Genomic DNA, 72,089 nt, shown 5'->3' with positions numbered 1-72,089 from the left:
CCCAAATCTGAGTTTTATGAATACTCGCGACCCAATCCTAAATAACGCAAAATGTGTTTTTAATGTTCGTACAGTTTGACTCAAATACAAACAACTATTTATTAGAAACAGTCCATTGACTCAGTGAGATTGATGAAGCTGAAATTTCCTTTTCATTATATCTTCAATACACAGCTCTATTTTACATAACGCAATACGCAAGTTGTCACGGGTATCGAGGCGATTGCGAGCTTAGTTTTAATAACCGTCAGTGCCAAATATCCTCGCTCGCACAAGTGCCTTGTCGCGAATTGTAGCAGAAAAGGCGTCCGCTGTCCGTCGCAAACACGACATCCTAGCTGGCCTTTTTTACTCATCAAGTGTGCACACACTGCTTCGTTCGCGGTAAATGGTGCCTCGAGATGAAGTCACATTTTTTCTAGATATTGAATAATCTAATGTCGAGAAGCGAGCTTTTTCATTGCGTCGTCTATTACAATTTACATTACCAAATAGACACCCATTTTTGGTTATTTTAATCCACTAAGACGACATTCCACGCGGTCAACACAATGACAAGCGACGTGCATGGTTACCGATACCATAAAAATAATACACGTGACTGGCATATCAGAATTGTGATGTAACAATGAGCTCAAGACAGTATTTCCGTGAATGAAATTTTATATTTCATTATTTTTAAATACCAGAGTTTAGAAGCTAAATTGAAACATTGGGAAAGCTGAAAATTCGTCCTTCTCCTCTTAGATTGCCCTTGCATTGACGACCTTGTCGCGACCCATTTTTAAACCTTCCGCGACCCATGTTTGGGTCGCGACCCATACTTTAAGAACCACTGGACTAGAGAGTCATATGATTGAGAAATCTATTGGCAGTCATGGTCAAATGAGTAAATAATGCAGGGTTCGAAATGTCAATGTGACCAGATGAAATTAATTCCATAACAGCCAATTTGACAAATTTTTAGGGACAAAATTTCATGAATTTCGAATTAAACATACACTAAGTTGCGACAGTGTGAAAGAAAATTACGTTTCAACGATAGCTTGCACCAGCACGATAAGAAACACCGAAAAGAAAAATGATCATTGTGACTTTGTGAGAGATATTGTGAGAGATGTTGTGAAAACAACTTCTGCTTTTAGTTAGTTACTTTTATGCTAATGTTTATGGTGTGAGACTATGTTGGCCGAATAAAAAACTCTGCTCACCATCTCACCTAGGGGCAGGGATTGCCAATTCGAATAAAGTATTCAAATGTATTCGAATATCTCGTCATTCGAATATCGGAATTAGCGTTCATAAGAATATCGGATATTTGTGTGACGTCACACATTTTCTACGCCGCTCTCAAGACATTTCCGTTGAATGAAAACATTCTCGATAGAAACTTGCACGTGATTGTTTTCATCACTCATCAGCGTAACGTTTTTTTTAGGCCGTAAACGCCTTTACACTTGTGTTATTTTCTCTAAAACGAAAATTTTCCACAAATTTGTTCCACGTAACGAAGACAATTATTTTTGTACGCGCACGGAATTGTGAATCTGGTGAATACGTTCATCGGCGGCGAGTTTCTAAAGACAACGCAACTTTTTGATTGAAAAGCGGCAATTTAAAATACTAAAAATAAAACCGTAAACAATATAAGTTTGATTGAGGCCCGCGAAAATTTGAAAAACACTTTTCTAGGCAGTGAAAATCGCAGAATTTCGTGTGCCTCTGGCACACATTATGTTTGGTCGGCGTTTAGAAACATATCGTCACGAATTGAGGGCGGGATTTGCCTGGTTATCCATTACCTTAAATTGCCGTCGACTATTTTCAAAGTATATTTAATCAATTTTATTTTGATGAAATAAATTTCACTCCGAGATGTTACAGAAGATTTACGAATTTTTCAAACTGTTTTATCTAAAAATAATCAGAGTGGCAGCATTTCGATTGAGCGGAGACACTGTTAACAAGTACATCTAAATATTTGCCGAATTCGCAAAATACGGATCAAAACATTATTTAATCGGGCAGTTTACCACACGTTTTTATTTTTATGACCGCGGATTGCAATGGTATATAAGAGTGGTGAGGATTTTATTTTGTCGACGCAACCGCAGGTTAAATTGAAGACAATTAAATTAATATTGAAGCAAGACATTTTAAATATGCCCGTATCGGTCACGAATTCATCACTTTGCACAACAGAAAAATATATTGTTATATTATTTGTTGTAAAAGTAGACTCTTTCAATAGGTGGCATAATCGCGGCGATGAATACGTATTTTCAATTCACTGCTAAACTTTATATTTATATTCATTGTATTAAATGAATTATACTCTACACTTAATTAACAGGACTTTATATCATTATTTGAGATTTTTCTAACGGCGATAACGAGTTGGCAAGATTGCAAAAACACGTAATAAAATTAAATACACCAGGCAGTTTATCTGGTACTTTTAGGTCACAGATCGCCATGGACCGAATAGTAATGTTTTTTTTTGACGTAAGAAGAAGCAACCGCGAGTTACGTTGGACACATTAAATTAATATATAAAGATATTTTAGAAACTCGTAGTTGTCATGGATCGAATATTTTACGTAACAGGATGATCATTATACGCTGGAAAGACGGCTCTTTTAACGAGCGCGGAATCGCGGTGGGTGTTACCAAAGTCACTTTGGGTGTTACAGGCGGCAATGGGAATTTCCGATTTCGAAAATCCTGGCTTCGCGGCTGGCAGTGGTGGTCATCTATTCTCTACTAATTTATTTCTAATTTCAAACACAACAATATGTTACACATAATAACAATATGGTTCACATAAATTAATATACAAATATACTGGTAGGTAGTAGAATATTCTATGCTTAAATATTAGAATTTTTAAAGGCATAATGGATTTTCGATTGTTGTTGCTTGTTTTAGTTGCCTGTATTGCCAATAAATTTTATTACTCTCAGAAAATATACACAATTATCTGAATACAAGTAGTATTTTTGTCAACAGACTTGACTATTATCATAATATCATGGTACCAATGATAGAAAGCGTCAGACAACTCCTTGGCTATCTTTTCATATGGTCATTTGTACGAAGTGAATAATTTTAATAAACTGAATGTGTCACAAGTTGCTATTATTTTTTATTGATAGCTATAAACTATCAATTATCTTGTGTACATATATTGTTGGTTTGTGGCTTTATTCTGATATTTTTATTGAAGCTTATTTCCTAATTTACTGGGTTTTGATAAACTAAACAAAAATGTGTTATTTTCGATTTTAGAATGTATTTGGAATTCCAAATTCGAAAACATTATTTTAGAATGTATTTGGAATAGTTTAGTATTCGGAAATGGCCATCCCTGCCTAGGGGTGCAATAAATTTGGGTAGGCAAAGACGAAAGCGGGGCAGGAGTTACGAAAAGCACCCACCCACCTGGGTAGGCAATGAAGAAAGCGGGGCAAGTGTTTTGAAAAGCAATGAAGACTAATAGATCTGGAAATCCAACTTTATTTGTGCTTTTACTTTAATTCTAATGTTTAAGGGTTTGGACCTAGACGATAGTTTGAGATCAAACATCATGTCGCCCCACCTTACCCACGGTGTAATAAATTGGATCATCGGCTAAACTGGAAAGATTCTGTAACTTCTAGAACAGGAGGTTCTCACATAGTGGAGATATGGGAACCTACGGCCAGTATGTACCTCAGCATTTCATTTTAGAGGGTTAGAACGTTGGTAAATATTTTCCTATTAGCGATAAAATAACTTATAAAAATGTGTTATGTATTTGACAGACCATCTGCACTGATAAATATTCTACCTTCTGGATATTCAAATACAATTATACTTAAGTTAAGTAATAAAGTGCGGTATCATACTTCAAAATTAGGGGGGTGTTTGAAATGTTAGAGGGGGGGGGGTAATTGATGCCAACAGCGAATCAGAACCTTCCCAGTTCCCAGTATTTCCTACCCAATTAATTACACCCAGACCTTCAAAATATGTAGCCCCTTACAAATCTTCTGTGACAACTTAGTAGGTTCGTTCAGAGCGAAAACATAAAACATCTCATAAGGTTAGCGTATTAAAAAGTTCCAATCAAACAATATTATAGGTGAGTAGTGATATATAAACAATAAGAAAAATCAAGTGAAAAAATAAATTTCAAAAAATAAAACTGAAAAATAAATAAATAAAATGATAATCTGACCCTTTGCAAGAAGGGAGATTCGATCTTGAGATATTTTGACACGATGTAGAGACAGAATAAATGATTATCAATGGCTTGACCTATGGGGAGGTAAAGAGTTCAATTTAGAATTTGGGCCTCGTGTGGAATTCCCCCCATTTTCACATTGACTTGGATTGTTTCAAGCATATGTTAGTGGTTCCTAAACGGTGGGGCTTCCCACAACGGGGGTGTAAACAATTTGTTCAGGGGGCGTGAAGCTAATTGAAAATATTTGTTAGATTTGATCTTGTCCGCTTTACTTTATCGCTATGTATAATACAAAAGAATGCCTTTCTTATTTTTATTAAAGGGGGGGTGTCGACCTTCAAATCCCAATGCTCCTGCCTCATATAGCCAGTGGCTTGTAGGTACTGAGTTCGAATTGAGGGTAAGAAAATGTTTCTAAATACCGCAATGACCTACCAGTCATTGCCTCCTTATATCCTGATACATGGCGTTCAGTAGCTTTCTTCAGAAGAGCAATTCTGTCTTCATTCTGAAAATGGGAAATTTATTAGAAATAGGGAAAACTGATTCTAAACATTATAGAAAGATTTGAAAAGTGGGAACACTTGTTCAAATAAAAGAAGGATGAACAGAATGTGTAGCAGAACAGCAAAGATGCCGAAGCTATAAACAAAAAAAAATTCTAAGAAAGCGTTATTGGGACGTTAACAAAACTTTGTCGACACTAAATTGAAACGCAAGGCTGCGCTTGCGGAAGAGATGTGAAAAGCACATTGTTGAATCGAGCGAACGAGAAAACAAACTTTTGGTAACAGATACATAACTTGAAAGTCTCTGGTAACCTAAATTACAACACAAATAGTTCGTACTATTTCAACTCAATTAAGCCAAGAAATAACAGCATCGAGTCCTGTTTACTATAACTACATTATTCTGTCTACTCACGCTCTAATGAGCATTGAGCACAACTTGATTTAGTAAAATAACAAACTTACAGTTTGTTCTGAATCTTCCATGGCGCGAACGAAAGCGCAGGATTCAGTCGTGCATGAATGAACAGTCTCGGTCCTCCCTTCTCGGAACAATCTCGTCTTTGAGGCTTCGTAAGTCAAACTGAAATGACCTTTGACCTGTAATAAAGATGATTTTTTTCTTATTTCAAAAGGGAAGAAATATGAGGAAGCGGTCTGATCTTTTTTATGGTCAAGTTATGAAATATATTATAACTAGACTAGAAATTTCTAATTGATAAGGCCGTAACAGCTAGCAGCTCCGCCTGGCCGGAAAATGTGAGTTTTCAAGAGTCTTCGAGCTGACATGGGCAAACTACTGCACACGGGCCGAATCCAGCCCATTGGGTAATTCAATCTGGCCCGCTTAATGCTGCCACAGCCAAACTAAAACTATATTTGGATGTTTTAGCTAAAAAATAGCTCAAAGAATTTGTTGAGTATGCGATTAAATTTATTTTTAGCATGAGGCCTATTGTTCTCCACTTTTGCTTTTGTAACACTGAATATTGTTCATAAAATGTAACTTTTTACGTCTCACTTACATGGACCGCCAGTCTAGATTGGCAAAATATTTGGCCCCTGGTCTAAAAACCATGGCCACCCCTGTTATAACTAGACTAGAAATTTGAGGGTCTAACATATGTTAAGTTATGCAAAATTGCTATGTATGAACCAAAAAAATGTTTTAGTTACATTGCAAAACACATGGTGGTCTTTCGCCATTTTGCCCGCTGCCTTTATTACTTTAAGGCTATACAAAAGCCTTCAAAGCAGATGGTAACAACTATGCAAGAACTCGGAATTTTAATTGTTGGATAAATAATGTTTATAATGAGAGAATTTTTAATTTGTTGTGTGATGAAATAACTAAATTTTTTATGCGGTCCAGCTAGATGTCTGAAGTTCGTGATACGGCCTGTCGTAAAGGTCTTACTGCAATGATAATAAATATCAATATGAAACTACAGACTCATGAGGTACATCATAAAAGCCCATTTTGTGGCTCACAATATAATTTATATTAATATCGGTATCGGTTATCGGCCACTAGTTGGCCGATATATTAATAACTGTATCGGCGGCAAAAAGTGATATCGATCGAGCTCTAGTTGGTTATATGGCCCGCCGACAAAAAAATTTTTTCCCACCCCTAATTTAGAAAATATATTCAATTTGAAAAAATTTCTCTCACCCTGAAATGTGCAAGTTGAAGAGACAATTGGATAAAAGCATCAGGAGACATTCGGAACGTTTTGATCAATCCTTTTCCGAATTTACGAAATGGAAAAACGTACAGGTCTACGTCATCAGACAAAAAGTTTGCAATCTTTAGACTTGATTAAATGACGTCTATGCACTGTATAAAGGAAAATTAATTGTTAGGATACTGATTCAACTCTGTATAAAATCAGCGCTACCAAGCAAAAAATGATAATATATAGCACAACAGTTCCCAACTGGAGGCCACGGAGCAGTTTCATGTGGCCACAATGCTATGTGCAAAAAAGATTACATAAAAAAATATGTTCTTCCTAGTTTCATTGCTTGATAAGGTTATTCCACAGGGTGTTTTCACTTTGTTGAGCATGAATTGTTTGATCATAATGGGATTTGGAACCTACCAATCAAAATAACACTATAAATACCACTGGGATGATAAAAAGGGGTCGTGAGTGCTGAAAGCCTCTGGAAGGGAACCACGAGCCGTAAAAGGTTGGGAAACCACTGAATAACGAAAAATGAGATTATAAAATCATGGCTCCCAAAAGCAGAACACAACATTTTTAGTCAAATAGTTAATATGGGAGCGAGATTCCACCTTGGATTAAAACAGTCCCAATTACAATATATATTTCTGATCAAAAAGCTCAAATGATAAGTGATTCCACTCTTTATTAGTCTAGTGTTCCCATACACAATATACTTTCAGTTGAGCAGTAGGTTAGGTCAGGATGAGAGATTCCACTCTGCATTAATCTATTGTTCCCATACACAATATACTTTCAGTTGAGCAGTAGGTTAGGTCAGGATGAGAGATTCCACTCTGCATTAAATTAGTGTTCCCACATATAATATTTTTAATCAAATAGCCAAGATTAAAAGACAGATTCTACCTGGCATTAAATTAGTGTTCCCGAACACAAAATATTTTTAATCTGAAGGCAACACTTACAGGTTCTGGAATGTTCAATTTTAATCGCTGAGGAGAAAGGGGGGTCGTAGTTAATTCTCCGACGCAGATACCGTCATCATTATATCCAAAGTCCGCAAAATCATCGTACAGGACTTCTTCCGTAAGGTGGCTCATGATCGGAGCGTCAGCCCAGGAATGTTCCGGGTTCATTCCGAATCACCCATTTTCGTAGAAAATAACTTGGAAAGATTTGTCGAACCATCTGAATAGAATTTATTCTTTATTAGCGTCTAGCAGTCCCGAAAAACAAGGCCCTGTATAAATACCCACAGGCAAGTTTTTTTAGACAAAAGGCTGTCATGGTCTCGCTTAAGCAGATACAATTTTAGGACTAAGTTCAGCATTGCATACTTAATTTATTGCAACCTGGATGAGTTGGCCTGTCATAACTCATGAATTTGAAATACGGCTACGACTCAAACTTTGATACCAATGAAAACTTGCCAAACTAAGCCTCTACTCCAGCATAATTCACAGCCCGGGCATTTACTCGCACATAATGTCCCATAGTGTGTGTACCGGGTTAGGGTTAAAAAAAACAAAAAAATATTGTTATGAGATACTTTGTGAAAAAATATCATCATAGCTTGTCTAAACCTTAGTCGAAGAGAGAGAGTGACCTCCCCCCGAACCCCCCAATAAACTCTTAAAATAATATCTATCCTGAGAAACCTCAGGCAAATTCAGAACGTGACCTCCCCCCCTCAAAATAATAACTTAAAATAAAGTTCAATCACCTGTTATGGCATTTTCCATGCAACAGCGAACGTCCGAAATTTGAGAAAGTTGTCACATCATCAAGGTCTAATACATTGGATTCATCGTCCAAAACAACCCCAAACGCCGCTCTCTCGATAGCGTGCAACGACTCTTTGCTTACCCCAGATTTGAAAAAACAACCGAGCCTGTGAAGAATAAAATATTCATTTAGATCAATTTTTTTTTAATGGGCCTCAGTGGCTTAGTTGTTCAAGCGTTAGACTCCGCTATGTCAGTAATGTAGATCAGTGGTTCCCAACCTTTCTACCCTGGCGGACAGGTAAAATTAATTAAATGTAAAATTTTAAAATTTAAAATTTACTTTAATTTCCAAGGTAAATCAAAACTTGGCTGGTATTTGAGTTTGCAACCTACAAAAAACTTTCTAATGTGAAAGTGGATCGCAACCATAAAAGACATTAGGCAGGCCTGCTGTAGAGAATAACCCTTAACCTGGTACACATTACGGGAGTATCCAATTGGCCTGGCCGTATTAGAACGCAAAAAGGTAAAAACACAAAGTGTTAATCTATTTCACTCAAGTTCAGCAGGCCATATTAAATCATGAGCTAATTGCCTATAATCTATTATGTCTTACCGATATCAGGAACATCACTGTTAGTTGTAGAAGAACAACAGTGTTGAATGAGATCGGCAGGATTCCTAGAAGTTGTAGATTGTAAAGTAGCGAGAACAGAAGACTGAGCTTTGTTACTCTGAAAAAAATAAGATATTATGGTAAATTGCCCGTAACTAAATTCAAAATTGTAAAAACGGGTTCTCTTCTGTGTCAAACTGGTTCCCTCATCTTAGAAAACCATTTCACGTTCCCAAAGAGCAATTCAGAATTCTAGAACAGGTTCCCTTATGTATCAAGCTCACTAACAACGGGTTCTTTCATTTTAGAAAATGTATGAATGTCACTATCAGGGCTGGAGTCAAAGCCATGGAGCAAAGCCTACCGAGTTAGATGGAGCCAGCGTTACAACAAATTTTAGTAGCCCTAGCTTATAGCATCTTATTAACTTTTATTATTTTAGTGATATTTAGAAATTGGAGTCAAAACATTGAATTTTGTTTCATGGTGAAATCTATATTTAAACTCTTTTGGAATTGTAAACTTGATTGTCTGTCTGCTCTAAAGACTTCAAAATCTTTACTCCTGCTCGCATGTGCCAGAAGTTTGCAATAAATTGAAACTCCATAGCCCAGTCACTAACTACCGTAATAATTACCGTAATTTTTATGTCTCGATTTGTAACAAATCAATACTCACGTCGCCAAATGAATACATTTCACGGTCTCATGATTCCATTGTTTCCTCACAAACGTTGCAGCATTTTTGACGAACCCCCCTCCGCAGGCTCCAAACATTCCAAGAATAGTACAGATCAAGAGAGAGTCAGGGAAAGCTCCACGACCAAGTTTCACTCCTAAATTATGAAAATAATTGTTTGAAATAACAAGAGAGTAGAATTCCAATAATTTCACATACGTGGAGATGAGCACAGCGAAATAAAGTGTTGTCGTGTGAGAATCGTAGTGAAACAAAATTATTTTTTGAAGTGAACAATACCTTCAGAAATACCTGAATTACGAAAACGTTGTTTGGAATAACATGAGAGCAACGCTTGGCATTCATACCAGCAAGCAGCACATGTATCAATGCTCAAATATATGCTGGCCTTAACTGAGAACCGAGACTACGGAAGAAAAACAAGCACAGCGTATTTCCGCGTGTCATGAAATAAAGTTCTTACAAATTAAATTTGTCCTGAAATCTGAAACAAATGACTGGCTAACTTACACCATACTCGACACAGACTTGTAACTGAAGCAGAGGCGAAGGTACGTCATATTATTAAGCTGTCTTATCAACATTCCTTTCCCCTGATATAAATATAAAAATCATTCCTAAACTGCTGGAATTGCGGAGTTTGATGCAAATTTTTCACAAACATCAAGTATCAGAAAGTGTAAACAAATATATAGCAAACCTTTTATAATTTTTCTTGTTCGGATCATTTCTTTTCCCAGAACAATCACTAACATTGCTGGTTTCCATGACAATAAATTATAAATGACATCTTTGGGAGAGTAGAAGATGTGCCACCATACTATTGTCATCATGAGAACTGACTGAAATGAAAAATTATTATTTATTCATATGTCCTGGCTATCATATTGCCACCGATACCTGTCGATACGAAAGGATCTACAATTTTACGAGTGATTGAAATCTTTCCGGTTTAGCACAGCCTACTCAAGCGTTTCTCAAACTGTGTTCCACAGAACACTACCGTTCTGCAAGGTTAGAACAGGGGTCGAAATTTAGACTAAATAGGTCGCTATAGCGATCTTGGCCATAAGGGACTTTGGATTGTGAAAGTGGGTGAAACCGCGGGCCACACCATTATTTTAACAGAGGTTTCTAGTGGACACAAAAATATTGGTTATTGATCTTATGACATGCGTTGTTCGCTTCACACAAGCTAGCTGTTAGGGCATTGTAAGGTCATAGCAGGGATGGCCAATACCGAATAGTTCACTATTTCGAATACATTCGAAATTATTTTTTTTGAATATGAAATTTCGAATACTTCGAAAATAAAATCCACTAATTGAAGCTTATCTAAATGTATGTAGGAATTTCCATACAATAAGCAATGGAATAACTGCTATCTACAAGTTACAACCTAGCTATATTACCAGGCATTTCGTATTTGCAGATTATTGCAGTATATATTTTATATACCATGAGTCATATTAACAGAATTAAATTAAAACGACAATAGTGGTATCGATGATGGATTTGAATATTTGCGCAACACAAAATCATCCTAGTAAAACGCCCATACTTTTAAATACCAACCATTATCCAAATTATTTGTCGAAAAGCGGGATAAAGTATGAGGTATTTTTCCGACTTGTGACAATTTTTTTGTGAGTACAAAAATACGAATCAAAAATTAATTATATTCGGGAACTTTACCACATATTTTAAGTCCGCAGATCGCCGTTGTATGTTTGAGTAATAATACTTTTATTATTTCATCAATATGGAAATAGGAATCAAAAACTATTTATAATCACACATTGTAAGTCCACAGATCGCCGTTGTATTTTGTAAATACGAAAATAGGAATCAAAAGTTAATATTAATCGCGAGTTTGCCACACAATTTATGTCCACAGATTGCCGTGATATTGGGCCGAATATTATTAGTTTTGATTCTTATTTTCGTACTCACGAAAAATTGTCACAAGTCGGAAAAAGAATTTATATTTTATCCCGCTCTTGGGAACTAATTTGAATAATGGTTGCCAGTGGTTTGTATTTAAAAGTATGGACTTTTTACGAGAATGATTTTGTTCTGCGCAAAATGACCGATACCACTACTTGAAATGCCTTACCGCGTTGTTTTAATTCTATTATCATAACTCAAATGTTGGTAAATCGGGCAGTTTACCACACATTTGAAGACCACAGATCGCCGTATTTATTTATTTATTATTTTGTAAACACGAATCCGAAATTAATTATAATTGGGCAGTTTACCACATATTCCATGTCCACAAATACCCGTTGTATTTGGCATTTATACTTTCATTATTTTATCAATATGAAAATAGGAATCAATATTTAATAATATCGGTCAGTTTACTACACATTGTATGTCCACAGATTGTCGATACAACCCATGAGTTACGTTGAACAGAATTGAATTAATACGGCATGACATTTTAAATGCTGGTACCAGTCATGGATTGGATTATTTTTCGCAACAAAAAATCAATCATTTTGGACAATTTATTAACCCAAATGTTGAAATAATTTTCGAATGTGATAAGTACTACACTGTACGTCCACGGGTTATTTCCCAGCTGTGTTTTCCTGTCCCTGTCGTGTTTTGCTGAATCGGCAAAACGAAAGGGTCACAAATCACTTTATCTTGGTGGCCCTGTTTCTCTTTAAAGTAACTATAACCGGCCTGCGATTAAATATCATGATTGGCAGACCCTAAGACCCATATATAAGGTTACACAAATCATGCTTGAGAAGACTCATGCGAATAATAAGCAGGCCACATAGAAATAAAATAAACATACTTTCTCAATTTTTCGACATAATGGAATTGAATTTGAAAATTAAAAGCCTCGTACACGAATGTCGGCAATGTCCACCCACGCAAACGTGCAAATGTGTCGCAACACTATGCGACGTATGGTCGCACAGAATATAAACAATCAAAGTGCCGATTCTATTTCATCGTCATTACGTGAGACAGCGTGAAGAGTCGTTTGAAGATTCCCGTAAAACGAAACACCACGTTTACGGCAAAAAGTGGCTACTATTCGGAATTATTCGAAAATCAGCCGAAAAGGTATTCGAATACTTTGATATTCGAATACATTCGAATATTCGATTCGTTTTGGACAACCCTGGCGTCATAGATAATAAATTGGACTCGGGTATAGACTTTGCAATGCAAATGGATTGGAAATTCTCTCACATACTAGATTAAACAACTATAAAATTGCAGACCGCATTATTTCGCATTTGGCCACAGACCGCAGATTGCACAGCCCTGAGCTTAACAATAAAACAAATCCATACCTGATTATTGGATAGAGGAGTCAGAGCAGGTTTTCCTACACAAACACTTATGATCATCCCTCCACCGTAGCAACAAGCTATCGACATCAACCATGTGGCAACTGGCTGTTTCCTTGCCTTGTTGACATCTGAATTTGAAATAATTTTTTTAAAGAGCTCTGTGATTGAAACATAGGGGCTTTCCGAGCTATTCACTTACTTATTAAAATACTGAATTGGCTGATTTTGTGACTGTCCAAAAAGCTATAACGTCATCAATAAAATTTTACAAGCGGAGTCATTAAAAAAAGTAATTTTAATTTATTCAGAAACAATAATCGGCAAATAACAATTGTGTTTTTATTTTTTAAAACTAATTGTGGGGCCATTCCCGGGTTCCATAACACTACAAGTTTGAGAACCCCTACACTAGAGTATATCTCAGTTAAAAAGCATGCAATAGATTCATTTTGGGTTTCTATGTTTTGCCCAAAGTATTATTATTTAGGAGGTATCAACTACCGATAGAGAATAAGCCTATAGAAAGCATCAAGCCATCCTTCTGTGTTTGCAGGTCGGAACCAGTAGTGGGATTCAACCGGTTCGCACCGGTTCTATAGAACCGTCTCACGAAATTTTATGAGATCTGCGAACCGGTTGGCATTACTGAAAAAAACATGACTATTTGCAACAGAACCGGCTAAAAAAAATATGACATTCGTGTGATGGAACCGGCTGACAAAAAATTGGAATCCCACCACTGGTCGAAACCACATTTTTTGAAACGTTAAAAACTGTCTATATATGATCAACTCACCCCAGTCATTCCGTACTCCGTAAATTACCAGAGTATAATGAGCAATCTCTATGATTGTTGCCAGATATACTATCAAGTTATTCGTTGCGTCTGCTATAGATGAAACATCCATTATGATATACTGAGAAACAATGAAAAATGGAAAATTAGAAATATAATAATAATACATTAGAAATGTAGTATAATTCAGTATGAATATACAGTATCTAGATTAGAAAAAAATTATCATATACCGTATATATATACGTGCAGGCAGCGGCGCAGCTAGCAATAGGGGGAAGATGCTTGATTTGAAAATTTTATCTTTTACTTGCAAAGAGAGGCGAGCTACACGCAACTATGAAATTTATTAAACAGCATTTCGCTATGAAAGCCACAGCCCGACAGCCTGTGTCGTGAATTGCAGTTTGTTTCAATTTCAAATATCCTTAATAATATCTTAGAAACGCGAAATAACGACTATATAAAAATCAATGACAACACACCGAAGTAAAATACTGAAATTCAAAAATTTCCTAAACCTTCCACTGTTCCACTAAAGCTCAAAATATTACACGTAGACTATTTCTGTACTGCAGTTATGGCAAACTTTTGAACTGTCTTTCTACCATCCTCCCAGAAGTAACTACTTAAGAAGCTTCTTATTCTACCAACTTTAACCGCCTTTAATAAACACAGTATACAGGTATAGCAAATAAAATTGACCAACGCGAGGTCGCGCTTTGGACCGGCGAAGTCAGCTGGGAATGCAGCTGCACTCAGAACAGCTGTGCTGTTGATAATAGGCGGGGTCAAATTGTGTGCAGCGGAGCGTTACCGATAAGTCCCACTGAACATGCCCCTTTCCCCGAGCATTGACTACCTTGTTTACTTCGTGACATTGGCCAATCAGCAAGATTCACAAAGTGACGTAACAATGTCCCCATTTCGCATCCGCTCAGACACTTTTCTCACTCGGACAGATTTTCAAGCGTGGTTGTAAACATTACCTCGTATTTGCGTTTTTGAACTCTCTGCCATTTTCGAAAGTTTGCGAGAATCCGAGTAAATACATCACTTGGAGGGTAATTTTGTCGTGATATTTGTTGTTTTGTTTCTCATTTATAGCGGAAAGAACCGCTAGTAATAATTTTAAGCACGATTAACTCATCTTAATAGATAATTTACTTCTAGTTTCTGTCGCTTCGAAGGCATATTTTTCTAATAGACAATTCGTTAGTTTTCAGTTGTGTTTCGGAAACTCAAATATAAATCAGATATTTCAATGGTCACTCTGTCTTTCTAGGAGTTTTAATTTAATTACAGTAATAAAAATTAGTGTAGAAATAGCTGTGATAGACTAGCCTGAAATTCTTTAACGGTACTTTTAAAAAACAGATCGTTGAACCGGTATGCGATGATTCATAATGATGGTTTGAAACACATACCCCATTTTACGGGCGCCAACACACAAAAGCACTTTTAAAATAGCCTCGAGAATATTGCAATGGTAAAGTATAGGAAGAATATTCCGGGTTCAAAGGTCGGGGAAAGGTGCATAGCTCTCAATCAACCAATCAATTTTATTTTAATCACTCCGATAGGATTAAAACAACAACAAACGGACAAACAAAACACAGACGACCTGAAGGACGGGCATAACTTAATAAAAAAGTTATAAACGTACAAGTACGTGCCCGTCCAACAAAAACAGTCAAAAGGACACAATAAAACAAAGTGTGTGTGTGTGTGGCTGGTGGGTGCATGTGAGCGTGTGTGAAATAACTTAATAATTTTAGGTGAGTAAACACGTACCACTTCCTCTCGGCAAAACCTTCCATCTTATATTTTGTACGTTATAAACCTTATCTAAGGTTTTGTTTGCTCCCCTGATTTCATAATCAGTTTTTAGTTATTTGTTTTTATCTGTCAAATGTATTGTTTTGCTGATTATGGAGTCGAAATAAACTTATACTTATACTTATACTTAAGAAACGATGTAAAATCGGGCAATTACAGTACCTGGGGAGAGAAAAACCGAGAAGACGACTCAATCATATGGCGAACCACGGCCTCTCGTCCAGTTACCAGTCCAGGTTGGTATGAGATTAGTTAGCCAGGTATTTGTTTCGGAAGCATAGACTTGATGGTGGAGGAAGCCGTAACCGACCAGCGGTTACGTGAACCACCCTACGGTGGCGAGGAGTCCAGCAATTCTCTCGCACATGATTATCCCTGCATGCGATGCGAACCTACGAAGAGTAATCAGAGATGAGGTGGCGAGCGTATTCCTAACGCTTAGCACGATGCGCCACACCGCCAAGCCTCTCAAATGAATTTTAAAATGTGAGACGTGTATTTGTATCATAACGGTGCTTTTCCTGCAAAAATATGTAATAAAAAACACTCGTTGACGTATTATGGTAATGCTGTGGTTCAATTTCATTGCAAAAAACAGTGACAAAAAATTGTTACTGAAAAAAACAAACTTTGTAAATAGATTGAATGTTTCATAACAGTCCATGCACAAACGTAGATTGGGGTATCGGGTTCTTCAGTTTACTTTCTTTCAAAGACTGGCTACTACAGGACTAGTATAAGTTTATTTCGACTCAATAATCAGCATAGGCTTATTACGGCTATTAGACGATGAAATAATTGAATATGGTACTGTGTCGTATACGGGTGCTCTGTAACGTCTGAGAAACAACCTGACCGATCTTTCCATGAGTTTCCAAGGATCCAAAGCTTCGGAATAACGCAGAGTTAAAAGGAAATTCAATTCATAAACGTTTTTGACTAAAGACCTGTTAGATTATGCAGGCCAAAGTGTTATGTTAATCATTTCATTTTATATCATAAAGTTATGAGCTCTTTATTGAAATATTTCACTTTTACAATAATTAAAATAACATATCAAGCAAAAGTTAGGCATTTAAATACAGGAATCACTGAGAATTTCAAACATGAATTATCATCATCAGTTACCGGTACTACTCACTCTATACCCGGGTGGTCCAAACCAAAGCCCACGGGCCACATGTGGCCCGCAGCTTCATGATCTGTGGCCCGCGTTACATTCGGAAAGTAGTCAAAGAATCGCATTTGTTGTTGTTTTCATATAAAATTAACCAGAAAATTTTTTGGACATATTGTTACATCACTAATGTCGCTGAATTGATTAGTGTTATAATCGGCTGAGGCAACTAGCGAAGTTGAATGATGTGCTTGGCAGTCTAAATTTTTTTTTAATCTTCTTGGTCAGAAATATATGCTAACAATTTTGGCATTATAATAAACTACAAATCGATTGCGAATTTTATTAGCCTAGGTTGGCTATGCCTAATAACTAAATATCAACGTTATGGCCCAACAATATAATTCATGCCGTGTGTTTTTTGCAACCACCCTAAACAGTATTAGAAAAAATGCTGCCTATTTGTCAGAAAATTCAGTATTTACCCTCCTGTTAGCTTACATTCAGTAATTAATGAATCTGCAGTTATTTATAAGTTATTTCGTAAACATGAGTTTGAAAAGAAAGCTGAAGAAGGCCTTTGCAGGTTTAGTAAGTTTTTACATGTTTTAGCTTGATAAATGCCAAATAGTGATCAATGTGTTTGCACAGTAAAATGTTTGATTTGTATTGCACTGTTTACCTATATTCTTGGCATTATTGTGGCCCGCGAACAATGCAAAAATAATTTTGTGGCTCCCGGAGCCGGCAACCTTGGACCACCCTGCTCTATACAGTACAAACAATGAGACTGATTTGAAAAGCAGATTTGTATGAAAATAACCACTTATAATGGTTGTTTTATCCACAGAGTCATATTCAAAAATCCCAATCAAAAGACAAAAATTAGAAACAATAACGACTCGACTAGTCTGTATCTCGACTAAATTGCTTTCAATAATGAGCTGTAGCATCAGGTTTGAGACATTGCACATAAACTGCAAATGTAGCTTCATAAAATTATCCATCTAAGAAAGTTGTTCCCAAAGTCACCACGCCTACGGACCCCTTATACCTCTCTGGGGCAATTGCGGACCCCCAATAATTTCAAACCTAAATTACAATACAGAACATAGCTTAGAGCTATTTGGACAAGATTCAAATCAGCTGCCACTTCTCAAATTTGCAACACAAATTGAGTTGCTGATTTATTGCAACTAAACGGTGCCTTTTAACCTTAGTGTGAAGGATGTGCTTGCAGCTTAGCACATATTTGTTTCATTCCTGGGTTGGTATGTGAAATTGCTAATCTTGCGTGATCTCTTACAGTACTGATAGTCTGGCAAGATCGCTGAAATGCGGTCATGGAACAAAGACATGATGCAAATTTTTTATTTTAATGACGTCATCACACAGAAAAGATAAATACGAATTTCATAGAGACCACATAAATTTTTGAACAATCTTTAGCCGTAGAAAATTTTTTAGCAATTGATCCTGTAGTTCAAGGCTATTTTTTCCCTACAAGAATAAGGAAAATACTAAGATATCAATAAGGCCCTCTCGTGTCCAATAAGTAAGTGAAATTCAAAGAACTAAATGACACAATAGCGCCAAGAACAATGTTAGTCTATAACGCCAAAACTAACAGCTGTTCAGACACACCCACCCTACCCAATTATCCCTCGCAGACCCCAGTTTGAGATCTGAGAGAAATATAAACATAATATGACATTGGTTAATATCGGAAACCCTTTGATTCAATATAGTTTAATAATGAAGTATTTAAATAAAATAAAAACGAGAATTATTTTTATTCAGCAAAAGAATTGAAACAAAAGCTAATACTACATAAGCGAGAATTATCAAAAGAAGAATTAAAACGAAAGCTAATAGGCTACTCCATGAGCTCTGCCTGTGAGTACTTTAAGTCTCACACCAGTCAGTATTCACTGGCATGTAATTCTACACTATAATGTCTTATTGTCTCAGTAGGTTTTGGGGCTTCAGTGGACCCCCTTTTTTCCACTCATATATCAGCCTCCTTAATTTCTGAGCTTAATTTTTGATTTTTTTTAGTTGTTTTTAATTTTTTTTCTATAATATAAAATTTAGGGAATACATGAATTTTTTTCAATTTTTATTACTGTTTTTTTATTTTTTTTTTGCTATTTTTTATTTTTTTTAAACATGAAAATTTTTTTTTTCTATTTTATGACTCTTTTTAATTTTTTTTTACGTTTTAAAACATAGGAAAACACACAAGGTTATATAGAAAACCTATATACATTAGGGAGGATTGAGGATTGGATAAGTTGAAATATTTAACCAATATTTATTTACATTCCAATACAGCAAGATTAGGTACAGTGCTGTCAATCATGATAAACAAGAAATGTACAGTACATGAAAATTTAAAAAGCAGATGTATACAAAAAAAATGGAAATTTACAATAAGCTTTGCATGTCATTGGGATATTTTTGTAGCATTTTTTTACCAGTGAAAGTCCGTTTTGTGTCCAATAATAGAAGTGAAATTCAAAGAACCAACTGACATGATAGCACCAAGAACAACGTTAGCCTATACCGCCAAAACTAAAGGCTGTTGAAAACTTGGGATTTTTTTTTTCGTTATTTTTTACTTTTTTCCTTTTGTTTATATTACAAAATTTAGGGAACACATCAATTTTTTTAATTTTTACTACTGTTTTTTATTTTTTTTTGATATTTTATATTTTTTAAACATGAAATTTTTTTTTTGGCTATTTTTTTTTTCACGTGGAGAAACACACGTAATTATAGAGAAAACCTAGGTACAGCAGTTGTCAATCATGATAAACAAAAAATGTACAGTGCAAGAAAATTTTAAAAGCTGATGTTCACAAAACAAAAAATGGAAATTCGCAATAAGCATTGCTTGTCATTTTGACATGTATCACCATTATAATATAACTAGAATTTATCATTGATATCTCTTGTTAATTTACATAGATTAGGGGCAAAGTTACACTGAGCTCCAGTAGAGTCCTCAGCTACAGATTTTTAGGAAATAATCGCAGTATCTAAAATTCATATGAATGTTCTAAAATATACACAGGAATAATAGATATCAGTAGTTGACAATAGTTGAAAAACATAAGAGCAAAAGTTGATAATGCATTTAACAACAAAAATTAATAAAAATTTAACAATAGCTATATAAAACGAGTCACGATTATGTTATTAACTTGAAAATTTTTTTTTACTTATTGATTTTTTTATTTTTTTTATTTTTTTTTTATATTTTGAAAATTGAAGCAAATGTGAAGTTTCAAATAAAACTTATATACAGTATTCAAATACAGCAAGATTATGTACAGTAGTTGTCAATCATGAAAAACTAAAAATCTCAAGTAAATAATGAAAGTTGACATGCCATCAAAATTGTAATTGCATAAAAACTTCTTAATCTGGTCGATATAAAAACAATACACATAATGTTCTGGAAAAGCTTAAAGTGAGTTTGTTGTGGCTCACTAAAAATTGTACATAAAAAGCTAAAGCATGCTGCACTCAGCCTAATTTTCAAATTTATCAGATGACAAGGACTTGTATGGAAAAATGAAAAGACATGCAAATCAGGATTTGGTGCAGAATTTCACAAAATGCTGTAAATTATTAAATATTGGGCGCTCCAGAATTATTCGTACCAATGTGGGGATCAAGTGAGGCGAAGTAAAGCAAAGGGAAAATGCTCTGGTACAGAAACTTCGGGTTGTATGGCTATTGTAATGGCTGCCCAAAACACTCATTCTACAAAGATTATCGTTGTGAGCTTATGGGGTCAAATCTAGTGAGGACTTAGTGTAAGCAAGAGAATTTGCAGAAATCGTCACTGTGACAGGATGGCACATATCACCAAGAGTCAGTTTATACGTCTCCGCAATACAAGCCTATGAACCTACAATGATGAACTGATTTGCTACTCTCAACATTTCACATGAAAATGGTTTATAAAATTTTTGCTTAAATTCTATTATTACTGAAAAATTTGACTATTTAGAGAACTATTTTGTGAGTTAATTTTTTCAATATTTAATCCCTTTACTACATGTTGAGGTCCATAATATGTTCCAGGATAAGGGGTATGAACTGCAGGATCATTCGGCATTCAGTCCAAGGTTGTTGGAGTAATTAAAAGTCGAATATGACTCTTTAGTTTAACGTTACGCGACATGCCCTGCAACATTTGTATCTTAGCATTGTCTCATGTGTTTAGTCCAGGAAACTTCTCATGTTTTTGAAGGAGTTTTCAGCAAAGATCATCAGAATCTAAAAAAATTGTTCATTTAGATGAGGTTGGAAACTAAATAATTTGATTGCAAAAATGGTGCTCAGTTGAGAAATATCACAACAATTTTCTATGTGGTATTTGTATAAGGCATTAGAAAGGCAACTATCACATATATCGTTTATCACAAATGAAATTGAGGAAAAACCTGGCTAATTTCCTGCAAACATATTACAGTTTTAGGGGTCATTGATCGTCCACAAATATATAACGTCGCCTTGGCACACTGGGCGTTTCACAAGTTTCTATTCATTCTAACTCCCCAGAACTCCCCCAAAGAGAACCTGGGAAGTACACTTCTCACAGTACAGTACACATATCCAAAATACGAATCCAGAAAATATGAATCATGCAGACAAAATGTGTCATTGTTTCATCTAAAATGACTTCAATAATTATTCCAGCTTATCAGAGACTTTTGGTTTAGTATGATTTGAGAAAATACTAATTTGGGGAGACTGAAAAAATGCTTATGGCGGTGGCATTTCACCTACCGTTATCACTTTCATGTTGTAGTGGTTCATTCAATTGTGGTTCTCTTGCTTGGTTTCCACCAACTGCACCAGGTTGTCTTTGTTCATTTTGCCCCTTAAAACAAATATTTCATATCAACTATATGACATAGATCACTTATTGACAATGACTTATTGACAGTGTTATAAAGCGCAGAATTATATCAATTAACTATAAGGTCAGAATATTTCATATGAAATAGTGATCTTGATATCCCATAGTTTCTATGAGGGTTTGCTATCACCATAAAATATAACTGTCTATCAACATTAAAATCCATGTTAAACATTCTCAAAGTCACCAAGTATAAATTGACAAGAAGTTTGATGCCTCTATGATAAGCCACATATTTTCTCCAAACAAGGCGCTAAGGGAGATGCCAAGAGAGGCTAAATTTAAATCGACATTGAGTTTTTGTCAGGTTGACTCGCCCAACCTACTTATTACATGAAATACAATAAAAATACAATTAAAGGAAATACCAATTAAATCTCACCATTTGCTGATTGTTATGATTTCCCGGTAGATTCACATTTCCAATATTTGCTCCAGCAAAGTTGACAGGTGGAGGTCCTCCTCCCTCTACGAATATAAGAATAGAAAAATGTTTATTGTAAAAAATATTTATTATAATGATTGCTTTTGGTCCTAGTATAATCAAACCGAAGATGGTGAGTAGGTTCTCAAGATAATGCACAGCTAATATAAGAAACCTATGATTTTGTGAATATTGAAAATTCGAAAAATAAACTTCAACTTTACATCCTACAAAGGGTTACCTTCTACTTAGCTTGAACTAGTGCTTCCCAACCTTTTAATATCGCGGCCCACTTTCACAGAGAGTTTTACTTTGCGGGCCACCTTTCAGAGGCTAAAATAAGTCGAGGTGCTGAACACACAACACAAAAAGGACAGACGAAATTTTACTCAATGCAAAACCTGAGCTTAGGCAATGCCTGGAAAATCATTTTTAATTCTGTCGCGGGTCAAACAAAATCTGAACAACACGATAACAAATTTTTGAGGAACCACTAGGTTAAGGAGCAGAGTCATCACTTACCTGCGGGTGGTAATGGAAAATCAAAGTCTTGCATTTCATGCAAAACGTCATTTTTCAAAACTCTGCAAATGATGAGTCTTTCAGGATATTCTTGCAAATTAGGAAGAAGACGGTATTTTAATTTATGTCTCTGGGATGTTAGAAATGCGTCGTTACAATCGAATTGTCCGTGGGGCATATTGAATTGTAAACCTTCTCGTCCCCGATCAATCTGTAACTCGAGGCGAAGTTTGTCACCAGTTTCCAAAGGGATTGGATTGAACCAAATTGGAGCAAGACGTGCCCCTAGTTCTCTGAAATGGGATCTGATTCTTGTTTCAACAGTCTCACATTGGCCATAAAATGTGAAATAAAAGTCATTTTTGTTTGAAATATAGAGACAGTTATCCACAATGACCTGTTGTTTGCCAATTAGCCATTTTAACCACTTGATGGCGACAGTGAATAGACTAAACTTTCTACATCGAAATTCTATGCTGTTATCCTCTGTGATTCGATCAGGAATAATAATGTCCCAGTCAGTTTTACTTGAGAAATGTAATATGTCAATTTTGTCTTTTTCCAGACCGACGCACCATGACTTGATTTGCACGATCGCATCTTTGAAAAATTTGGAATCTGCACTGATATCGAAAAAAGGTGTGATACCAATGTATTCTTTGGGGCATATTGAATTGTCTATTCCAACCGACAGCCATACCTTTGTTCGTTTGTTGAAAGTTCCACTAGGGAACGTGACTTTGCATTCGTTCAGTCTCATGGAGCCACCAGCAACTTCAATGTTTACTACTAAAAAAATAGATTTGTTTTATAATGCGGCAAAAATTGAATTATGACAGGTTCCAAAGTTATTTTAAAAACCTTTCCAATGTCATTGGGATTTCTATGGGAAAGCAGACATCAAATCATATGGCAAACCACGGACGGCACTTGTTCGATAACCAGTCCATGTCAGGTAAGGGAATAGCCAGTAATTCGTTTCAGATGCATCCATCCATTAGGGAAAAGGGGTCATTGGCTACAAAATGAGAAGATTGCTAATTACTGAAATAAAATGCAAGAAGTAGCTTGAGCAGGAAATGGGTACTTGGACATAAATCACGGCAGGCTTAGCTCTAATTTCACTGTCATTTGAACATTTGGCGCAAAGAAGGCAAAATATAGAAAGGGCTTGCTAGCACTGGAAATGCGACAAAATATTTGTTACCATAAGTTATTAGAGCAACAGGATTAGAATTTTCAATTGTTTTTTCTCAGTTCAACCAGGTATGGAAAAATGTATCCACATTCAGGAATAAAAAAATGATTCGGTTTCATAAATTTAGATTGCTTGTATGACCAGAGCACGATATATTTTCATTAATTACATTTAAGGGAAGAGGATGGTGTTTAGGAGACATAATAGTAGTGGTTTCTGCATGAATTTTTCAGTACTCCCAAAGTATGTTGACCAAGATGGCAGACACTGTAACGTAGTATGTGTACCAGGTTAGTATCAGGCCATAATTCCAGGTACAAATACTGCAGGAGTCACTTGGTTAGTCCCAAAACTCAGTATGTGTACCAGGTTAGAATTAGGCCATAATTCCAGGTACAAATACTGCAGGAGTCACTTGGTTAGTCTCAGAACTCAATATGTTTACCAGGTTAGAATTAGGCCATAATTCCAGGTACAAATATTGCAGGAGTCACTTGGCTAGTCCCAGAACTCAATATTTGTACCAGGTTAGGATTGGGCCATTATTCCAGGTACAAATACTGCAGGAGTCACTTGGCTAGTCCCAGAACTCAATATTTGTACCAGGTCAGGATTAGGCCATAATTCCAGGTACAAATACTGCAGAAGTCACTTGGCTAGTCCCAGAACTCAATATTTGTACCAGGTTAGGATTAGGCCATAATTCCAGGTACAAATACTGTGGGAGTCACTTGGCTAGACCCCGAACTCAATATGTGTACCAGGTCAGGATTAGGCCATAATTCCAGGTACAAATTCTGCAGGAGTCACTTGGCTAGTCCCAGAATTCAATATTTGTACCAGGTCAGGATTAGGCCATAATTCCAGGTACAAATACTGCAGAAGTCACTTGGCTAGTCCCAGAACTCAATATGTATACCAGGTTAGGATCAGCCATAATTCCAGGTACAAATACTATGGGAGTCACTTGGCTAGTCCCAGAACTCAATATGTGTAACAGGTTAGGATTAGGCCATAATTCCAGGTACAAATACTGTGGGAGTCACTTGGCTAGTCCCAGAACTCATAATAGAAATAAAAAAAGGAAAATTGTAATGAAAATATGGCCTAACCCTAACCTGGTACACATACAACGTTCTGGTGTATCTTGGTTAACATACTTCGTGGGTGCAATTATTTCACATAACAGCTTGACGTAGTGCAGTAGAACATCAGTGAACAAATCTTGAACTACCACAAATGGTAGAATAAAAACACTGTGCCTTGGTCAACGGATGTAAATCATTTTCATTTCGAAAAAATGTCATTTTGAAACCACTGAATTTATGCCAATAAGCCTTTTTCTCATTACAAATATACAGCATTGATATGTATGGCAATTCATATTTAATTGATTTTTTGCTATTCCAAATACTTGCCCAAAATTTTTTTTTGAGTCCCAAGTAAAGTTGCTATGGCTGTTATTCGAGTTCGAATGAGTGAGTTACTTGAGTCCCCCCAACATTGCTACCAAGGCTCACAGATGACCGATTAATATGTCATAGAAACAACATTGTCAGACGCAAATTGCAACCCTAAGTTGTTAGAATGAAAATGCTTGCTATTTGTTATAATAATGATGATGGGGGGGGGGGGGGCATCATACTGATACACTCACTATTTATTAGAACAACAAAGAAGTTGAATTATGAGGTTGCTACTTCACCTAATGATTAATGGCCAGAACTTACATTTGATAACATTCTTTGACTGTGTTTTTATGCCAGAGTTTCCCAATTCATCTCTGGCCCAGACTTGGAAACGATATTTTTTACCAAGTGTAGGTGACTTCATTCTATACTGAGGAACCTCTGTAGTGTGAGTCTCTCCAAGCTTCACATCATCGCAGAAGATTTCTATGTTGTATAGAACGTTTCTGTCAGATACTTCATTCCAGGTCAAAAGAATGTCGGATCCACTTCTTTGAGACGAAACATTTTTAATTTGCGGCAAAGCTAAAAATAAATATTTCGACTTAGCATACTTCAATAAAAAAAATGTTCAATATAAGCTGTGAACTTAAAATTATTTCTGGGCAATTTATACAAAATTCAAAAACAAAATCGAATATAAAATAGTAGTGAGTAGCAATTCAGATATTTTTGAATCAATAAAGCAGGCTTACAAAAAACAACTGTGAATGACTTTTTCAAGCAAAAGCGAAATACAAAGATTCATGTGCAACTAATAGGAAATCTAAGACTCAGTTAGCGATATATGCTAAAAGCAGGATAAAACGTTTTCATTGGAATTGGAGCTGAAGTGATATTTGCAAACTCAAAGTCAGGAGTAGAAGTTGGAATGTTAAATTATCTGGGTAATACGGTAATTTTAGACTGTTATGAATTTTTTACTGAAACTTAAAAACATGAGGTGGCCCAAGCGTTCCTAACAGTGTATTAAAAAGGCATGCACACGGCAATTAATTATAAATAAAATTTGATTTCCTTGTAGTTTGGAGCTGGAGTTGATATCTTCTCCAACCTGGAGTGGGTTATATTTGTCCAGTTTAGCAGTTGATTTGCCAAACCTTACTATTTGTGTGAAAATTTGGTTGAGGACAGATTCAATTATTTCAGGGGTCTGCAACAGGTGGCTCGCGAGCCATAAACCGTTCCATCAAGCTATTCGGTGTGGCCCTTTTCAGCATTCAATTCCCCGTCCCCAAGAATAAAATCCCAATCCGACTGTTTATGTTGACAGTTCTGACAAAGCTGATCTTAACAAACTATGCAAGATCTTGAAGTTTCCAATGTCCCACTAAACTGTTACATAAATGGGATTCTTTATTGTGGTAATTTTTCAATATTTTATGTTTATGGAAAAACTAAATTAATTGTCTGGCCTAGCTAGATGTCTGAAGTTGGTCATATGGCCCACCAGCAAAAAATGTTGCACACCCCCTGTATTATTTCAACATCTCAATGGTTCAGCACTTGCTCATAATTACAAGCATTTAACTCAGACCAACGCCATCAGATTCTATTAAAACAGCTGACTTACTATGCTGTGTTGGCTTTGCAGGTTGTTCAGTTACTTCTTTATCTGATTGTTCTGCTTCTTCTTCAGACAGTGGGAGTCCACTTCTGAAGATAAAAATGGAGAATGCAAATGTATTGATTTTGATCCATTGGTTAAAATAACAGCCCCTATTACTCGATTTCAAAACCCTTCTCCCCTCACCCACAGTGTTAAAGATTGTGCACCAGGTAAGCTGGTGGGCATGGGCTTTAAAGCAAAGATTTCTAACCTGTGATAGATAATAAGTTCAACACTTTAACCACTAGGCCAGAGGTTCCCATGACGCAAAAATAAACCAAATTGTGTTAAACATAGCTGATATATGATTGAATTTTTTACATATTGTATTTATTATAAAAGTTTTATTATTTCTCATTTTAAATGATGTGTGTATGAAGATATATGCTTATCAACAAGCAAAGCTGAGCAATTTGTCGACTTGACATCAGATTTTAATGACTTATATGAATTTTGTTCAAGCACTGTTTGAAATGGCCACAAGTGCAACCTCCTATCTCTGCAAAACTGGGTTTTCAGCAGTGGTGTCAATCAAAACAAAATACCGGTTACGTTCGGACATAGAGAGAGAAATGCATGTGCATAACAAGTATATTTTTTCGCTTTGAAAAGATGTGTTCAGAGCAACTGTTGCACACCTCTCATTAAATAAATAAGTGTGAATGTTTTTTAATGGCATTCCATTTTCTTGAGGCGCACATATTGACAAACTTTAAAAAGCATAAAATGCACATTAACGATCACAAAATTCAGTTTTATTCAAAGGCAGCAAGTTTCATGTACGTGTACCACGATTTTTTCCCTGATAATTTAGCGCCGTACGAACATAAAGTTTGGGAACCGCTGCACTAGGCAATCACTATCTTTGATAATTGAAATATAGGTGAGCATTATATATCATACAAAGTACTGTTATATCTAACCTGGGACTTCCTACTTCTTGTAAAGTCGCTACATTTTCTCCAGTATTTTCAAAACTGTCTGCATATGGTGATCCTGAGAAAGGATAATAAATGATTATCAAAAAATGATGATACTATTTTAGACTCTGTTTTGAGCTATTTAACATCGTTTATCAGAAAATATGATAGAATTTCCTATTTTACCCGAAAAAAAAAGGTAAATCAATAATGCGGCTTATACAGTGAACGATGGCCTCTCGTCCAGCTACCAGTCCATGTCGCGTATGGGATTAATTAGCTAGTTATTTGTTTCAGATGCAAGGACTTGATGATGAAGGAAGCTCAATAAACCAGTGGGTTGGGGTTAGGAACCACTATTTGACGACATGAAATTCAGAAAACCTCTCGCACCTAATTATCCCCAAGATCCGAAACTGTGAACCGAGCCAGATAATCAGATTGGTATGCCAAGCATTCATCCATAACAATGCTCTGCAACCAAATGTAACACCTTGGAAACAATTTATATTTTCCCATGAAAATAATTTTGAATATCCTAGATTTATATTCAATCATATCACACTGAAAATTTTGTTCGATATTTCCATCTTTATTTAACATAAAATCCCCCCAAAAATGAACACTACTTGATGACCATAACTAAAATACTTGATGACCATTACATACTTATCATACCATAGCACCGCTCAATTTAAAAAACATGTTTAAAACTTACCAAATTCAGCTTTTGAAGTTTTGGCCGGAAGTTGTTTAGAAAAAACATTAGTTGTAGCATCTGCTGAATTGCTTTGACTTTTGAGTATTGTTCTATCCAACCTAATTTCTACTCCCTGTAAGGAATAAAGTTTTAATACGAGATTAGCACTAAGGAAGCGGCACAATATTTAAACAGACAATGGTATCTAATGATTCCAGTGCTGAAATTCGATGCATTTTTCCATAAAACCATACTATATAAAAGTGCTGCTTATTTCATCAAGAATTCTTCCATTTATTGAAAAACTTTCAAAATTTGCATACTTCATCTTATCTTTGATTACCCACTAAACTGACAGTCTAGTGACTTGGTAGTTCATTAAAATAAGAATTATTGTGAAAAATTAGTAAATTCATTTCAAATTTAGACTTTTGCTTGGCGAAACAGAAACACAAATGAATCTTGATACAAAACCTTGATATTGTAAAATTTTTGTTATTGGTTTCATTTGATAAAAAAAAAAATTAAGCATCTATGCAGTAGAGCAGGATGAATGATAAATTTTGGTAACTAAAAAGATGTACTATGAAGTTGTTCTTTTTATCAAAGCACAAATAAACATATTTAAAATATAGCAAATATTGAATATCTGCAACACAATCGCATCGACTGCGATGACACTATATTTTAATTACTCCTTTAAAGAATTGAAATGACACCAATGGAAATAACGCCAATGGAAATAACTTCGGTTAAACTTTAAAGTGTTCAGTTCAGCATGAACAATTTAGACTTGCAGTTTATTTCATATTTCACACAAATTGTTGATTTCATGTCTGTCCCATATTTTATATCTAGATTATCGCAGAAAGAATTTCAAACCTCAGATCCAATTTCATTCAATTGATTCTGCAATATTTTTATATCTTCATTTGCTATTTCCCATTGTTGCAATGATAACTCCTTTGTAACATTAGGAAGCAGATTTGCAACTGCAACAATATCTTCATGGTTTGCAGTATGATATTTATTCAGAGCTCCATCCAGATACAACTGATCAATCTGTTGAAATAAACAAATACAAAGAACAATCAGACATGGATAAAATATATAACAGCCATATTTATCATAGTTTTGCCAAACCCATATTATTCATATTACACAGAAATGCATTGTAACATTAAATACAGCCTGGTGCTAGAAGTTGGGAGTTTTCTTCAAGGGAGAAACAAAAGTTATCAAAATTCAATGTTTTCGCTGTGTAGCATTTTTTATGGTGGAATCAATTGTAATTCACAAATCGCTAACATTTGTAATCATTAAACAAAATTGAAAAATCATTGTTAACTCAGTGCAAAAAGTCAAATTTGAAATTTCAAAAACAGACAAGCTCTTGTGACATTAAATACCTAGCCAGGTGCCAGAAGTCAAAGGTTGTTTTGGAAGGTAATTTATTGATTCTGTACTAAAGACCAAAGATTAAAGTCACAAGGTTTGTTGTCACAAGATTTGTTGTGAAAAGGTATGCTTAATTTATGTCCCAAAGGCCTAATTGGCCTGTCTCATTAGAATTTACTAAAATACAACGGACATGCGAACATATATAATATCAGAATTACTCCTTCCATTGTAAATTTCAAAAGATTTATAGCGTTAATAGTGCTTCAATCAGTCATCAGTAATTTATTTCTCCACAAATGCTAAATGTGTGCCGTACATATACAGCTTAGAATAAAATAGAATAGGAATAGCATCTCAGCGAGGAGAACATTTAAGTACGGTCAGTAAATCCAGAGGCGCAAGTCAATGTAAAAATAGAGACTACAAGCACCATTGAGCGTGGTAACCATGACAACTGCTCACCCGGGGCACTGGCAGCTGATTAGATTAGGTACGGGTTTGAGTTTTCAAGGATGCATAAGATAGGATTTGCAAAGTGCAGGCGTGTATAAAATGTTAACTAATTAATTTACCCATTTGATGAGAAGAGATTATGAAACATGAACCTCGTACTGTCATTGTGCTTGAGTAAAAGATGAGTACCATAACTCTGTGTGAAATTATTAAGATTAATGATTCTAATCAGTGAATTGAATATTCAACGAAATGCGGGTAACTATAAAGACTATAATATGAAACAGTTATTCAGGGGTTCTGCAACAAGCAGGCAATGAAATGTTTAACAACAATCGGGAATAGTGTAGAGGTGTAACCATTCAAAATAAAGGTATTTGTCATGCACAAAATATAACGTTTATTAACAACTTAGCATAAAAGCACTAACTAGCTGATTTGAGATCAAGGTTTATTGTACATCTATGGCCTGGAAATTATTGTTTTGAATGTCATACTGCACCCAATATTATATATGGGTGATATCCTCAGAACACTCCTACCTATCGCATGGAATATGTCCATGCAATGGTACCAATTAGCAGAGAAATACACTATAAAACTACGGTAATTATAGAATGAGATTTAAAAAGTCACAAATCACATAGAACGACTATTCCAGGTACTGACGACTCAATAGTTATGAATCTGGTCAATTGTTTAGCTGAAAATGACGAGAAAATGGAATACCAACACGACAATAACTGGGAGATGTGGCAACAGCAGATTGGTAAAAGAGGAGAGCATGAGTTTTTTATATTTTGCTATTCGGAAATTCGGTTTTCTATTCGAAAATTTGGGTGGCTCCGTCAGGTAACTATCTAATTATAATAACACATATAAAAATTCCTAATAATTATAAAATTCCTCGTTTTGCATCTTATAGGCCTACTGTTTTTTAATATTAAATTTGACGACAGTGATACATCATAAAAGGCTGACCTTGGGGTTGTAGGTCAAAATAACTGCATTTAATGAAGTGGTAGCAATTGGCATTAATACGCAACATAGTGAAATTCATATTCAAATTTGACAAACTTGGTAAAAATCCGCATTTAGAAAGTTGACCCACCCTTGTAACTTTGAATATAGCCTGGTGCCAGAAGTTGGAAGTTTTTATCAAGTGAGGATAAATAGATATTAAAATTCAATGTTTCAGTCAAGTGACAATTTTTTTGATCAAACCGATTGTATTCCATATCTTGGTAGCATTTGGAATCAATAAACAAAATTGAAAAATTATTTTCAACTTAGAGCAACATAGTCATATTACGGTAATATTTCAAAAACAGAAATGCTTTTGTTGTCCAACCTTCAATGTTGGAAATAAGTAGCTTTTTAGAATTGTTATCATTCATCATTTAATGTTTGAAATCTGTTACCTTCTGTTCCAAATTCCAATCTGAATTGCATTCAAATTTTCAGAAAAAGGTGTTATGACTCTTTTCAACGCCGTTCACTCTAAACCAGGTTATGTACAATTGTTCACTGATATCTGTTAGATGGAAATACTATTTCCTATTTCCTTCTCTTTTTTTAAGAGATATCCGTAAACAGTAAGCAGTTGTACATGGCGTAATTTAGAGTGAATGACGATGATAAGAGTCATATAGGACATTTTTCTCAAAAAATATATTTAATGAGTAGTACTCAAAAAAATAATACTTCGCTAATTTGGTTCTAAAAAATTTTTTCAATGAATTATACTTGGAAAATTCATCAGAAAAAAATCTAATATATTTTAAGTACGATATAGGGCAATTTCGGGTATTTCACACAATGACAGAACAAGACTCAACAGAACCGTATTGGTAAGGAGAATTAGTTATTATGCATTTCAAACAAATTTAAAAAAAACGAGCAGGCCTGAAAACTAGTCTTAAAAACGATAAACTTAGAATTGTAGAGGTTTTTCATAAATTCCACCATGCAATACAATTTTGGGTTATGAAAGTGTAAAACTATAACATATAAAAAAATCAAAATTTCCTCCAACCCTTGTTAAAACGTTAATTATGTCATTATTATTGTGTTATACCTCTGTGTTTCCCAAGGATGATTTGAAAGCTTCTAGTTGATCTGATGACAGGTTGCAGTAGTTAAGGTTTAACACTTCAACACAGGATTGATTGGAAAGTATTTGTCCAACTGATGATAAACCTTCAACTCCCATGTTTTTGTTTCCACTCAGCCCCAACTCCTTGATCTATAAAGAGACAAGAATAATTTATAAACCATGAAATCTATAAATGGTTCTCTACTGAGTGAGAAATTATGAACTTCTCAAACTGAAAGTAGTTTTAGATGCAAAATATAACATTAATATTTCATAGAAAATACCGTTGAATTCAAAAACAAAATCTGAACTACAAAACTGGACATATCAGAATTAAAATCTGTAAGTTCAGAATAGTTGAATCCCATGTCAACAACTGCACGAGATGAAATGATTGAGCAATTATGAAATCCTTGAAACTCATAGAAGAGAACAAAAATATTGTTACTGGTATATCAAAACAGTCACACTTGCAGGTATGAATTTCAAATTTCAAAAGTCAAAAAATGTTTTGACCTGCCTTGGCTCACTATGAGATAACAAAATTCCTAAAAAGTTTAGCATTTGCGAAAATTTCTCGCAGTTTTTGCAGGGAAGTGCACTTATAGTAAACAAAAAAAAATTGTAAGCTCATACTATAGCTTAAAATACAAAAAGTTTAAAAATTAAGTTTTGTTTTTTCACTTTAATACAAAAATCACCATTGGGTGAAATAGCGATCGGGTCGTTGCTGCAAGTCATGTCAATTGGACAAAAACTCAGCTAATTCTGTGAAGTTTCATTGAAAATATTTCTAAAAACTTTTTAATTCCTGATCAAGCATATTCATTGTGTACAGCGTATTTCTATTCAACTATTTGAGTGGCTCCGTCTGGTAATCATCTAATTATAATAACACATATAAAAATTTCTAATAGTTCATACAAATTAGAAAATTGATCCTTTTGCATCTTATGGGCCTACCGTTTTTTAATATTAAGTTTGACGACAGTGATATATCATAAAATGCTGACCTAACTCTGAATGGCCTTGGGGTTGTAGGTCAAAATATTTGCATTTAATGAAGTGGTAGCAATTGGCATTTATACACAACATAGTGAAATTCATATTCAAATTTGACGAAACTTGATCAAAATCCGCATTTTGAAAGTTGACGCGCCCCTGTAACTTCAAATATAGCCTGGTGCCAGAAGTTGGGAGTTTTTATCAAGTGATAATCAATCGATATCAAAATTCAATGTTTCAGTCAAGTGACAATTTTTTTGGTGGTCAAACCGATTGTATTTCATATTTTGGTAGCATTTGAATCAATAAACAAAATTGTAAATTTATTTTCAACTCAGAGCAACATGTTCAAATTACAGTAATATTTCAGAAACAGAAATACTTTTGTTGCCCAACCTTCACTGTTGGAAATAAGTAGCATGTTAGAATTGCTATCATTCATCATTTAATGTTTAAAATGTTCCAAATTTTAATCTGAATTGCATTCAAAATTTCAGAAAAATGTGTTATATGACTCTTTTCAACGCCGTTTGGGCTACGAAAGTGTTATGTACAATTGTTCACTGATATCTGTTAGAAGGAAATACTATTTCCTATTTCCTTCTTCTTTTTTAACAGATATCAGTGAACAGTTGTTTAGGGCCTAATTTAGAGTGAATGACTTTGATAAGCGTCATATAGAACATTTTTCTCATAAAATATATTTAATGATAAGTACTCAAGAAAAGAATCCTTTGCTAATTTGGTTCTAAAATTTTCTTCTAATCAATTAAACTTGGAAATTCATCAGAAAAAATTTAATATATTTTAAGTACGATCTAGGGCAATTTCAGGTATTTCACACAATCACAGAACAAGACTCAACAGAAACGAATTGGTCAGAAGAATTGGTTACTATGTTTTTCAAACAAATTTGCAAAAAAACATTTAGGCCTGGGAACTATTATTAAAAAAATAAATTTAAAATTGTAGAGGTTTTTCTTAAATTCCACCATGTAAACCAATTTTGGGTTATGAAAGTGTAAATCTATAACATATTAAAAAATCAAACTCAAAATTTCTTCCAACCCATTTAAAAAGGTTAATTATGCGATTATTATTGTTTTATACCTCTGTGTTGCCCAAGGACAATTTGAAAGCTTGTAGTTGATCTGATGACAGGTTGCAGTTTTTAAGGTCCAACGATATAACACAGGATTGATTGGAAAGTATTTGTCCAACTGATGATAAACCTTCAACTCCCATGTTTGTGTTTTCATGCAGCCCCAATTCCTTGATCTAAAAAGAAACAAGAATAATTTATAAACCATAAAATCCATAAATGGCTCTCTACTGAGTAAGAATAAAAAAATTAAGAACTTCTCAAACTGAAAGAAGTTTTCGATACAAAACATACCATTAATATTTCATGAAAATAACGTTGAATTTAAAAACAAAATCTGAACTACAAAACTAGACATATCAGAATTAAAATCTGTAAATTCGGAATAGTTGAATCCCATGTTAACAACTGCACGAGATGAATGAATGAGCAATTATGAAATCCTTGAAACTCATAGAACAGAACAAAAATATTGTTACCGGTATATCAAAACAGTCACACTTGCAGGTATGAATTTCGAGTTTCAAAAGTCAAACAATGTTTTGACCTGCCTTTGCTTACTATGAGATAACAAAATTCCTAAAAAGTTTAGCATTAGCGAAAATTTCTCGCAGTTTTTGCAGGAAAGTGCACTTATAGTCAACAAAGAAAAATTGTGAGCGCATACTATAGCTTAAAATACAATATTTGAAAATCAAGGTTTTTTTTTTCACTTTAATACAAAAATCACCATTGGGTGAAATAGCGATCGGGACGTTGCTGCAAGCAATGTCAATTGGACAAAAACTCAGCTAATTCTGTGAAGTTTCATTGAAAATATTTCTAAAAATTTTTAGTTCCTGATCAAGCATATTCATTGTGTACAGCGGTTTTCTATATGGAAATTTGGGTGGCTTCGTCTGGTAACCATCTAATTATTTTTACACATATAAAAATTTCTATAAATGGTTCTTTACTGAGTGAGAAATAAAAAAAAACAAGCCAGTAGTCACCCGGTAGTCACCCAACGGTGGCGCGATTAACTAAGTGAGCGGGTTGGTTAAAAAGTCCAATTCATTTTGAGCGCTGCACGTTTTGTAGACATACTTACGTGACTGATATGCGGTGACTAAAAATTGGAAAAAATCATGTTCATTAAAATCCCTAAGGCTTCTCCAGTTTATGGAGTATCGAGACCAAAGACGACCTATTGGAAAGCGTATTTTTCTGTGCAGAAGGTAGCGATCTTGAAATTTCAAATAAGTTAACAATTGAACGGCGATAAGTTGGGAAAAAAATGGAAATTTCTTAACGATCGGCGCGTTATTCGTCGTTGTCATGGAAACGAAACCTCCATTTGGACTTTCTATGAAACGCACAATACTAGGGTGACATGATAACCCACGTGAGAAATTTCATCCCGATTGGTCCAGACAGATACACAGACAGAACGAATGAACATTTACAAACTGGAAGTGGTTATTCGTGGAATTTCTAGGTTTTGATTCACGATATTCTAGTAATATTCTAGACCAGGGTGGTCCAAACCCAGGCCCGCGGGCCAGATGGTAATCAAAAATCGCATTTGGTGTTGTTTCATCATAGAATTAACCAGAAAAATCTTTTGGCATATTGTTATATCACCAATGTCACTGAATTGAACAGTGTTCTTGGGCGAGTAGCGAAGTTGAATGATGTGCTTGTCAGTCTAAGTTGTTATCTGGATTTCTATCTTTTTGGTCACGAATATATGCTAACAATTTTGGTATCATAGAAAACTTAAAATTGAATTAGCTTGGTTGGCTATGTCTGATAACTAATACTAATGTCATGGCCTTACAATATAATTCATGCCGGGTGTTTTTTGCAGCCCGCCTGAACAGTATTACAAAAAATGCTGGCTATATGTCAGAACATTTAGTAATTACCCTCCTGTACCTCACATTTGGTAATCAATCAATCTGCAGTTATTTATTTGTGAGTTATTTTGCAAACTGACGAATTCAAACATATTTTTAACTGAATGTGTGTGGGGGGTACCACAATGCTTGCTTGATATGTCGGCAAGTTTTGTCGGTGACAAAAGAATATAATTTAAAACAGCATTTTAGAATCTTGTGAGCAATGAGCATTTTCCAAAGTTAAGATTTTACTTTAAAAATCCTATCGCTGTTCAAAAGCACTTACATTTGCGAAAACACTTTTACCGTTATGGAGAGTTTGAAATCTTACACTATACGTAGATATAAAAAGTATTTTGCTAGTTTTAGTAAGTTTTTTGGTGGTTTTTGCATGATTTAGCTTGATAAATGACAAATACTGATCAAGGTGGCTAATCAATTTTGTGGCCCCTGGAGCCGACAACCTTGGACCACCCTGTTCTAGACCTTACCATTGAATTTGAAATCGAAAAAAAAATCAAACTACAATAGTAGAAAGATCAGAATCGATATATATTGGGTGGCCACTCAAACACTGAGAATTCAGACCCATGTTGTCAAATAGAACGGAAGCTTGAGCTTTCTCACCATCCTTTTGTGTATTTGTAATATAATTTTGGCGCTAGTGGGAACATATCAAATAGAAAGGCCTGCCACCACCCCCTACTTTTTCCTAATGCCTCAATATATATTTTTATTTATTTCAACCAACAAAACCCTTCCGTAAGCTTTAAAATATAGCAAACTGATGACGAAGTAACGCATCTCTCATGCGTAGCAAACCAGTCGTAAGCGAAATATATTCAGGAGACTATGATTAAATACCTAGTCAGGTGCCAGAGGTAAAAGGTTACTTTGAATGGCAATTCATAAAGTCTGTATAAAAGACTAAAAGTTAAAGTTTGTCACAAAGTTTGTTATGAAAAGGCAAGCTTAATTTATGCTTACAGGCCTAATTGGCCTGTCTCATTAGAATTTACTTAAATACAATGGGACATACGAACATTCATGATATCAAAATTAATCCTTCCATTGTAAATGTCAGAAGAATTATAGCGTTAATAGTGCTTCAATCAGTGTCACATACATATACAGCTTAGAATAGAATATGAATAGCATCCCAGTGAGAAGAACGTTTAAGTACCCAGAAGCGGTCTAGTAAATCCAGAGGCGCTAGTCAATGTAAAAATAGAGATTACAAGCACCATTAAGCGTGGTAACCATGATAACTGCTCACACGGGGCACTGGCAGCTGATTGGATTAGGTACGAGTTTGAGTTTTCAAGGATGCATAAGGTAGGATTTACAAAGTGCAGGCGTGGATAAAATGTTAACTACTTAATTTACCCATTTGATAAGAAGAGAATATGAAACATGAAATCGTACTGTCAGCGTGCTTGAGTAAAAGATGAGTACCATAACTCTGTGTGAAATTATTGAGACTAATGATTTTAATCAGTGAATTGAATATTCAACGAAATGTGGGTAACAATAAATACTGTAATATGAAACAGTTATTATGGGGTTTCGCAACAAGCAGTCGATGAAATGTTTAGCAACAATTGAGAATAGTGTAGAGGTGTAACAATTCAAAATAAAGGTAGTTGTAATGCACAAAATATAACATTTATTAACAACTCAGCATAAAAGGACTAACTAACTGGTTTGAGATCAAGGTTCATTGTACATCTATGGCCTGGAAATTATTGTTTTGAATGTCATACTGCACCCAATATTATATATGGGTGATATCCTCAGAACACTCCTATCTATCGCATGAAATATGTCCATGCAATGGTACCAATTAGCGGAGAAATACACTATATAGAATGAGATTTAAAAAGTCACAAATCACATGACTATTCAAGGTACTAAAGACTCAGTAGCTAGGAATATGGTTAATTGTTTAGCTGAAAATGGTGAGAAAATGGAATACCAACACGACATTAACTGGGATATAAGGCAGCAGCAGATTTTTATATTTTGCTTTCAACGCTTCGTAGGGGTGGTTGAAATAAATGTAATATTCTGTGGCTCAAGCCTATTGAAATGAACAGTTCTATATCTGATCAGGTGAAAATTAAATGCGGACATGGAACAAATAAAACTTTCAATGTTGCAAATAAATAGTATTTCAGATTTGTCATCATTCACTATTTATTGTTTAAAATCTGTTACTTTCTGTTCCAAATTTTAATCTATCTTTTCATCATTTTTCTATTGAACACTCAAACTAGAAAGCAACTTTTGGAGATGATAGGATAACATGGGAAATACAAATTTACACGCATGGGCGTAATGTCATAGTAGTAAGAGCTTTAGATTTAAATAGTCGCACTTGCAGGTATGAAATTCAAAAGTCAAAAAATGTTTTGACCTGTCTTTGCTCACTATGAGATAACAAAATTCTGAAAAGTTTGGGATTTGCGAAATTTCTTGCAGTTTTTGCAAGGAAGTGCGCTTATAGTAAACAAAGAAAAATTTTAAGCTCATACTATAGCTTGAAACACAAAATATTTAAAATTCAAGTTTTGTTTTTTCCCTTTAATACAAAAATCACCATTGGGTGAAATAGCGATCGGGTCGTTGCTGCAAGCCATGTCAATTGGACAAAAACTAAGCTAATTCTGTGAAGTTTCATTGAAAATATTTCTAAAAACTATTTAGTTCCAGATCAAGCATATTCATTGTGTACAGCGGTTTTCTATTCGAAAATTTAGGGGGCTCCGTCTGGTAACCATCTAATTATTTTTAAACATATAAAAAATTTTATAAATGGTTCTTTACTGAGTGAGAAATAAAAACAAGCCGGTAGGCACCCAGGATCTCCGCTGATAGTTGGGGCCCGCACCTAGCTACTTACTGCCATCCATAGAAACTTGAGGATCTTTAACTGTGGGGGCGATTAACTAAGTGAGCGGGTTGGTTAAAAAGTCCAATTCATTTTGAGCGCTGCGCGTTTTGTGAACATACTTACAGGACTGATATGCGGTTACTAAAAATTGGAAAGAATCATGTTCATTAAAATCCCTAAGGCTTCTCCAGTTTATGGAGTATCGAGACCAAAACGACTTATTTGAAAGCGTATTTGTGCAGAAGGTAGCGTTCTTGAAATTTTAACTTAATTAACAAGTGAACGGCATTAGTTGGAAAAAAATGGAAATTTCTCAATGCGCGTTATTCGTCAGTGTCATGGAAACGAAACCTCCATCCGGACTTTCTATGAAACATGAAACTTTCTATGTGAAAAATTTCATCCCGATTGGTCCAGACAGATACACAGACAGAACGACTGATAATAAAAGGGTCTCCTAGAGCGGAGATCCATTATGAACATTTACAAACTGGAAGTGATTTTTCATGGAATTTCTAGGTTTCGATTCACGATATTCTAGACCAGGGTGGTCCAAACCCAGGCCCGCGAGCCAGATGGTAATCAAAATTCACATTTGGTGTTGTTTCTTCATAGAATTAACCAGAAAAATCTTTTGGCATATTGTTATATCACCAATGTCACTGAATTGAACAGTGTTCTTAGGCGACTACCAAAGTTGAATGATGTGCTTGGCAGTCTAAATTGTTATCTGGATTTCTATATTTTTGGTCACGAATATATGCTAACAGTTTTGGTATCATAGAAAACTAAAAATCGAATTAGCTTGGTTGGCTATGTCTGATAACTACCGGTAATATTAATGTCATGGCCTAACAATATAATTCATGCCATTTCAATCTGAGTTGCATTCAAATTTTCAGAAAAATGTGTTATATGACTCTTTTCAATGCCGTTCACTCCAAACCAGGTTTTGTACAATTGTTCACTGATATCTGTTAGAAGGTAATACTATTTCCTTATCCTTTTTTAAAATATATCAGTGAACAGTTGTACAGGGCCTAATTTAGGGTGAATGGTGTTGATAAGAGTCATATAGAACATTTTTGTCAAAAAATATATTTAATGATAAGTACTCAAGAAAAGAGTACTTTGCTAATTTGGTTCTAAAATTTTCTTTCAATCAATTAATCTTGGAAAATCATCAGAAAATAATTTAGTACGATATAGGGCAATTTCGCGTATTTCACACATTCACAGAACAAGACTCAACAGAACCGAATTGATCAGAAGAATTGGTTATTATGTTTTTCAAACAAATCTTTGAATAAACAAGTAGGCCTGAAAACTATTATTTAAAGAAGGTAAATTTAAAATTTTTTTCATAAATCCCACCATGCAATCCAATTTTGGGTTATGAAAGTGTAAAACTATAACATATTGAAAAATCAAAATTTCCTCCAACCCTTGTTAAAACGTTACCGGTAATTATGTCATTATTATTGTGTTATACCTCTGTGTTTCCCAAGGATGATTTGAAAGCTTGTAGTTGATCTGATGACAGGTTGCAGTTGCCAAGGCCCAAGTGTTTAACACAGGATTGATTGGAAAGTATTTGTCCAACTGAAGATAAACCTTCAACTCCCATGTTTGTGTTTTCATTCAGCCACAACTTCATGATCTATAAAGAGACAAGAATAATTTATAAACCATGAAATCTATAAATGGTTCTCTACTGAGTGAGAAATTATGAACTTCTCAAACTGAAAGTAGTTTTAGATGCAAAATATAACATTAATATTTCATAGAAAATACCGTTGAATTCAAAAACAAAATCTGAACTACAAAACTAGACATATCAGAATTAAAATCTGTAAATTTGGAATAGCTGAATCCCATGTTAACAACTGCACGAGGTGAAAAATTGAGCAATTATGAAATCCTTAAAACTCATAGAACAGAACAAAAATATTGTTATATCAAAACAGTCACACTATGAGATAAAAAATTTCTAAAAAGTTTAGCATTTGTGAAAATTTCTCGTAGTTTTTGCAGGGAAGTGCACTTATAGTAAACAAAGAAAAATTGTAAGCTCATACTATAGCTTAAAACACAAAAAATTTGAAAATCAAGTTTTGTTTTTTCACTTTAATACAAAAATCACCATTGGGTGAAATAGCGATCGAGTCGTTGCTGCAAGTCATGTCAATTGGACAAAAACTCAAGCTAATTCTGTGAAGTTTCATTAAAAATATTTCTGAAAACGTTTTAGTTCCTGATCAAGCATATTCATTGTATACAGCGGTTTTCTATTCGGATATTTGGGTGGCTCCGTCTGGTAAACATCTAATTATTTTTGCACGTTTAAAAATGTCTATAAATGGTTTTTTACTGAGTAGGAAATAAAAACAAGCCGGAAGTCACCCAGGATCTCAGATGATAGTTGGGGCCTGCACTTAGCTACTTATTGCCATTCATAGAAACTTGAGGATCTTTAACGGTGGCGCAATTAACTAAGTGAGCAGGTTGGTTGAAAAGTCCAATTCATTTTAAGCCCTGCACGTTTTGTAGACATACTTACGTGACTGATATGCGGTGACTAAAAATTGGAAAGAATCATGTTCATTAAGATCCCTAAGGCTTCTCCAGTTTATGGAGTATCGAGACCAAAGACAACTTATTGGAAAGCGTATTTTTCTGTGCAGAAGGTAGCGTTCTTGAAATTTCAAATTAGTTAACAATTGAACGGCGATAAGTTGGGAAAAAATGGAAATTTCTTAACGATTGGCGCGTTATTCGTCGTTGTCATGGAAACGAAACCTCCATTCGGACTTTCTATGAAACGCACAATACTAGGGTGACCTGATAACCCACGTGAGAAATTTCATCCCGATTGGTCCAGACAGATACACAGACAGAACGACTGATAATAAAAGGGTCTCCTAGAGCGGAGATCCATTATGAACATTTACAAACTGGAAGTGGTTTTTCGTGGAATTTCTAGGTTTTGATTCACGATATTCTAGTAATATTCTAGACCAGGGTGGTTCAAACCCAGGCCCGCGGGCCAGATGGTAATCAAAAATCGCATTTGGTGTTGTTTCGTCATAGAACTAACCAGAAAAATCTTTCGGCATATTGTTATATCACCAATGTCACTGAATTGAACAGTGTTCTTGGGCGACTAGCAAAGTTGAATGATGTGCTTGGCAGTCTAAATTGTTATCTGGATTTCTATCTTCTTGGTCACGAATATATGCTAACAATTTTGGTATCATAGAAAACTAAAAATCGAATTAGCTTGGTTGGCTATGTCTGATAACTAATATTAATGTCATGGCCTTACAATATAATTCATGCCGGGTGTTTTTTGCAGCCCGCCTGAACAGTATTACAAAAAATGCTGCCTATATGTCAGAACATTTAGTAGTTACCCTCCTGTACCTCACATTTGGTAATCAATCAATCTGCAGTTATTTATTTGTACGTTATTTTGCAAACTGACGAATTCAAACATATTTTTAACTGAATGTGTTGGGGGGGGGGGGGGGTGAAGGGACCGGAGGGTACCACAATGCTTGCTTGATATATCGGCAAGTTTTGTCGGTGACAAAAGAATATTTTAAAACCACATTTTAGAATCTTGTGAGCAATGAGCTTTTCCAAAGTTAAGATTTTGCCTAAAAAATCCTATGGCTGTTCAAAAGAACTTACATTTGCGGAAACACTTTTACTGTTATGGAGAGTTTGAAATCTTACACTAAACGTAGATATAGAAAGCCTTTTGCTGGTTTTAGTAAGTTTTTTGGTGGTTTTTGCATGTTTTAGCTTGATAAATAACAAATACTGATCAACGTGGCTAATCAATTTTGTGGCCCCTGGAGCCGACAACCTTGTACCACCCTGTTCTAGACCTTACCATTGAATTTGAAAAAATAAATCAAACTACAAAAGTAGAAATATCAGAACTGATATATATTGAGTGAGCCACTCAAACACTGAGAATTCTGACCCATGTTGTCAAATAGATCGGAAGCTTGAGCTTTATGAAATCCTTAATACTCACAAGGCAGAAAACTAACATTAAAGTATTACTATGATTTTAACACGGCCATTTCAATAAATGAAATGCTGCTTCAATAGAGTAAAGTATTATGGCCCCCTGTTTCATGCATGAGTGACCATGGATTTGTATCTGGCTCATATTCTGTTAACCGGGGATATTGAACTTGGAAAATGTATTTTCTCTCGTCATGTACGATGTTAATGTCTTCATTTCTCACAATTCTTTTGTATATTTGTAATATAATTTTGGCGCTAGTGGGAACCTATCAAATAGAAAAGCCGGCTGCCGTTTGTACGAAATAGGCAGAGCAGCCCAGGACAGGTGTCTGGCAGATAGCAGTTACATCATTGACAAAACATGATAAAAAATATCCGAGACTTTTACATTGCGGGACGAGGCCAATCTTTAGCGCTTAAATTAGAGTTTAAAATTAGGACATTATATATTTATCCGGGGGGAGAGGAAAGCCAATAAGATTGCTTAATCATCATATGGCGAACCTTGGCCTCTCGTTCGGTTACCAATCCATGGATGGGATTAGTTTTCAGATGCATGAACTTGATGGTGGAGAAAGCCGTAACCGACCAGTGGGTACATGAACCACCCTATGGTGGCGAGGAGTCCAGTCATCCTCTCATACGTAATCAACGCCGCATATGATTCGAAACTGCGAACCCATGCATGGTAATCAGAGATGCGGTGGCAAGCATAGTCCTAACTCTTAGCAGAATTTGCCACACTGCCGAGCCATGCGCCACACCGCTGAGAGTTTTTCATATTACGGCTCAACAAGTCGTGACAGAATAAGTAAGTCGTGACAGAATAAGTAAAAGAAATTTCTGTTCTTCAGTTGAACACCAAGGCTCGCCATAACTTTATATGCTTAGAACCAGATCATGTTCGTTTCATTGGACTACACATACAAATTTCTAGAAAATTGGTTGCCAAAGGGGCATATCTGCTGTAAATTTACAGGAAATATATGCATACTGGCTATTTTGCAATTGATGATAATTTTCTGCTGTTACATATATATTTTCAAACAACTTCATTGATTGTAGGAATCATGTTATTTAAGATTGAGTAAAATTAAATATCACTCAAGGGAAAAGCCAGTGGAGGAGATTACATGGGTAATACCCATCATTTTTTAATTTTTCATGATTCAAAATTTCTGCCTCCTACTTAGAACAAACAATGCCTCGTTTTACTTTCAGCAAATCACAGTATTGCGGTCAAAACTATTTTATTCTGTGCACTATCACCTCAATGGTATTATCACTACAAGTTTTTATTTGTCTTTACAGCATCTTATGCTTTCATAGCGCTGATAAAAATGCTTATTTCCGTTATTATCGAAATATTTACCTTACTCATCATCAATCATATCGTGTCTTTGTGTATATAAATGATTAGTGGAGGAGATTACATGGGTAATACCCATCATTGTTTAATTTTTCATGATTCAAAATTTCTGCCTCCTACTTAGAACAAACAATGCCTCGTTTTACTTTCAGCAAATCACAGTATTGCGGTCAAAACTATTTTATTCTGTGCATTATCACTACAAGTTTTTATTTGTCTTTACTGCATCTTATGCTTTCATAGCGCTGATAAAAATGTTTATTTCCGTTATTATCGAAATATTTACCTTACTCATCATCAATCATATCGTGTCTTTGTGTATATAAATGATTAAAATGTCTGATATCAAGTTTTTATTTGTCTTTACAGCATCTTATGCTTTCATAGCGCTGATAAAAATGCTTATTTCCGTTATTATCGAAATATTTACCTTACTCATCATCAATCATATCGTGTCTTTGTGTATATAAATGATTAAAATGTCTGATATCAGCGAGTCGCAAATGACTTTCAAAATTAATTTTCACGATTTCTATCGCTTTATTTCTAAACGTTTGCACATAGAAACAATTTTTAAGATATGGGTTAATATTCCGCGACTTACCGTATATTAAATTAATTTGGGAACCACTTTTATAATCAAATATAAGGAATTGTTTATAGACATAAAATAAAATACGAAATGTATTAATATTTTGAGTCACATCAAAAAAATGGGATATACATGCATATATCATTTGTTTATTGTCTGTAATCATGTCATATTTCGTAACTGACAATTTATGGTAATTTTGTTCTCGATATATTTCATTTACATTCGTGTTTGTGCCATATTTCATATTTGAATTATATGATAGCGTTATGTAGGACATCGAAAATGCAAGATTAGAGAGGTTGATGTTACCTCCGTCTTTCTGAAGCAATTTTTTTGCGCAAACGACGACCTTTTTGTGGAAAAATTCACTTCACAAAAACAATGCGTGTACCAGTTTGCTGAATTATCAAACATTCAGTGAATAAAAGACTGAATATTTTATGCAAAAAACCAAACAAAATAGCTGGGCAAATTAGGTGGCCCATACCTCTCTACTTTTCCATAGCATTTATAATCCATAAATAAAAAAAATATGTGATATCATTGTTAACTCGAAGCAACCTAGTCAAAATTGAAATTTAAAAACAGACAAGGTCTGGAGACAACCAACCAGGTTCCAGAGGTCAAAGGTTGCTTTGAATGGTAATTTATGAATTCTTTACAAAGGACTATAACTTAAAGTTTATCACAAGATTTGTTATGAAAAGGCAAGGTTAATCTATCTCTTATAGACCTCATCTGATTCATTGGGATTTACTAAATTGCAAGTTTACGGCAGCAGAATTACTGCATATTATGTCAAAAGATTTATAGTGTGAATAATGCTTTGGCGACTGAAATATTTGATCCAGTCAAAATTAAATTTGGTTATGGAACACTTATCATTAATTGTTTAAGAAATATTATTTTTGGTCGAAAGTTTTATTTCCTTTTTTTCCTTTTTACTATCGAACACTCAAACCAAACAGCATTTTTTGGAAATGATAGAATAACATGCGGACTATGAATTCACATGCATGGGCGTGATGACCAATGAACTTGACTGCGTTTGCACAAGTTCAAATCACTGAACACAAGCTGTAACGAAATAAGAGGCCAATGCCGAACTGAAATGATTTTTTATTTTTTAGAAAACAGTAACTCCTTCAGTGGACACTTGTACAGGGCTTGGTTTAGAGTGAAACCGTGAATAAGAGTCATAAGAATATTTTTCTCAAAAACAATATTCGATAAGTACTCAAGAAAATGAATGCTGCTCCTCACTACCCATTTATTCTAAAATTTTAATAAAAATCAATTGAACTTGGAAGTTTATCAGAAAAAAAATCTTCCCTTGGGTGCAATATAGGGCCATTTTAGGTATTTCACACAATCACAGGACAAGACTCAACAGAACTAAATAGCTCATAGGAATTGGTTATTATGTATTTCAAACAAATATTCAAAAAAAAGAGTAGGCCTGAAAGCTATAATTCAAAAAGGTAAATTTAAAATTATAGAAGTTTTACATAAATTTCACCATGTAATCCAATTCTGGGTTACGAAAGTGTAAAACTATAACATATTAAACAATCAAACTCAAAATTTCCTCCAACCCTTGTAAAAAAGTTAATTATGTGATTATTATTGTGTTATACCTCTGTGCTGCCCAAGGATGATTCTAAAGCTTGTAGTTGATCTGATGACAGGTTGCAGCTACTAAGGCCCAACTCTTCAACACAGGATTGATTGGAAAGTATTTGTCCAACTGCTGACAAACCTTCAACTCCCATGTTTATGTTTTCATTCAGCCACAACTTCATGATCTATAAAGAGACAAGAATAATTTATAAACCATGAAATCTATAAATGGTTCTTTACCGAGTGAAAAATAAAAAATTATGAACATTCTCAAACTGAAAGTAGTTTTCGATGCAAAATATACCATATATATTCCATAGAAAATAACGTTGAATTTAAAAACAAAATCTGAACTACAAAACTAGACATATCAGAATTAAAATCTGTAAATTTGGAATAGTTGAATCCCATGTTAACAACGGCACGAGAATGAATGATTGAGCAATTATGAAATCCTTAGAACTCATAGAACAGAACAAAAATATTGTTATGATATCAAAACAGTCGCACTTGCAGGTATGAATTTCAAAAGTCAAAAAATGTTTTGACCTGCCTTTGCTCACTATGAGATAAAAAATTCCAAAATCAACACTTACAGATACTCGTGACCCCGCAACAAGAAAAGCATTAGAAACCATACCTACAAAGTTAATTCTTTCCTAAATCCCTTCGTAGGTAGTGACACATTTTACCTGTAAATTCCCTAATCTGTTCTAAGATCCCACAAAACTACTATACTATTTGTATAAATCATATTATGGTTAAAAACCGTAACAAATACATGTTAGAACTAGATTACGTCATAATAAATAGAAAGGGTGTATTCATGGAAAGAACAGAGAAATAACGAATAAAAACAATAAACTGTTTGTTCGCTTATCTTTGGCGTTAGTCGACTAGGCTGGGCTAAGAAAAGACCGTGGAGAGCGGGAGTATAGCTTTCGAATGAGGTGAGACGAAGCGACAAAAGTCGACAGTTGAGAGCGACCGTAATACAGAAATGAGCTCATGCACATGAATTTCAAACTTAGAATATACTTTTTTTTTACTTTTCTGCTTTTTTTTTGTTTTTTTCCTTTTCTAGGTCATTTATTTTTCAGTTTAATTTTCTTTTGTTTAACTGTTCCGCGTATCGTCTTCTCACTGAAGTTAGCTAGCGACTCAAACTGACTGTTCAGACACATTGTACGTAACCGCGGGAAACAAACGAGCCAATGGAATGACAGGTAATTTCTGGGTGTCTGACAGCTGCTAGCAGTGGCTCCAATTATATTAATGAGAAGACTGCGCCTGTACATCGTTTGTCAGTTTTTGAGACTATTGTGTAATGTTACTGAGGCACAGCCGCATGTCATCTTCTACACTAAACCTATTTCTGTGATTTGTTTTAAGTACAGCCAATTTTCTTAAATTTCCGGATGTCATTTTAGTGAAGAATTTGTGATAATGGTTCAGTTATGTTTTATATTAATTTGGAATGTACCGGGAAGTAACTGCTTTGGAAAATCAGCAAATCTTACATCCTTAATTATTCTTATATACGTATGTTTTTGGTTTGGCAAAATCAAGAAATTCTTTCTCCCTGCAGTCAGTTGAACAGGTGATGCAAATCTACCAGCAATCCCCCGACTATCTATCCATCGTTATGCATTTACATTCATTCATTTGCGACACCGGTACGTTTCAACGTTACGTTACCTGCAGGCTGATATGTAATAGACAGAGGAACAACGCATCAGCGCGATACAATGATTAAGCGTAGTGGACATAACTTAAAGGTAACTTAAATAACTATCTCTCCCTAAAACTCAAGCTATTATGAAACTGAATAAAACCGAAAACATAAATGATTTAGCCTGCAAGCGCACGTGTAAAGACTGTTGCCAGATCAGGGCCAAAGACAACAATACTTCGAATTGAACAACACGCATAAAAAAGCTGAAAACGTGGATATATCATTGACGTTCCAATCACTAAATCGCATTCTCTACCTGACCTTTAAAAACGCCACTTTACTAATTTCAAATTATTGATAAATATAAGCGAATTAATGTACATTCACAAGAAGTTAGGCGCCCCGAAAAATCTGCTCGCGACCCCATCCGGGAACCACTGTTATAGGGCAATTTCGCGTATTTCACACAATCACAGAACAAGACTCAACAGAACCGAATTGGTCAGAAGAATTGGTTATTATGTTTTTCAAACAAATCTTCGAATAAACATTTAGGCCTGGGAACTATTATTAAAAAGATAAATTTAAAATTGTAGAGGTTTTTCATAAATTCCACCATGTAATCCAATTTTGGGTTATGAAAGTGTCAAACTATAACATATTGAAAAATCAAAATTTCCTCCAACCCTTGTTAAAACGTTAATTATGTCATTATTATTGTGTTATACCTCTGTGTTTCCCAAGGATGATTTGAAAGCTTGTAGTTGATCTGATGACAGGTTGCATCTGTGAAGGCCCAAGTATTCAACACAGAATTGATTGGAAAGTATTTGTCCAACTGATGATAAACCTTCAACTCCCATGTTTCTGTTTTCACTCAGATGCAACTTCATGATCTATAAAGAGACAAGAATAATTTATAAACCATAAAATCTATAAATGGTTCTCTACTGAGTGACAAATAAAAAATTATGAACTTCTCAAACTGAAAGTAGTTTTCGATACAAACATATCATTAATATTTCATAGAAAATACCGTTGAATTTAAAAACAAAATCTGAACTACAAAACTAGACATATCAGAATTAAAATCTGTAAATTCGGAATAGTTGAATCCCATGTTAACAACTGCACGAGATGAATGATTGAGCAATTATGAAATCCTTAAAACTCATAGAACAGAACAAAAATATTGTTATATCAAAAGAGTCACACTCGCAAGTATGAATTTCAAATTTCAAAAGTCAAAAAATGTTTTGACCTGCCTTTGCTCACTATGAAATAAAAAATTCCTAAAAAGTTTAGCATTTGCTAAAATTTCTCGCAGTTTTTGCAGAGAAGTGCACTTATAGTAAACAAATAAAAATTATAAGCTCATACTATAGCTTGAAACACAAAATATTCAAAATTCAAGTTTTGTTTTTTTCACTTTAATACAAAAATCACCATTGGGTGAAATAGCAATCGGGTCGTTGCTGCAAGCCATGTCAATTGGACAAAAACGCTAATTCTGTGAAGTTTCATTGAAAATAATTCTAAAAACTTTTTAGTTCCTGATCAAGCATATTCATTGTGTACAGCGGTTTTCTATTCGGAAATTTGGGTGGCTCCGTCTGGTAACCATCTAACTATTTTTACACATATAAAAGTTTCAATAATTGTTTCTTTACTGAGTGAGAAATAAAAACAGGCAGCTAGGCACCCAGGATCTCCGCTGATAGTTGGGGCCCGCACTTAGCTACTCATTGACATTCAAAGAAACTTAAAGTTCTTTAACGGTGGCGCGATTAACTAAGTGAGCGGTTTGGTTAAAAAGTCCAATTCATTTCGAGCGCTGCGCTTTTGTAGACATACTTACGTGACTGATATGCGGTGACTAAAAATTGGAAAGAATCATGTTCATTAAAATCCCTAAGGCTTTTCCAGTTTATACAGTATCGAGACCAAAGATGACTTATTGGAAAGCGTATTTTACTGTGCAGAAGGTAGCGTTCTTGAAATTTCAAATTAGTTAACAATTGAACGGCGATAAGTTGAGAAAAAAATGGAAATTTCTCAACGATTGACGAGTTATTCGTCGTTGTCATGGAAACGAAACCTCCATCCGGACTTTCTATGAAACGCACAATACTAGGGTGACATGATAACCCACGTGAGAAATTTCATCCCGATTGGTCCAGACAGGTACACAGACAGAACGACTGATAATAAGAAGGTCTCCTAGAGCGGAGATCCATTATGAACATTTACAAACTGGAAGTGTTTTTTTTGGAATTTCTAGGTTTTGATTCACGATATTCTAGTAATATTCTGGACCATGGTGGTCCAAATCTAGGCCCGCGAGCCAGATGGTAATCAAAAATCGCATTTGTTGTTTTTTTGTCATGAATTAACCAGAAAAATCTTCTGGCATATTGTTATATCACCAATGTCACTGAATTGAACAGTGTTCTTAGGCGACTAGCAAAGTTGAATGATGTGCTTGGCAGTCTAAATTGTTATCTGGATTTCTATCTTTTTGATCACGAATATATGCTAAAAATTTTGGTATTATAGAAAACTAAAAATCGAATTAGCTTGTTTGGCTATGTCTGATAACTAATATTAATGTCATGGCCTTACAATATAATTCATGCCGGGTGTTTTTTTGCAGCCCGCCTGAACAGTATTACAAAAAATGCTGGCTATATGTCAGAACATTTAGTAATTACCCTCCTGTACCTCACATTTGGTAATCAATCAATCTGCAGTTATTTATTTGTAAGTTATTTTGCAAACTGACGAATTCAAACATATTTTTAACTGGATGTTTGGGGGTACCACAATGCTTGCTTGATATGTCGGCAAGTTTTGTCGGTGACAAAAGAATATAATTTAAAACAGCATTTTATAATCTTGTGAGCAATGAGCATTTTCCAAAGTTAAGATTTTGCTTTGAAAATCCTATAGCTGTTCAAAAGCACTTACATTTGCGAAAACACTTTTACCGTTATGAAGAGTTTGAAATCTCACACTAAACGTAGATATAGAAAGCCTTTCGTTAGAAAGCCTTTTCACTTTTTCCGTTATGAAGAGTTTGAAATCTCACACTAATCGTAGATATAGGAAGCCTTTTGCTGGTTTTAGTAAGTTTTTTGGTGGTTTTTGCATGTTTTAGCTTGATAAATGACAAATACTAATCAACGTGGCTAATCAATTTTCTGGCCCCTGGAGCCGACAACCTTGGACCACCCTGTTCTAGACCTTACCATTGAATTTGAAAAAATAAATCAAGCTACAAAAGTAGACATATCAGAATCGATATGTATTGGGTGAGCCACTCAAACACTGAGGATTCTGACCCATGTTGTCAAATAGAACAGAAGCTTGTGCTTTTCTGAAATCCTTAATACTCACAAAGCTGAAAACTAACATTAAAATATTACTATGATATTAACACGGCCTATTTCAAATTATTATTACAAGTAGCTAATGGAATGCTGCTTCAATAGAGTAAAGTATCATGGCCCCTGTTTGAGTGAGTGACCATAGATTTGTATCTGGCTCCTATTTTGTTAACCGAAAATATTGAACTTGGAAAATATATTTTCTCTCGTCATGTGCGATGTTGATGTCTTCATTTCTCACCATTCTTTTGTAAATTTGTAATATAATTTTGGCGCTAGTAGGAATATATCAAATAGAAAGGCCTGCTGCCGTTCGTATGAAATAGGCAGAGCAGCCCAGCCCAGCCCAGGTATTTGGCAGATAGCAGTTACATCACCAAGAAAACAGGCTCAAAAATATCTGAGACTTCTACATTGTGAGACGAAGCCAATCTTTAGCACTCAAATTAGGGTTTAGAAATAGGATTTACATATTTATCCCGGGGGAGAGGAAAGCCAATAAGATTGCTTAATCATCATATGCCGAACCACGGCCTCTCGTTCGGTTACCATTTAGTTAGCCAGTTTTAAGATGCATGGACTTGATGGTGGATAAAGCCGTAGCCGACCAGGGGGTACATGAACCACCTTATGGTGGCGAGGAGTCCAGTCATCTTCTCATGCGTAATCAATCCTGCATGCGATTCGAAACTGCGAACCCATGCATGGTAATCAGAGGTGCGGTGGCAAGCTCTCTCCCAACTCTTAGCAGAATTTGCCACACTGCCAAGCCATGTGCCACACCTCTGAGAGTTTCTCCATATTACCGGCCAACAAGTCGAGACAGAATAAGTAAAAGAAATTTCTGTTCTTTAGTTGAACACCAATGCTCGCCATAGTTTTATATGCTTAGAACCAGATCATGTTCGTTTCATTGCACTACACATACAAATTTGTAGGTAAGTGGTTGTCAGAAGGGCATATCTGCTGTAAATTTGCAGGATATATATGCATACTGGCTATTTTGCAATTGATGATAATTTTCTGATATATATTTTCAAACAACTTCTATGATTGTAGAAATCATGTTAATTTAAGATTAAGTAAAATTATATATCACTCAAGGGAAAAGGCAGTGGGGGAGATTATATGGGTAATAACCCTCATTTTTTAATTTTCCACGATTCAAAATTTCTGCCTTCTACTTGGAGCAAACAACGGCCTCGTTTTACTTTCAGCAAATCACGGTATTGCGGTCAAAACTATTTTATTCTGTGCAATATCACCTCAACGCAATTATCACCACAAGTTTCTATCAATGACACTTGCATTTAAAAACTGAGTGTTCTCAAATTGATTTTAAAGTGATCACTAGTATATTATCCTAGGAAACCAAAACGCTCTTGGATTATTTGCAAACACTATGCACGAGCCTAAGATAAAACGGACTTAACAGTTGTGCTATCAAATTTTACAGAGTGTTGTTCTGCGGCGCGTAACTTGACACTGTAACTCTGAGCGAGACTTGCAGATCATCAGAAAGCCGTGTTCCGTGTTTGTTCCGGGTGAAGTACATGTCAAAAAATGTTGATTACCAAAGATAGGTTGAACCAAACAATAGTTTCGAAAAATGGGATTGCCGTATGATTTAAATCGCAAGCTTTTTCTGCACATACTGCGCTGACATGTGGATAGTTAAGCGTGGTAGATTGTGTGATTTCACTCCGCTTTGCCGTCGCTAAAATCGTCCAGCAAATAAACAATTCAGACACACGTAAACTTTTTTCACAGGGTTAAAAATAAATCCACCTCTCATTCATTGTGAAAATGGTTGATTCCCTATCGTTTTACTGCCATTTTTCCTTGGAATCAATAATTGTATTATTGCTACTCCACAAACCGATGGACAAGCAAAAACGAAGTGGCAGTTCTTACCACTTCATGGCAGCTCCTGCAACGAACGAACAGATGGCAGCTCTTGCCATGGTTTTTGACGGGGTTATGGCAGCACAATTTTCTGCCATTCTTATGTGGCAGCTAAAAAGTCGGTCACCGTGGGTTTGGCTTGGCCATAGTGGGCTATGGTTTGGGAATACCTCCATGGTTTTGCGGCAGCTGTAGACGTCACAGAATACTTGACACTGTACTTGAAAAAACGCAGGTTCGTGGAAGGTGATATATGTGTGATGTCATAATTGGAAGATTATTAAATGACCCGTCACATTACTGAGATCAAATCAGGTTGATTGTAACTAGGGATGGGCAATATAGAATACCGAATCCGGAGGATTCGAATCCCAAAGTATTCGAATCCAACGGGATCCGATAACAGGATTCGGTTTCCGCCTCTCCGGCGCCAAGCGTCAATTTTTGTATTTCGGGTTTCTAATTTATCAATTATAGACGAGCGTTTTGCTCGCGTGGAAATCTCTCTCGTTTAATTAAACTTGTGTCTGCTCACAAAGAACCCGTAAATCGGTAAACATCAAACACTGTAATTTCAATCGGCATATTCAGGACAAGAAGTCGGTAATATACCCTCACGGCGAGGACGCGTTATTGCACCATTTTTGCGTTTTCCTCCTTTGCTATCTAGCTAGCGTTATTTGTGCCGACTTACTGGTGATATTCCGATAATCTGAATGCATTAATCTTTAATTGTTTACAGACGTTTACTACGAGTTTTCCCAAAAAAATGATGCACGTAAACCAAAAGCCAGGCGTTAAATGTTATAACATTACTCGCCATTAATTTAGATCAAATATTATTTACGAATAATTTTATTATACCATTTTCCGAATTACAAAGTTATATCGCAAAACGCGAACAACTGTCACATTTAAATTTCTATCGTTCAAGATAGACGCACGTTTGATCGAGTGTCTGTAGTATTTTAGTCGCCGATAAATTTTGAAAAAAGTTGCCGCATCAGGCGAAGATAGTGACGTATTGAATTTGAGTAGGGCTAAGTCTGGGTAGATAATGATTAATGATAACATTTCTATCGTTCAAGATAGACACACGATTGATCGAGTGTCTGTAGTATTTTAGTCGCCGTTAATATTGAAAAAAGTTGCCGCATTTGGCGAAGATAGTGGCGTATTGAATTTGAGTAGGGCTAAGTCTGGGTAGATAATGATTAATAATAACATTTCTATCGTTCAAGATAGACGCACGTTTGATCGAAAGTCTGTAGTATTTTAGTCGCCGATGAATTTTGAAAAAAGTTGCTGCATCTGGCGAAGATAGTGACGTATTGAATTTGAGTAGGGCCAAGTCTGGGTAGATAATGATATGTAACGATAATCATAGAAAAGGAGTTCGTCTTCAGATGTTATAACCTAATAACTAAGTACGAAATCGCGTTTAACTTTACGGGAACTTGGTTTTACGTGTCTTGCTCTCACAGAATAAAAGGTTGATTTTAATTAATAGTGGTTAAATTTAATATTTTACAACGGCGCATAGGTTGCTTGCAGTGGCCACATGCTGGTTCAGCATCTAATTAATTCTCAGCGGGTATGTTTTAGTATACTCGGCAGACTTACATTAATAATGATTTAACGCCGTTTCATGTCCATTTTGCCTGTTTAGTATCAAATGAAATCCAATGTTCAGGACATTTCCAAATAGATAATACATTTATAGTAAGTAATACATTTGCAATTTTTTACCATCTAAATCCAGCAATGTAGAAATTCCCACTATTTGAATAAGTATGAAAATAGAATAGGATTCGGTATTCTGGATTCGATTTAACTATTCTAGAATATTCTAGAATAGTAAATTATTCTACATTGCCCATCCCTAATTGTAACAATAATTAATATAGTGCGATTCCCAGTTCCCATAGAAGTGTGATCTATACCAGGGGTCGGCAACCACCAAGCCGCGGCCCATCGCCGGTCCACGGAAAGGTTACTGCCCGTCTGCAGAGTGACACAAAAGCGGACAAGGCCGTAATAAAACCTATACAATCTAACCACAAACCCTACGACTGAAAAACAGCACCCAACAGTAAACCGAACAAGCACAACACCTGGAGTCCGCAAACTGCGGGCCAAAGGCGGCCCGCGAGCTAATTTGTTGCGGCCCTCGAACGACCGGAAAAATACATAAAACAAAAATTGATCCCAATTATATTATTATGATATTATTGTCTCTACACGGATTTATGTGGTGAAAAATGCTGCTGCACGGCGCTTGTTATGTAACAAGTAGCGTCAGTTGTATGTCGTTCGAGGTAATTTTGGGACAGGCTTTCAACACAGCAGTAGAAGGGCAGCAAAGCGAATGCTCCATAATTTGAAGTTTAATTAATCGAAGGCGGAAATATTGCGGCCCGCGCGCTACCGGAAATTTGTATATTTGGAACATGAAGTTTGCCGACCACCGCACAACACTATTAAGCAGCATGGGTGACTTCATAAACAATTGCCATATCAGTATGTCGCAATAATACTGGGTCAATTGTTTTCTCTACGCCCGTATAAGAATGTCTCTCATCAGTCCGAATAAGATCTCCCCAATAAAATGATACAGTCATTGTTAACTTTCCCGAAATCCTATTACTGTACTGTGAGGCCTGGTTTTCAATATTTAGGGGCGTAGCCAGAAATTTTCAAAGGGGGGTTCTGAATTTTTTTTTTTGCCAAGTCAGATTGAAACAGCTAGCGGGTCCGATCGAACGTTGGAAGACGCTTGTTTTTATTAGTCTTGTGGGTCTAAAAAGCATTCCAAGCTACGGAAAATTGCTATCTATGATACAGAAAATAGATTTTATTTTTTTTACATTTCAAAAGGGGGGGGGGGGTCGACCCGCAAAACCATCCCCCTGGCTAGGCCACTGTCAATATTGATAACTACAAAAACAAAATATCGAAGTAGGCTCGATGTAAGAAACACGTTACGTGTGTCAATGTCGACCATATCTCGAATATCAAAACAATGGCCATCAAACAAATACAGATATCGCATTAAATAGCATCACCGTCGTTTTTGGTATATTGTCAACATAAATTTCCTGGTGCGTATAATTTATTGCATAGGCTTAGTTCGTTTGTATGAAGGTGGTCCGCCAAGAGTTTGGTCAAGGTTCACCGGTCCGTCACTTGAAAAAGGTTGCCGACCACTGATCTATACAATAGCAGGACAAAAATTTAAGCTTATTTCGGAACAGTCTTCGGGTGACTCATGTGGTATTCTCGTGCGACTTGGTGCCTGCAGGCAACGGGTTTGTGACCCCTGCTCTACAGCAATTTTTTTTTTGCGCAAACGAAATTTTTGTGGAAAAATTCACTTCACAAAAACAATGCGTGGAACAGTTAGCTGAATTATCAAACATTCAGCGAGTAAAAGACTGGATATTTTATGCAAAAGACCAAAACAAAATAGCTTGGCAAATCAGGTGGCCAATACCTCTCCACTTTCCCATAGCATTTGCCCTAATTGGCGTAATTGGACTGCTATAAATCTTGTTAAATAAAGCAAAAAATCAAGTATGGACAGTGGTTTCACCTTTTCGATAGAGCGGAATTTGAATGAAAAATTCCAGTTGGTCAAGGAGCCCACATGTGCAATAGTTCATTGCCTTTTGTTGACTAAATTGTATAAACCATGAATATGTATTGAGCAAATCTAATACTGACAAAACAAAATGAACTACTCATGTAGTATTTGAACCAAGATGGCGGGCACTGGAACGCAGAACGGGTAGCAGGTTAGTGTTAGGCCATAATTTCAGGTACAAATACTACGGCAGTCACTAGGCTAGTCCCCGCACTCGTAATAGAACTGAAATAAGTAAAATTGGAATAAATTTATGGCCTAACCCTAACCTGGTACACATGCTACGTTCTAGTGCACATACTACAGGAGCGCTAAAAATTCTGCTCTATGGTGTTTGGCACATACTGTATAGTCAGAAAGTATTCGTCAAATAAGAAATTCAACTATAATAATTACATTTGCGCCACAGACCGCAGATTTCAGGTTTAAAAAAACCAGGTCCATCACAACACTCCGTGTGACAATTCAGTAAATACTTTCAAATCAAAAAGATTCTGATATACAATTTATCATATAATTAATATATGGTGGAATTCTACTATATAGTAGTACCAGTAACTCCAAATATGAGCTGCTTGCCTAAAGCTTTATTTATAGTAAAGACATGAAAACAAATTTTAAAAAATTGAATATCAGAAATCCTACCCTCACATTTGATCCTTTCAATTCAGATGCCAGAGTTTGAAGTGAGGCTGACTTGAGATCACAACTACGGAAATTCATTATTAGTGACGTACAGTAGTAAGCTACTGATCCAATGACATGAACATCACTTATGGAGAGAGGATGATCATACATGTTAATTTTATCAAGAGATGATTTGACAATGTCACTCATTCCATTCTTGACTTCGTTCAATGCAGTGAAAAGTTCCAAAAGATCTGATTTGTTTAATCTTTTTTTAAGTTGTAATTGCAGACTTTTCTTGAGAATATCTCGTTTTTCTTCAAGATCCTGAATTTCTGTGAAAATATAAGAATATAATATGTATAATGATGGTACTTGTGTCTGAATGATAAGTTACCATTCAGTAAAGATTGACTTGCAAATAACATTAGCGCTTATCTCTTTTAAATTAGTTATTGGAAAATTAAATCTAGTCTGCCATAGCCAATCAATGTATTGGGCACCTCATTGTACTAATGTGTCTGTTACATTGTTTAGACTAGTGTTTGTTATTGCACTTTAGATTTCCCCAAGCTTAAAACTTTAGTTCAAATCCAGTGTAAAATGTGTAATAATAATGATTGATGCGTATTAATGATGCTCGGCTACTTTTTGCTAAGCAATAAAACACCCTAGTACAGACATGGGCAAAGTATGAACCGTGGGCCAAATCCGCCCTGTTGAGTAATTCAATCTGGCCCGCATGATGGTGCCACAACCTAACTAATACCAAATTTTGATGTTTTAGTTAAAATTAGCTCAAGAAATTTGTTGAGATTGCGATTAAAATTAGTCTTGGCACGAGGCTTATTGTTTTCCACTTCTGCTTTTGTTACACTGTAAATATTTTTCATAAAATGTAACTTTTACATCACACTTACATGGCCCACAAGTCTAAGTGGGCACAATTTTTGGCCCCTGGTCGAAAAATCTTGCCCATCCTTGCCCTAGTAGCATCTCAACCTTTGCCCCTATCACCAAGAATTACAGCATTGATAAATTAATTTTTATATGAACTTATTCATGGATTTGGCTCCAGACAATGCCCTGTAACAGTGTGCACTGATAAGCTAGGCATAGAGTTACTGTTTCTTAAAATTACACGAATTATTCTAGGTCAGCATTGGGTACCAATTTAATACATCCTAGGTAAAGAGAAAAGTATGCGATGTGAACCCGAGATGAGTATCCTACAATGCCAATACAGTTATTAAGTCGAACACTTAACCCTTTCCATGCGATTTTTATTTTTTATTAAATAATTGTATTTGCTACGCCGACTTTATGCATTTGTACCCCCACAACTAATCGATCGACTAACGAAAAAGTAATGATCCTCTGCTGCCCACTGACGGCTCGTTGGAAAGCCTATTTAAAGAGCTTGCAATTAGCAATTAAAAAAAAAAAATTTTTTAAAAGGGGTGACCTGAGTCACAAACCGGATAGAAAAAAGGCTTTTTTTTTCTTGGGTGTTGAAACTTCAAACTGTGATAAAAAATAGAAATATTCGCTAAGTCATTTACTGTTACCGCTTCTTGGTTGGAAAACAATAGCATAATATTGCTGTAGCAATTTCGTTATCTAACTCAAAATACTTTGGTAGATGGAAGGGATAATATGTCTTCTATTACCACCCAAAAAACACCGAAATTTGCATAAATTTCAAAAACACTCCCTCGTTCCGCCGCAAATAAAATTCCCATGGTAAACGAGAGCCAGATTTACCGTCGCTTATGTTAATCTCGAAGAAGACTTCTTATCAATAAACTAAAACCCGGAAAAACTAGACCAACAGTTTGCGACCGATTGCTAAATAAAACAGTGGAGTACATCGACGTACCCGCCGCAATCTAGCGACTTTTGTCGTGGGTGCGTATACGTGCCCACCGCACGGAAAGGGTTAACTGTTAGGCACTGATTAATTGATAATGCGAAAAACGTTTAACGAATTTTAGATTCGAATCAAGGAAAAAAATGGCTCTAGCTTGAATTTGAATCAACAATAAATAACACAATACCTTCAAGTAAAATTCGGGCTGCTTCATAAACTGTCGGATTCAATAAAAATCCACAGATCATTCTTCTGACGAAAACAAAGTGACCGGTATGAAGACGTTTATCCATGAGCTTTTTAAAAGATTTTAAATCCAGTCCAAGAATATAGAGAGATGTGAGCACTTCTTGAATACTTTGATGTTGAAAATAAAGAAGGTGGATTCCTTGAAAGAGTTTACGATATATTCCTCCAGGAGCCAGAATTGCTAGATCGGTTGCTTCTTCCGGTTTTAGATGAACTTGACGAAAATCATCTTCTGTAAATAGAACTCGACGTTCTACTGTCCCAATGTATGATAGTTCTTTTAATTTGCCCAAAACTTCCATAATATTCTCTTGGTGAGTGTGGGGTGATCGTAAGATACTTTGCATGACCACAATCATAATACCAGTCATAGTGTTTGGTTTGAAGGCAGATTTGACTTTCAACGCTATCAATGTGTAAACAAGCATCACAGGTGTGGTGCAAAGAAACAAAAGTAATGGAGCTTTGATTTTAAGAAATTCCATTATTTTCTCGGCCTCTTCATCTCCTTCATATCCAGAAATGATTTCGTTGATGGACTCCATTGTTAATCCAGCAAGTGCAATGACCTTGTCTGGTCGAACTTCTCCCCAATAATTTCTGATGGAATGTTCACGACTGGACGATATAATCCGAGAGCCAGGAAATAATTTTCCAGAGAGAAAATTCCATATTATAACTTCAGGATATGCAGGCTCATCTGGACTGATGACTTCATAAACTCCATCAACTGTATATTGGAGAGTATCCAAGGAATCGAGCATAAACACAACTTCCTCTGGGTGAGTTTTTGCAATGTCTATTGCTTGACCTCTTTCTTCTTTTGTGAGATTGTTGAAAATTAGTTCACCTGCGGTTACTTTCCTGTTGTTCATAAATTGTTTACATTCTATATATGCAACCATCTTGATATTTCCCTGGAAATATATTTCCTGTATGACATCTCTTGAGGTTGCTTTCATGAGAGTGGTCTTTCCTGAACCAGAGGGACCCACGAAACAGACATGACCTTGCTTGAAGTTGTTAAACAATTCATCAAGTTGAGTCTCCTTTCTGATCCCTCTTTCTCTTTCTCGTTCCAGATACTTTTGTTGATTAGGTGACTCTGGCACATAATCGTATTCAGGAATTCTTCCACCTTTATAAAAATCTATTTCTTCTAATAGAGGAGTTACGGCCACATTTAGTTCACTCTCAAAAACTTTAAGAGGTTTAGCAAAGTCATAGAAGTCAGTGCACCTCTCAGTGTTGCCATTGATTTTTGCTATTACTGTTTGATAAGACATCATGTTTGCTTCACCATCTGATGTGATATTCACTAACACTCTTTGACAATATCTTCAAAGTTCTAGGATATGTACATTAACTAAACTTGCTTCAAATCTAACTGGAAAACATTTGTCATCCAAGTGTGATGAAACCTAACATAGATTCCAGTAAATCTGTTATATAATGTACACTTTTAAAAAAAGTTGCAACTCATATTATCTTTGTAACATATACATAATTAATTATTACCATTAAATGATGTTTATTATACGACACCCATTCCACGCCTTCTGTTTCGAACAACGCTCTCTATAATAGGGGTAAGTAGTGGCCTGCAATCATATTTGGGCCGCGAGACCTTCCACTCTGGGTCACAAAACAATTTGAAAATTGTCATAAATATAAGTATCCAGAGTTTTCAGCAGCTTCAATGAATGTTCTTTGACCATTTGGAACTACCTATTCATGTGACGTTTTCTGCGTTATCACATATTAAAAACAAATACAGATCAAATTTAGAAGTGGAAGAAGATCAACACAGAGCCTGTAATTCTCATTAGGCAGATTGAATGCAATTATATACTATTTCATATGCTAAGTATGGCTCGGCGGTGTGGTGCATCGTGCTGAGCGTTGTGAATACGCTCGCCACCGAATCTCTGACTATCCTGCGTGGGTTCGCACTTCGCAGGTTTAAATCCCATGCGAGTATAGTTATGTGCGAGAGGATTACTGGACTCCTAGCCGCCGCAGGGTGGTTCACTCAACCGATAGTCGGTTAGGGCTATCTCCACCATCAAGGTCATGCCTTCGAAAACAAATATCTGGCTAACTAATCCCATACCCGACTTAGACTGGTAACCGGACGAGAGGCTGTGGTTCGCCATATGAATAAGCCTGATTATGTCGTCTCATCGGCTTTCCTCTCCCCAGAATAAATATGTCGATCATATCCTAAGTTTCATACAATTCATGTGCAAGAATATTGCTACTGTCAATAGTAGTTTTGACATTGATATTTAATTACAGAATATTTCCCACATCATTATATGCTAACCAAATGCTTGGCTTGTGAGAAAATAAAACTATTTTTTTAGGGTCGCGCTGAAAAGTACTTGCGAACTCCTGCTCTATACAAGCAGCCAATGATATCTAACAATGTGAAAAGGAATACTGTTCTTTTGACAAAAAATTTTCCACACTGACAGAAATTACTTTACACTGCAAAATTGGGGGGGGGGGGGGGGGTTAAGGGTTCAATCATACCTCATTGCTGTTAGTTATCTAATAGTGACGCTATCCCCATGTTTATGTTTGTATTTGAAAATGAGATATGTCACCTCAAAAAAAATAGAAAACGCGCGCTGTAGATGCCAATTGAAAGCGACAATAGCACTACAATATCTCTCCTGTGACAAATACTCTCATGCTTCATCATCTTGACGCATTTTACTGTCGCCCGTCTTTATGTTATAATAATGCAGTAGAAACACTGCAAATCTGGATATAATAATTATTTTCGGGAAAATATTGCTTCGACTAATGTAAGATTTTCTACATATGAAAGGCCGAAAACCGAAAACTTAAAATGTGTGTGTGATATTATTGGTTTATTTTAGGTTAATTTAACGCAGGGATGTACAATATAAATTTAATATACGAATATTGCAACCTTCGAATATCGTTTTTTCGTGTTTATAAGAATACCGAATATGGTGCACATATCCTACCGCCACTGTTTAGATTTAAAAACATTTCACAATTATTTCATTTTTTATTGCAATCAGCCGAATCGAAAGCAGCAATGTGTGACACGGCAATAACTAACAGTCATCATGAATAGATTTCAATAAACTCCGAGTTGAAGTGCTTATAAGACGTCAAGGACGTTCTTGGTTGAAATTTTTTTACATTTAAATTCGGCAATAAATTTAAAAGCAAATTGTGTCGTAATCAATTGTTTGCATCCTCATTTTCGATAGATAACGAACATAACGAAAAATTTTTCAATTTCTTGCAGTCTAGAGTGTATAAAATAGCTCTTAAATATTATTTAGTTTCTGTTGGGGATTTTATCGTTATCCAGACAGCGTTGATAACAATATTTTTAATTTTAAGTTGGAGGTATTGATTCATAATCAAAAATAAATTTATAACACATAACATGAAAAATTAAAATTATTTAAGAGCTAATTTAAACACTCTAAATTACAAGAAATGGAAAAATTTCCTGTTATGTTCGGTCACTATCGAAACTGAGGATGTAAACAATTAATTAGGACCCAATTTTCCGAGGACGCCTAAACCATCTCGACTAAGTTAAAATATACGATAAGAAAATATTTTAAATCAAAAACGTTCTCGATGTCTTATGAGTTCTTCAAGTCGGCGCTTATCAAAATTCTTTCATGTCGGTTGTAACATATTGTCGAACCACACATGGACGACAACTCTAGGATATATGCGCCATATTCGGGATTCTTATGAACACGAAAAAACAGTATTTGAAGTTTGCGATATTTGAATTTCTACATCCCTGTATTAAATTAGTCAGTTATAGATAGATAAGATAAGTTTATTTTGACTCAATAATCAGCGGAAAGGCGATAAAATGGTCTTGCATACTGATCCACACAAATAATGATAATAATAATGATCAACCAATTCTTGTTGAATTATTTTGTTTTCTGTTGCTTCAAATATGTTGACTTTGTTTGTGGTAATAAAATCTCACTCTACAACAAGAAATATAACTTGTTTATATACTATGTTTTACATAGCTTTACTTGAAACACATGGACATTCAAACTCTAATAGCATAAAAGTAGTTTTAGATCTGAGCGCTCCAGAAGTATGTGTACCAATATGGAGGGAGATAATTTTGTTCGCATACTACATGTTGTGTAAAGGAACTGAAACCTATGGTCAGAGGGTATATTCACTTGGCTAACACAGACAGTCCCCAAACTCGTAATAGAACTAAAATAAGGAAAATTGAAACAAAATTATGGCCTAACCCTAATCTGGTACACATACTACAGGAGTACCCGGTTTGTCAAAAGTGACAAAACCTCTATTTATCGAATGACTAGGCCTAATTAGGATATAGTTGAGTGAGTTATACATTTTCAATATTCTCAAGATTTTGAAAATGCAGGGCAGTTCAACCTCGAATCCCTGTGGCCAATGTTCCCTCTAATTTTTTGTAGTATGTGTGCGCAGAAATTTTGGTATGTGCGCACTTTTTTGGAAATGACTAATATTTGTGCAAAAACCACAGAAGAAATTTTGGCGTTCTAACCGGGTAATAAGTGGGCCAACAACAAACTTTCTCAACCTGCCAACCAAGCACGTTGTTACATTACATCGAAATACGTCTGTACGCAGTGCGCAGAGGGAACACTGCCTGTGGCTATGTCACCTGGCACTGAACAAGGGCATAGCAGCCCCAAAATTGGGAAAGGGTGCAATTTGTTTTAGTTTACACGAAACTTACTCGTGATTTTCGCTTTGAACAGGGCCAGACACAAGCGAGCAGCTACTTATATATCTCAAGCTCCTCACAAAATGACAGCAATATAAGTGCAGAATTTCATATATCTCAGTCAGTTCGTTTGGAGTAAGAATTGATAGTAAACCAAAAAATGTTGAGTTATCAGTGAACCACTTACAAATAGAGCAAAATAGTGTTGAAAAAGACATATGAGTTTATGCCTCACAGGAAATGCCTCAAAATCACTTTTCAAAAAACATTTGGAACAGGACCCAGGCTACATTGATGTCAATGAATATACTTTTTCTTGGATTTCAATGCATTATATGAAAAATTATCAAAGAATACAGCAAACGGAATATAAAGAATAAAGTTTTTCAGGAACGTAGTATGTGTACCAAGTTAAAGATATTCAATTTTTCTTATTTTGGTTATATTACAAGTTCTAGCGAAATGACTCACGTAGTATTGGTACCAAGATGGCAGATGCCGGAACGTCGTATGTGTGCCAGGTTAGGCCATAATTTCATTACAATTTCCGATTTTTGTTTTATTATGAGTTCGGCGACTAGTTAAGTGACATCATAGTATTTGTTCCTAAAATTATGACCTAACCCCGTACCTGGTACATATACTACGTTCCAGTGTCCGCCATCTTGGTTCAAATACCTCAACCTCAAATTTTGGAAAGTTAAATTGTGTACCAGTCACAATAATGAAGCAAAGTAATTTTACCTAAATGATCAAAAGTTTTGATTATCAGAAAGAAGAATTGTGAAATGCCAAACTATTCAGATATGAGCAATAATACATTTGTGATAAAGCAGTCAATTCAACTGTTATTTCATGTTGCAATAAATTCACTTTCCTTGAACTAGATTGACCAAACATGGGCTGCTGATGGATTGCACAATTAACGTATGATTAACCTATTGACCAGAATCGGCCAAAGAAGATTTCAATTATTATATACCCACCCTCTTCGTTTACAGCTTTATAGGACGGGAAAATATATTGCTATTTCAAGAAATACAGCATATTAACCACCTGTCTGTCATCATCTGTTTACTTAGCACTTCAATCACTGGTACAAACTGGCATCTTATCAGAAAAACTAATCAATCATTGACTGAGAGTAAACAAAGGGCGCAGTAATATTACAGAGGAATTTCGCAACAATTCAGAAGTGCAATAAACTGAACAAAATATCCAGCCAATACAAGGGAAACTTGCTTTCCCATTTCCATTACAAAACTACAAATCAGACAGACTAGCAGGAATGAAAACATAAAAAAAGTGGGAAAAACTCAAGTGTGATGATTATGTTTAAATATTGCATAAGAAATACAATGACAGAAAAGTTGACAGAATCAAACACCCTTACAGATTTTCATTTAACACATAAGAAAGCTTTCAACAGTAAAGTTAAAATAAAATTCATATCATCCAGCAAAGGGTCCAATTATTATCTGTGGAAAGGTAAATGACAATCCAATATATATATTCTGTCACATGTTGTGCCAGCCCAGACCATTTAACTGCAATTAATTCTGTCAGGAAAATCCTTTGTATGTAAGTGTGATAATTAATCATGCATGACTGGGAAGATTGAAAAATCTAATTCATTGAATAATCCATCTAATTCATTTACCATCTTTGCCTGCTTCGAGATTGATTGGGCATACAATTTGATCAATCTCTATTACACTTCAACTAATATCGTGGGCATTTTTAAAAATGCAATGCAATATCGTTTTCTTGGAATAGGAGTAAGAGTTAGGTTTTCTAATCTAGGCTAGTTCATCACTTGGATATACATACTAATAGCAATTATCAACGTAGTTTACACTGCATCAAGCCTAATTGGACATCAAAGTTTGGTGATTAGGCACATTCAACAATTAAACTATGGATATTTGCCTAAGAATTACCGTAAATTTTAATATATTATTCACATCATTTACAGTAAGTTTTACAATAAATTTTATGACATCAATATACGGTGTAACCTATCGACATATGCTCAACAGTAATTAAATAAAATATATTTATATGAAATGAAGTAAATCAAATCGAATTGGTTTCCAGAATTCCGATTCCAAGTGAGAGATAAGAACCTTTTCATTCATTTACTAGAGTGGAAATTATCAATTAACTGATAGAATTCTGATTCTTAATACATTGAGGAAACCTCTAAAATCTTTGCTTTGAACAATGCTCCTGACAAGCAGACACTTAAAAGTATTGAGATATTTACAGTTTGCTCAATAGTTTACAAACCTCTAGGTCAGGGTGGTCCAAGGTGGTCGGCCTCGCGAGCCACACTATAATTTTTGTATTGTTTGCGGGCCACAATAGTGCTAAGAATAGGTAAACAGTGCCATACAAAACAAACACTTTTATTGTACAAACACATTGGTCATTATTTGTCATTTATCAAGCTAAACATGCAAAAAACTCCAAAAAACTCATTTAAACGTTCAAAAGTTTTACTATATCTACATTCGGCGTAAGACTTCAAAACCTTCACAACGGAGGAAGTGCCATACGAAGAAAATGCCGTTTTTGTTATTATATTAAGCAAGCATTGTGGTATTTTCCCTCCCGTATCTTGTCAAAAACATGTTCGAATTGGTCAGCTTTTATTTCAAACTCATGTTTGCAAAATAACTTACAAATAACTGCAGCCTGATTGATCACCGATTTTTACCAAATTTGAGATACATGAAGGTAATTACTATATTTTCTGACATATAGGCAGCATTTTTTGTATTACGGTTCAGGCTGTTGCAGAAAAAACACTCGGCAGGAATTATATTGGTCGACCATTACATTAATATTTAGTTATCAGGCATAGTAAACCTAGGCTAATAGATTCCGAATTAGATTTTTAGATTTTGTTAGCATATATTCCCGACCGAAAATATAGAAACCAGGTAACAATTTAGACTAGCCAACCACTTTATTCAATTTCGCTAGTTGCCTCAGCTAGCCATAACACAAGTCAATTCGATGACATTGGCAATGTAACAATAAGTCAGAAGATTTTTCTGGTTATTTTTATGAGGAAACAACACCAAATTCAATTTTTTGTTTACCCTTGCGCGAATGCGACGCGGGCCACAAAAAAGGAAGCGGCGGGCCACATGTGGCCCGCGGGCCTGGGTTTGGACCACCCTGCTCTAGATTCACAAAATTTTTGTACCTTTAGGAGACAAAGATGGTTTGAGTTACACATTTAATTTCCAGTCATCGTTGCGAGTTGTTTAAAATATTACAAATACATGTGGATGTATAAGACAGTTGGTCATTTTTATCACAATTGCAACATCTACTATTGGCCTAATGCACTGGTACAACTCTAACTGCTTTAATGTTCTATAAATTCACATGCAATTGTATGGAATTATTTTTATATAACTTCCAAAAATTGTATAAAATCTCCGGCCAATACTGTAGCGTCTAATATACATATTGGCCATACATAATATTAAATTAAATAACAAATTGTGTTAAGTCTGATTGACAACGACACACCCGGTTTCAACTTCTTTCTGTGAAATGACTAATGGATGTGAGAAATCAACTCATCAAACATGGCAAATTTGTTAAAGCACCGTAAACCATAAGTAATTTGTAACTAGTGAACAGACGAAAGTGACCCACATGCTGGGTCATACCTGATTTCAATGTAGGTATTCCAATTCTCTTAGCATTGATAAAACAGACTAGATAATTGACATATTGGCGGCATACTACATTTGATTGTAGATAATGCATTACCGTTTCATTAGAACTAATTTTCATTCAATCGTTCATTTAGGCTCTGCAACCTCGTCACATTAGTGACAAGTGATTTACTGTCTAGTGAATGGTTAAGCGTCAGTTATAACTCATAACATTTTCTTATGTTATTTTCTTACAAAACAATAGTACAATCATTATGATAGTTAAAATAATAATAATTACGAAGATTTTCACATTGTATTATCGGAATTTGTAAATTCAATGCAAAATACAATGAATGGGTTGGTTTGCAGTTAATTCACCTAGGATTGACTTATCCACGTGACTGAAAACTGATGACATCAGTAGGTTCTCCCCAACTTTCAATCAAATAAAAAAATAATAATGAGAGAGAAATGGAAAAAAGCTCTCTCGTTTCACAGTGCCACTCAATAGCCACAATTCGGCGTGGCATGGACACACCCCGTTTACATACAGCTTTTATAGGACTATCGAATATACATTAATATCACCTGTCTGTCATCAACTGTTTACATAGCACTCCAATTTCCGGTAGTAACTGTCATCTCAGCAGAAAAACTATTTAATCATTGACTAAGGTTAAAGATAGGACACAGAAATTCTACAGAGAAATATCGCAATATTCTGGAACACAAAAACATTGGAAAAATGGACAAAACTTTGGAATTAGGTTTAAGAAACATACAAACATTATTTAAAAAAAAATTAAAGCTACAAATAGATAACTAACTGAATAGTATGCTACCACAAGAGATCCAGGGCCAGCATTACCCTTTGGAATGTCCATAACAATACAATCGATTATGTCTCATGACTAACTAGTCGCAAAATATAGTGCCTAGAAAGTCTTTTCAAGTATGTGATATTTGGTCATGTGTGACTGGGAGAGGTAAAAAAATTGAACTCATTGATGAAAATATCAAATGGTACAATAGAGCCTTCGAATTTCAGGAACCCATTCTAAATCCTTCGATCCAAAAATATTAATGAACCGTGACTATGAAAATGAAAGTTCCTACAAAATATTTACTAGAAATTGAACACAAGCTACCCTTATACTGACTTACTTTACACTTCATTCATAAAAACCTTTAATCTTGTGGCTAAAATCTTTGAGGGGTAAAACTCTACCCACACTAAAAATTCTAAACAAAATTACATGCTTTTCATGTGGCCTTCAATGTGTATGTCACTAAACCCTGACTCCAGAAAAATTTCTTCCTATTGGTCACCATATTAAATTTTAAAAGAATATTTTTTTGGAAAATAATTACGAGAGTTGGCAAATCGTTCAAAACCATTATCTGGATCAAAATATTTGAAAACCTGCCATTCAAAAGTATTGATAGTTAAACCTAGTCCCCTACCATAACTGATATTTTAATAAATATTTTACATATTGTATTTATCGTAAATGTTTTATTTTATTTTGAAATCCGTGTTTAAGAATCAATAAATTCACTTTATCTTTCTATGTCCACTACTTTTGTTGGCTTTATTGTTATGCAACAATAGAGGTAGGCACTTCTTGCTAAAATTGAATTTGAAGTGCGCATTGATTTTTTTCTTGATAATTTAGCGTCGCACAAAGAACAAAGTTTCGGTACGGCTGGTCTAGTCAATTGTCGCTTTTACCAAACTACACTTTGATTACTGCAACTAAGCTTGGATAAAATGATAGATAGATGACCATTGAGTTTTTTGATTTAAACCTAGATTTTTGAACCACTGAAACTGGCAAACTGGATTTTCGAATCACTGAAACTGGCAAATATCTAACAAAACCAATAAAACATGACAACATGTACAACCATGTACAAGCAAGCAGCCACTTATATCTTTAAAAAGCTCCTAACAAACTTACTTTACCTTTTAAAGTTATTCAAGAAATAAAGCGCGGAATTTCATATATCTCGGTCGTGAAGTTTGGAGTATGGACTGTTAGTAAGCTAAAACATGTTGAGTTATCAGATTCACAATCAGCGGCCGTCAAAGGTGAAATGTGTAGCTGTGCTGGTATGTATGTTTTACTCCAAAATACCATATGTTAGTGTTCTATTAACGGAAAATAAACCAGACTCTGAGATTATAAAAAGTAGCAGTTGTAAACATTGCTCCATATCACTAAGGAGGAAAATAGTCTGTTACATTTTATACATTTTCATATTATTACAAATGCCAGAAGCGCAGCCAGCCAGAATCGTGGGCATAAATATTTGATTCAACTTCGGTAATAATGATATAGATACCAATCCAGCATCATGGCCCAATTTTGGAGATTTGCAATGTCTAAAATAGCACTTTTTCATATGGCGGGGAATCCTAAAGTAAAAGTTACGGTGTATTCTGTTCATGTAGTTAATATGTTATAAAACGATTTTAGAGCCTTAATATTCACTCTTTCATTTTCAGTTGGAACTTTTTTAGTAACTGATTTACCCTTTTAATTATACTTAACGTCTCTATGCCGATGCTCGCAAAATAACAAGTTTTTTTGAGATGGGAAGATTTCCAAAAATATAGTTTATCGACATAATATCGATGACGGCCTAAATAACCGCGTTGAGCTGACCAAAACAATAGGCGACTTAAATATCATTTGCTCTGCAAAAATACCACACGCTATTGGGGACTTCTTAGGTCTCTCGGAAATATTATAAAAAAGCAGGATTTTAGGGCTGGCCCTCTCGCTGCGCCAATAACAACAGTAAGTTTCAGCCAGTGCTCTGGCTTCTCTTTAGATTGTAGATTAAATTATCCGAATATCTCATATTTATTGAAATTTTCCTATTTGATAAAATTATTTGGTCACCCTTACACACTTTTGTTCAGTATACTTTCTATTCACCATCTCACAAAACGTTTTAGATGCACGCCAATGAGATATATCAATAAACACCAATTTCCTTAATTAAGTATGATTTATGAAAAACGTCAATTCCACTTCTAGTCATAGACCACTTATGAAAACGTAATCCGGCCGTCTATAGAAAAAAGGTTGTGCACCCCTGACTTACAAGTAGAGCAAAATAGTGTTGACAAAGACAAATGAGTTTATTTCTCCCAGAAAATGCTGCAAAATCGCTTTTCAAAAAACATTTGGGACAGGACCTAGGCTACGTATATAACACTGCATATACCCTATATAGGTAATTATACAATTAATCTTTGTTTTCAATGCTATATATGAAAAATTATCAAACAATATAGCCCAAGTTTTTCATATCAAATTTTGGAAAGTTTAATTGGGTATCAGCTATACTAATGCAGCAAAGTAATTTTACATGGATGATTGAAAGTTTTGATTATTAAAATAAAGAATTGTGAAATGCCAAACTATTAAGATATGAGCAATAATACATTTGAGATAAAGCAGTTAATTTCACTATTATTTCATGTTGCATTAAATTCACTTTCCTTGAACTAGATA

The 72,089-nt window shown here is 35.2% G+C and overlaps 4 protein-coding genes and 1 long non-coding RNA gene across 5 annotated transcripts; all 5 read right to left on the bottom strand.

Annotated features, from left to right (window-relative positions):
- Window positions 1-1,542: 1,542 nt before the first annotated feature.
- On the bottom strand, window positions 1,543-5,332 carry LOC144411737 (carnitine O-palmitoyltransferase 1, liver isoform-like). Its single transcript, XM_078118973.1, has 3 exons — window positions 5,203-5,332; window positions 4,664-4,736; window positions 1,543-4,299 (listed from the first exon to the last, which is right to left on the bottom strand). Exons 1-3 carry the CDS (start codon window positions 5,221-5,223, stop codon window positions 4,118-4,120), a joined length of 276 nt encoding a protein of 91 aa, XP_077975099.1. The 5' UTR covers window positions 5,224-5,332; the 3' UTR covers window positions 1,543-4,117.
- A 1,137-nt stretch (window positions 5,333-6,469) lies between these two features.
- Window positions 6,470-8,309, bottom strand: LOC144431581 (carnitine O-palmitoyltransferase 1, muscle isoform-like). The gene is made up of 3 exons (XM_078119646.1): window positions 8,152-8,309; window positions 7,394-7,616; window positions 6,470-6,577 (listed from the first exon to the last, which is right to left on the bottom strand). The coding sequence occupies exons 2-3, from the start codon at window positions 7,562-7,564 to the stop codon at window positions 6,560-6,562; spliced, it is 189 nt and encodes a 62-aa protein (XP_077975772.1). The 5' UTR covers window positions 7,565-7,616; window positions 8,152-8,309; the 3' UTR covers window positions 6,470-6,559.
- LOC144411750 (trimeric intracellular cation channel type 1B.2-like) lies at window positions 8,291-13,698 on the bottom strand. The gene is made up of 7 exons (XM_078110273.1): window positions 13,587-13,698; window positions 12,791-12,918; window positions 10,171-10,312; window positions 9,750-9,761; window positions 9,500-9,606; window positions 8,772-8,889; window positions 8,291-8,319 (listed from the first exon to the last, which is right to left on the bottom strand). Exons 1-7 carry the CDS (start codon window positions 13,696-13,698, stop codon window positions 8,291-8,293), a joined length of 648 nt encoding a protein of 215 aa, XP_077966399.1.
- A 5,498-nt stretch (window positions 13,699-19,196) lies between these two features.
- On the bottom strand, window positions 19,197-21,440 carry LOC144419853 (uncharacterized). Its single transcript, XR_013474320.1, has 2 exons — window positions 21,346-21,440; window positions 19,197-20,832 (listed from the first exon to the last, which is right to left on the bottom strand). It is a non-coding gene; the product is annotated as an uncharacterized LOC144419853 (long non-coding RNA).
- A 393-nt stretch (window positions 21,441-21,833) lies between these two features.
- Window positions 21,834-61,415, bottom strand: LOC120336061 (NACHT, LRR and PYD domains-containing protein 3-like). The gene is made up of 14 exons (XM_078110272.1): window positions 60,068-61,415; window positions 58,029-58,264; window positions 49,178-49,345; window positions 46,792-46,959; window positions 40,642-40,809; window positions 34,385-34,552; window positions 32,252-32,419; window positions 29,203-29,382; window positions 28,339-28,453; window positions 27,624-27,696; window positions 26,665-26,747; window positions 25,353-25,616; window positions 22,425-23,213; window positions 21,834-21,946 (listed from the first exon to the last, which is right to left on the bottom strand). Exons 1-14 carry the CDS (start codon window positions 61,413-61,415, stop codon window positions 21,834-21,836), a joined length of 4,041 nt encoding a protein of 1,346 aa, XP_077966398.1.
- Between the last annotated feature and the right edge of the window lie 10,674 nt (window positions 61,416-72,089).

Source organism: Styela clava, chromosome 2 (assembly GCF_964204865.1).
Source record: "Styela clava chromosome 2, kaStyClav1.hap1.2, whole genome shotgun sequence".
Classification (NCBI taxonomy): Eukaryota; Metazoa; Chordata; class Ascidiacea; order Stolidobranchia; family Styelidae; genus Styela; species Styela clava.
The sequence above is the reverse complement of the archived record's forward strand: the minus strand, read 5'-3'. Positions and strand labels throughout refer to the sequence as shown.

What these genes read in the sequence shown, in the direction of transcription:
- LOC144411737 (XM_078118973.1), bottom strand. Translation starts at nt 5,223, where the DNA reads ATGGAAGATTCAGAACAAACT. An exon ending in TGGAAGATTCAGAACAAACT is followed by an intron (nt 4,737 to 5,202) that starts GTAAGTTTGTTA and finishes TCCCATTTTCAG; the next exon opens with AATGAAGACAGAATTGCTCT. An exon ending in ATATAAGGAGGCAATGACTG is followed by an intron (nt 4,300 to 4,663) that starts GTAGGTCATTGC and finishes ACCTCCCCATAG; the next exon opens with GTCAAGCCATTGATAATCAT.
- LOC144431581 (XM_078119646.1), bottom strand. Translation starts at nt 7,564, where the DNA reads ATGAACCCGGAACATTCCTGGGCTGACGCTCCGATCATGAGCCACCTT.
- LOC144411750 (XM_078110273.1), bottom strand. Translation starts at nt 13,698, where the DNA reads ATGGATGTTTCATCTATAGCAGACGCAACGAATAACTTGATAGTATAT. An exon ending in TCAAAAATGCTGCAACGTTT is followed by an intron (nt 8,890 to 9,499) that starts GTGAGGAAACAA and finishes TATTTTTTTCAG; the next exon opens with AGTAACAAAGCTCAGTCTTC. An exon ending in CAGTGATGTTCCTGATATCG is followed by an intron (nt 8,320 to 8,771) that starts GTAAGACATAAT and finishes TATTCTTCACAG; the next exon opens with GCTCGGTTGTTTTTTCAAAT.
- LOC120336061 (XM_078110272.1), bottom strand. Translation starts at nt 61,415, where the DNA reads ATGTCTTATCAAACAGTAATAGCAAAAATCAATGGCAACACTGAGAGG. An exon ending in TGAAAGGATCAAATGTGAGG is followed by an intron (nt 49,346 to 58,028) that starts GTAGGATTTCTG and finishes GTCTCTTTATAG; the next exon opens with ATCATGAAGTTGCATCTGAG. An exon ending in CATCCTTGGGCAGCACAGAG is followed by an intron (nt 40,810 to 46,791) that starts GTATAACACAAT and finishes GTCTCTTTATAG; the next exon opens with ATCATGAAGTTGTGGCTGAA.